Genomic DNA, 64,268 nt, shown 5'->3' with positions numbered 1-64,268 from the left:
AATCTGAAATAAATCACAGAAGCCCATATGAAAGAAATAAAAACCCGTGCATATCATAAATCCCGAACAATTAAACGGAAACGGTGCCCGCATACAAACGACTATGGGAACGACGCACGTGATTACCGAATGTGCACACAAACTTTTGCTAACTCAACGAATACCAGGAAATAGGACACAACCTTAGTACCATTGGAAAGGTGGGAATAAATGAAAATTTATGACACCAAGAACGTGAGAAAACATCCAGAAATGAATGAGATATAGGGACATGAAGTTAGAAACCTGAAAACGCGCGGGAAAACAGCTTCAAGAGGTCCAGAGTCCTAAATAAAATACATAAAAATATGATATCTTCAAGGACGACCTACTATAACAACGAACAATACATATGGAGGATTAGGATGTGATAATACAAAGGGGAATCAGGGAATATGAACGAAATTCACGAAAACCACTAAACTATGACGGACCATGGCGGGAATTTTAGGGAACAATATTCTAATGAGGTGGAGAGCTATAACACATTCGTTTGAGTAATTCTTGACTACTAGCAACTTTTTCTTTCAGTTTTAAACCTGAATAATTCACTCATTTACCATTTCAGTCTCATTTTAACTAAATGTCACTAAATAAAAATGGAATAAATCAGCTGAAGGTCTCAGCACAGCCGTACGCATAGTAATGCGAAGTTTGAATTCAGAATCATCGAGTCATAGCAAATTTAATGGTATATATAGGGAATTTGAAATAGGTAACTGCAGCAAATGCAGCGCAGCCAAGTTCTAATTAACCATTAAAATAGCTTAGGCGAGGGAGGACAATAAGGATTCTAGGTGCAGTCTGACCGCAGTAGAACCACAGTTCAGTGCAGCAAAAGCGCAGTAGAACTATAGCGTGAAAATTTCTTTTTTTATTCAGTTTGAGAAAAATACACTGTAAATAAATCCTGTAAATAGAAGGTAGAGCATGAAAAAGGAAGGCGACCCAAGGAGTATAAAAGGGAGACCCTTTCTGCGACTTTTTACCCCCCTTAGAGAAGTAAGAAAATAGAGTATTATTTTTCTCAAGCATTTCTGGTTTTCACTCCAGTGCGAAAAAGTGATATACAGTTAAGATTGCCACTGTAGTAAAAAGCAGCAATTAAGGAGAGAAATATTAAGTAGATATTTCAACAGGAGAGCTGGTTAACACTCCAGATTTCAAAGTGTAAACACAAAACAGTTATCTTGCTACTGTTAAAACAAGCAATAAAATAAGACAAAAATAAAACAAACCCAAGGGACACTCCAGACACAATCCAAATTCATTAACTGAATAGAATCTTTGAAACTTCACCAAGTAGAAGATTAAATTCAAGTTTAAATCCAAATTAAACAACGCTACACAGAATTACACCTAGACAAATTAAGAAATTTCAATAAAGAAACAGCTCCGCAGGGCTCGGTTTATCTGTAAGTCAATTCCCAGGAACTTTAAAACTAACCCATAAAAATAGAATTAGCCAAAACACTCGGATTGGTACTATATTTACAATAAATAACACTAGTACACTTCCCCATCCTAACTAAAGAACCAGGGAACAGCTTGGTGGTGGTCTCATTTGAACCTCCCAACTGACCTTCCTTCGTTCTCTCCTTCACTGTGCATGCAACTCTAAAGATGTCCTCGTTGAGTTCGTCATTGGCCTTTCGGAGGGATTCAACCCATCGATGAAGATGGTCATTTTCAGAATGCAGGTCGTCGGCCTTGTTCTGCAGCATCTCATACTTATTCCTGAGCTCATCGAGCTCATCATTCCTACGTTCATCTTCGAACGTAGTCTCTTTACGTTTCTCGAGTTTCTTCTCGATACGGGCCCACACGACTTCTGTAATCATTTCGAGTTGATCGAGCCCTGTCTGCGTGGAACATGGCAGGTGGGGGTATTTCTCACTCACGCTTACGCAAGTGGGCAGGACCAAATGGTCCTGTTTTGGGGTTAAAACACCTGTGCTGGGCACTTCAGGGGTGACAGTCTGAGCGACTGTGGAGTTGTCGTCCATTGACGACATGGCAGCATCCATGGTGGGACTTACAGGTGGGGAGTTTGGACTGGAGTCTACGAGGGCCTCCTTGATGGGGGAAAGGTCGAGGGAAGAATCAGCGAGGGGGGATTCAGTCGGGTTCATTTGAGCGATTTCAAATTTGATGGTAGGAAGCAGGATTTGATCCCGCTTTCATCGCATTTATCCGATATTATTCGGATATTCCCGGACTTGCCAGTTTAGGCAACTCATGGCTTCAACGCCATAGTTGGCCATGATAAGGCATTGATATCTGCTGGTATCGGACCGGTAGGCAAGGTTCACGCTGCGGTCGTGATGGTCCGCTGGATCTATTGTCCAGCATCTGATCCCATCGTTGACAGTTCAGTTCCTCAATGTTCTCTACCCCTTGTACTGTTAGGTAGTCATCCAACACAATTAGATCGTTTACGTTGGCCAAGGGTTCCCAAGTAAGGTCACCAAGTCCCCATCGGACACGGAACCATAAAGACTTATCGTCGTCCCATCGATGGTCGACGATTTCCTTAACCTGGTATTCCCGTTCTGGGTCGTCACCAAAGTCGTAAAATACTTCTACAGCATGCCCAGGGAACAGCACAGAATCATTCGGCTCATGAGGTGCGAGCCGTGAGATGTGGAACTTCGCAAAGATATTTCTTTGCATCAACACTGTCATATCCGTGCATACCCGATCCCGACCCGACTCCAGGACCTCCTCCTTCCCCACCTCCGGAGTCATACCCTACAGCTGCCCGTTCCGATACTCACCTTCGGTCCTGGCAACACGCCTCCTTCTACCCCCCATGCCACCTCTACTCCTCCTTCCCTCTCCTCCCCTATCTCCGTCTGCTCCAATACTCACCTCGGACCGAACACCGCCCCTCTCGCCACCCTCCTACTACTCCTCCTCCTCCTACTCCGCTCCTCCTTCACAACACCACCACCCTTCCGTCACCCCCCTACGCTTCCCCCGTCCACTCCAATACTCACCTTCGGACCTGACTACTCTCCTTCCCGCCACTCCTTCTCTCTTACCTTCCTCCTCTCTCCTCCCTCTGGTACTCTTCCACCGACCCCCCGCCAAGTTACAACCTTCCACTGCTGTCCCGTACTTTGTACTTGGGCACCGCTCGTATCTTTGCTCCGAGCCTCCGTCATAGTCCCTACCTCGGACTTTGACTCCACCTCGGTCTTAGTCCATTGCATTGGTGACCTCATACTACGTAAACACCATTGCCAATATTCCTCGGACTTTCAACCCCGCCTCCGTAACTGTCAGGGCACACACCCTGACTAGCCCGGACCCGGACCCGCATCCGGACCCGCTTCCACCCACTGCGCTTCCCGCATGCGCGCACGCTCCGCACACCGCATGCTCCGGACCCGGTTCCTCCTCCTTCATGTGACTTCCGGGTATCCCCGGAAGTTTTCCTGATATGGTGGCCACTGTGGGAAGATGAGAAGTTAGCTTCCTTCTCATCTTCTTACCCACAGTAGGCAAGTGTACCTACTACTTCTTTATCTTATACATCTTCTTACCCACAGTAGATTGTGCCCTGGATAGGGCTGGCCAGACCTGAGGCTGTGGGCCATAGGGGAGGGTCATGGGGACCCAGGAGTCGTCCCCTGACAGTAACCTCCATAACCTCCGCAACCTCCGAGCTTCGCGGATCGCCTTCGGCACTTTCGCTGCTTGTAATGTATCTTTCACGTTTTCCCCTCATCCCTATTTGGACTGCTGCTTCTTCCCATTCTAGCCAGTTAGTCATCATCCCCACTTCTCCTCGTCCTCCTGCCCCTCTGAGCCTCGTCCTCCCTACCTCCTTTTGGACGTATCACAGGTCCTGCCTTATGACCTTCGGTACTGCTCCGCTTCTGTCTACCCTTTGTTCCCGTTCGGACGTCTTCGTTCCGATTCAGATCCCCCTTTGTCTCCTTGTGCTTTTGCCCCCTCCATTATATATATCGGCGCTTGTACATACTCGTTTGGGGCTCAGTCCGAAATCAACCTGAAATGCCCCCTAGAGACTTCCTGCTCGCCTACTGTGAAATTAAGGACCAAATGGACAAACAGCAATGGCACAGCGCTCCACTTGAGTCGCTGAGGCCAAGGTCCCTCCACGCTAAGTCTCCGATTCCACTCCGGAGTCGTCTGTTTCCGCCCGTTTCTAACAAACACTGGGGGAAGCCTGAGGACGTAGTTTGATGAGTCCTCAAATACCTCCAGTATTTTGTAGGGGCCAATATAAGTTGGCAACAGCTTATGCGCCCTCCCCTTGGGGAGGTTCAGTTCTTTCGTTGAAAGATATGCGTAGTCCCCTTTCTTCAGTTTGGGGGAATCAGGGCACCGATGTCGGTTCGCCTGGATAGCCTGTTCTACACGACTCTTAATAATAGCGTCGTGAGCGGCCTGGATGTTGTCCAGGGCCCGCTGGGCAAAGGATTTTACCCCTGGCAATTCGGATGACAGCAGAGACATGATCATCTGTGGGAGGTATCCGTATACCAACTCAAACAGGGCGAATCCTGTTGATTTATTTGCACTTGAGTTCAATGCGAATTCTACCATGGGTATATGCACGGCCCAATCTCACTGATCGGGTCAGACGAATGACCGAAGGATCTGGACCACCATCTGGATCACTCGTTCTGCTTGGCCATCCCCTTGAGGATGGAACGCGGTAGTTAACTTGAGTTTAACACCCATTAGTCAGTGTAACTCAGTCCAAAATTGAGACGTAAACTTCGTGTCACAGTCTGACACGATGGATGTTGGCATGCTGTGCAAGCGCACAACATGTTGCGGGAACAGATGCACCAGCTCAATAGTCTTGACCTGGGTCGTCACAGGCACTAGGTGAACCTGGCACGTTAGTTGGCACAGAACTACCCAAAGGTAGTTATAACTCAGGCTCATCGGGAATGGTCCGACGAAATCCATGGCAATTGACTCCCAAGGTCTCTCAGGGACCGGGAGCTGGTGAAGCAGTCCCGGATATCTGAGTTTGCTTTTCTTGGTTGTCTGGCACGTCCCACAGGATGTGCAGAATTTCTCGATGTCTTTTGACATCAAAGACCACCAGTAGTGTTTGCGTATGTACTCGAGTGTCTTCTTGACACCAAGGTGACCAAGGATTCGGTGTGCATGCTCGATCGCAATGCCCATAATCCTCTCCCCTTTATGAATAGATTCAGGGAGGACAAGTCGTGGTTCGCCTGAATCATTCAGACGGAAAATTAGGCCATCGACAATCGAGAACTTAGGGAAATCCTCAGGTTTTGCGAGGATCCCTTTCCAAGCAGTGTGCTTGGAGTAGCTGTCTTTCACACTTGCGATGAAAGCCTTGTCCTCTACATGAGGATGTAGTTCTGCCAATGGCAGCAGTACATCTTCGAGGGAAAGCTCCCTCCTCCCTTGACAATCGTCAGGGGGATCGAGCTCGGATGCCTCGAGATCTTGTGGCTCCTGAGCATCTCCGATAGAGTGGGACGCACCCAGGCGTATGCACTGCAGTTTTAACCTGTGCAGGTGTAATAATTCTCGTGCTTCCTCAGCACGCGCCAAGGGCAGGTCGTCGCCCTCTTTATCAATCCGTATATCTGCAGATATGTAATCATCGTAGTGGACATCCTCATCTGACGAGGATTCATAGTATCATGACAGGGCATCAGCCACTTTGTTTGTGTGGCCCTGTACATACATGATGTCACAATTGAAACCGTGAAAGAAATTTTGCCAACAAATGTGACACAGCGCAGTGTGATTCTTCTCTTTGAAGTAATTAAGCGCCTTGTGGTCAGTGACCACAGTGAATTTTCGCCCACCAGTCAGCTCGTCGAGCCATTTGGTGAGCGCTTCCAGAACGCCTAGAGCTTCCAGCTCATAGGCAAAATATGCCCGTTGAGTCAGGGTGAATTTCTTCGACATAAACGCAGCAGGGTTAGAGGTTTGCCATTCCTCACCCTGTGCGAGCACGGCCCCGACACCAGCGGGGCAGGCGTCGGTGATCACCCAGACACGGTACTTATTGAATCTGGTATATCCCAGATTATGGGCTTTAGAATCGGTGTCTTGCATGCGATTACTTTGATTTGCGCGAAACATTTTTCGTGTAGCACACTCCAGCGGAACGGCATATGGTTGGTACATATGGATTGCAACGGCCCAGTGTATGCACTGATGTTGGGCAGGAATTTCGCTAGGTACTCAATGAGACCTAGGAATCGAAGAACCTCGGTGTGGTTCTCTGGCATCCACCAGTTTCTTATTTTGTCTAGTTTGTCGGAATCTGCGTGGATTCCATTTGAGTCCACTTTACACCCCAGTATGTCGAGTACGGGGGCGAATGGCTCAAATTTTCTTGGGCTCACATAGAGCTTCTCGTCCTTTAGATGAGTATATATCCACAAGAATTTTTCGTTGTGTTGCTTCACTGTCGTAGTTCCAGTGAAGATGTTGTCGAACCATACATGGACGGCTCGACTGATTTGGTCCCTTAGGATCCAAGTCAAAATGCACTGGAACGTGGAAGGGCCATTACAGTCCCCTTGTTGCAGCACGTTCGATATGAAAGTACTGTATGGGGTACTCATCCCTGTGTATTGTATGCAGTCTAGTTCAATACGAATCTGTTCGTACGTGTCCATCATATCGATTTTCGATCGATAAGTTACCCGAGCCATACTATCCATGATGAAACACATGTCAGGCATGGGCGTGACATCGAGAATAGAGTTCGCATTGCGATTTCTCGCATCGATTACAGTCCATAAAGAACTGTCCTTCTTTGCAAGACAAGTGGAGCAGCCGTTGCGACTGCCTTGCGTTCCCACCACTTGGCTCGCTCATAACGAGCGATCTTTTCTCGAAGCTGTGGTTCGAGGGCTTGAGGGCATGTAGCCCTTCTTTCCATATATTTTTTATTTGGATCAATCAAGTTGATCCGGTGGTTAACCTCCCTGAACGGGGGTAGGACCTCAGGGGCTGGTGCCATGATGTCCTTGAAACATTCACACCACCAATTCCTGAGTGGCACGAATTCAGGGTCTGTCATTGGCAGCCCTTCTAAATGGGAACAGTTGGGAAGCCTGAGGTCTTTCAACCTCGGGCTTGGCCAGTGATTGGGCCACTGGGATGTATCCGCATTTTTTTGAGCGGACATGGCAAGGACGCATGGCGAAGGGTTTTCAGCCTTTGCCGTATTGCGTCATGCCGTCTGTTTAGATGGCAGTTCGGATCTCGGTGCATGGGGAAGTTTGGGGCGACCACGTGCAGCAGCCCCCATGGAGGTTTTACCCCGTTCCATGAGGACATCAAATGTTTTGATGTCACCCATCTTTATGTGGACGGTGTGAGTTTTGAAATTGAGGGACGCTCCGTTGGCATTCAGCCAAGGAGCTCCGAGAATGGCATCATAGCGGTCAATGTTGATGACGTCAAAATAGTGAGTAGTCGTAACCCTGTGAATGGTTATGGGAGTATTCGTGCCGTACATTATGCACAAACAACTGTTTTTGGTCCCCATCTGGAGAACCAAGGGGTTTGGCAACTCGAGCAGCAGAATGTGTACTGCTCGGACAAAATCTGGAGATAGGGCGTCTGTTTCAGTGCCACTATCGAATAGGACAAAAGCATTTATCCCGGCGATGTTAACCTCGCCGGTGAGCGTCCACCTTAAGTCGGCACTGCGGTTTTCAGGGTATTTACCCGCCTCTCGTGAGATTCTAAACTTTGTGTCAAATATTGGCGGGATTTTCTTCAGAAGCTTGTTAGGCACTGAAGAACCCACCACACTTTGCGTTGATGGATTGTTGGGTGGGGATTTTGGGACTGGTACAACACCATCCCTTTTGTAGGTCTTTACTGCATCGTCGACAAGTTCAGCTACTATCTGCTCATCAGATGGCAGTTTGTCCACTTGCTGAGCAGACGCTAATTTAATGGAGAAGTTTTCGTCCGTGGGATCCACGAATGTCATAGCACCGATGAACATGTTGGCGTCCACCTCTACATACTCCTCCTCTGCCTCAGCGAGGAGGTTGGGGTCGTACAGGTCGTCCACGAGTTTATCGTCGAACGCCTCATCATCAGCCATATAGTCCTGCACCTCTGCAGGATCTTCAACACCTTCTGGTTCTTCTACAGGCTCCGAGTCCTGTAGGTCTCGTTCGTCAGACTTGACCGCTATGTTGTACATGCGCGGTTTGGGCTTGTCGTGATTTGGGCAATCACGTTGATACCCTACTTTCCCGCATTTATAACAACGTGGTTTCCCATCCTTATCCAAGGATGGCATCGATTTCGCCGCTGTAGACGACGTCGACTTCTCTGTTTTTGGAGCCGGCAAATAGCTTGCACGGAAGGTTGAGCATTGTCCACTCTTCAGAGTTGACGTGTTTCCCCCGAATGTGTTTTTGTACACTTTCTTGGCAGACGAGGAATCAGCAGCCTTTTTGGGTGCTGCTGCAGCATTGGTATTATGTTTTTGCGTCGTTTTCGACACGGTTGGCACCTGTGAGTCGTTACGATATGCAGAGATCGCCTTAATAGAATCATACGCGTGGTCCAGGCGGAGCACAGCGGTCCACAATTCGTCTTTCGTTGTGTAGTCCACGGAAATTTCGTGGCACATAACCATCTCCCGACGCATTTCGCCAGGGATGGCGTTCAGGAAACGTTCATTGAACATTGCCTGGTCAGGAGGCGTGATCATCTCCTCAGCTGCACGATACAGCTGGTTATACGTTGTCAGGGGCCGACAACGTGCGCGTTGCCAAATGGGGTTTCGGCACCGGTAATGCGGTGCCGAGAATGGAAAAGAGAATAGTAGCATAAAAAAGTGAAAGGTATCTTACTAGTTTGGGGACGGTAACGTTCCGTTCCCCCGTTCGCCTCAGGCCTCAGATGTCCGTCTAAGTATATGCTTGGATTTGCTGTATATTAACGGGGTAGAAGTAAAGGCTGATCCACCTTTTACAGCTACCCCGAGGGTTTATATACAATCTTATACATTCTCGGCACAAATAAATAGAGAAGCTTCCGCGACACTAAATTAGCGTCGTGACATAATTATTACACAACACAACATCAACTGATGTTGTGGGCGGAATATAGACATGGGCCGGGGCCTCACACTAAGTCTCCAGTTCCCCTCTGGAATCATCTGCCCTTGCCCAGTTCTAACAGTAAGATTGCTGGTTTGTGTTTCCTGCTCCACTTACCCAATCACTCCAGAGCTTTCAATTGTCTGCAGCGCAGTTTGAACTGTCCCTGAACTCTTCCAGTCAACTCTGGCAATTTTAATCAAAGTAAATGCTCCACCTCTTGTTTCGTCTCTCTCTTACTCATTTGAAATGCCATCAGGATGTTGTCGAATCCGATATGAAAGAAATTGTCCAAGAGTGAGTCAATTTAGTGTACTGCAGCCCAATCGCAAATAAATGGTCTTCTGTCAGGGCACACCTGCCTGACCCTGCTCTGCCTGGCCCGGACCCACCCGATCCCATCATCCTCCACCTGGTACCTCTACCCTCTGTCATATCCATACAATCCCGACCTCCACTCCGGGCTCCCGGAACTCCGAACTCCGACTTCTGGAGCCCTACTCCCCCTCCATCACCTTCTCCTTGCCGACTCCCAAGAGGTTATCCCACCCCCAGCTCAGACACCACCTTTGGTCCGACTCCGGAACATTCCGGGTCCGACCCCAACCTTGACACCTTCCAGACGAGCATGCAACACCTATGTTCCCGACTCCGGACCTCTGCTCCGGAATCCTGTTTGTGTCTCTGTCTCCGGAACCTCCGGTCTCAGCTCCGACCTCGGACTTTGACCCCACCTCTGCTTATACCCATTGTATTGGTTAGCTCATTCCATTTAATTACGTTTGCCAATATTCCGGAGTTTAACTTCCGAGTTCGGACTTTCCGGACTTACTCCGGACCTTGCAACTATTGCATTGTCCATTTCAATTCCGCTATTCTCCCTCATTCCTATTTGGGCTGCTGCTTCCTTCTATTCAGTCAGCTAGCCATTCCCAACTCCCATCCTCCTTCCTTCCTCCTTGGGCCTTGGCCCTCCATTCCTCCTTTGGGAAACACCATTGAGTCAAACACTTGACCCTCGGTGTTGTTCCTCTTTCCATCTCCCTTTGTCTCCTTTTGTCCTACCCTTGTTCCTTTTGATTCCGGACCCCTCCTTATATACAATGTACCTAGTAACTTGTAACCTCAGTCCGAAATCGACCTGAATTCCCCCCAAGAGACTTTCCCTCTGCTAGATCCGAAATTAGGGACCCCCAGGACAACCAGCAATGGCACAACGCTCCACCTGAGTCGCTGAGGCCAAGGTCCTTCCACGCTAAGTCTCCGATTCCACTCCGGAGTCGTCCGAATCCGCCCATTCTAACACCCTCCCCCTGCCCTGCTTCCTCCCTTCTCCCCTCTTTCTTCTTCTTCCTTTCTTCTTCCCTTCTTTCTTCTTTCATTACACGGATGACTTTCCTTATATCAATGTACCATTGACCCAACTGCGATGTAACACGCCCAGACCCGGGTGCACCAGGCAACTTCCCGTGCACTGGATGCTCCTAGGATCTCTTGTGGAGATACCTGGATGGGCATGGCTGTGTCTGTAGATGACGTGGCACCTCCCATGTGGCCTCAACTGCATGTATATAAACATAGCCTAAGTGGGAACTGAGAAGTAGCCTTCTTCTCACATTTCCCACTTCAGGCAAGTAGCTTATTTCCCTTTCTATTAATAACAATTCACATTTCCCACTTCAGCCTGAGTGGCCAGGGACATCTGTCTGTATTGGGCCTGCTGCCATGCACGCCTGCATCACACCCTACCGGGCCCTCAGCACCGGGCAATACATCTGGACGCTGTCAGGGCACAGACAGTTATCTGGCTGGCCTGGACCCCTATCTGGATAGGTTGAGTACCCGTAAGTCGATATCTGCATGTGATTTGCTGTAGTTAGAACACAGATTGTATTCAATGCGCTATTTCCACTATCTGTTGGAATACGAGTCACATGATGAAACTGAACCGGAATATCCGGGAATATTCTAGGGGTTACTAGGTGCCTGCGTAAGCGCTGGGCATAGAAGAGCCTAGAATATTGTTGAGAAGTATAAATATGGGTGCTGGAGCGCCATGTGTATTTTAGTTATATTTCTTTCTATATTACATCTGGGTTGCGAGTGAACCGCTGAAGCGGGTTACCATATTTGGAACGCCGCGTTTACAACACTATCGCGTCATCCCTCACCCATTATCGCCCCCTTATCTGCATGATCTATTCCCCTATCTCATGTCGCTTCTCTATCGGCTACCATGTGTTCCCAATGTAGCCGCGCTCTTATGAGTTGCAGAACTCATGTATATAAGGCCTTATCACCAGCTGGGTTGGCCCCCCAGCTTTTACAATGACTAGTTTCCTGGGGAGATCCTTACATGCAAACTGATGTTGTTGCAGGGATAAACCCTTGCACTACAAAACAGTGCTCTTTCATTCTTTCATGTACATACATTGGCGAGTGTAGTTGGGGTAGTCCCGTGACTGCACAGCCACAACTATACAGCACCGTACTACAAGGACCTTTGGTGAGATTGAGAGAGGCAGGCAGGAGATTACTGTCCCCCCTGTGAGCCTGTGTGACATTGGGATAAATTCCCTGTTACAACGTGCAGACTCTGACAGACGCTGTCGACCCCGGGTTGGTCCCTGACATCTTCTAACCATTATTGGCAGCTAAGTTGAAGTTCCAGAAAATAGTTCAAGAGGAGCAAGAAGCAAATTTCATTTCTAGGCTGCACTGTGGCAAATTGATATTCTTCCATGGCCTGTTATCCCCAAAGGTTGGTAGTTTTAATGCTCCTCCTGGCATTAGTCTCATTAAAGATTGAACTTTGAGGTGAGTGATTGGGGAGCTCTCGATCATACATCCCTCCTGGATGGATTGCAATTCTCTGCTTGACCAATGTCTAAATGCCCTCGCTTCACACTGCACACAACTTCTTCAAAATCTTTTGCCATCTGCCCTTGCATATGGTGTCACAGAGTATGGGAATGAGGGAAGCCATCTCAAGGTCAGAACGTAGTGGCTCATATTACTGAGTTAATCCTACAGGACTTGGCCCTTTGCTACATCTCGTAATTGTACATCCAGTCAGCATGTGAATGCCCATCCTTTGAGGGCTCCAGAGGATGCATATGTCCAGTGAGAATATCAAGATCGGTCACTCGAGGTGCAATGCTTGCTAGCAAAACTTCAAACGGCCTCATGATCCCTGGCTTGCTGAGTATGGCATAAGTGTCAGGACCTGTGCCTCGGGCAGAGATCACATAGCGGTTGTAAAGGTCCTTCTCTCGTTGCTTGGTTTCAACCTCCACCCTCAGCTTCTTCAGTTTTTCATCTGGTGGCTGCCATGCTAGCTTCTGTGCTTCGTATTTGAAAAGGTTCTCCAAGGCATCCTCGAGCTCTGTCTTCAGCTTTTGATAGTCGGTGAGCTTAGGGGGGAAGAAATTGATTTCGCCAGCAATACTTTTTCGCTGAGAGTCGGTGTCAAGCTCTATGAGAAGGAGGAGATAAGGGAAATGGTCGTTCTGATGACGGATAATCGCAGTGGGTCGCAGATTTCTTTGGGGATAAACATCCTTGAACGCGACCTGAACAACCAGTGCTGAAAACTGGTCAGGGTCAAAAACAGCTTCTGGCAAGACAGAACCAAAGTAAACAGGGCATAGGAAATCGACCATGCCTTCATTGAAGCAGCATTGCAATATAACCTTCCGGGCCCATAAGTCGGAAAGCAATTTCCTAAAGGGCTCCATCAGCAAACAGGTGAATTAGTATGCAAGAAACTATCCACTTGGTAGGCTCCTCCGGTAAGGGATCTTGTGTGATGGCCCAGTGTGTGAAATTGACATATGCATCCTTGAACGCGGCTTCCATACTGCCACCATCCCACATTAGATCACCAAAGAGTGTTCTAAGAACATCTAACAGCTGAACAGGCTTCAAGAGGTGGTAATACCTTGGTGCTGTATAGTCGCGTGCAACCAGGAGTAGAAAGCGGGCAGCAAGTTCACCCACATGGCCCTTCGCTACCAAACCCTTGGAGCATAGCTTTAGGGCCAATGTTTCCAGAGCCCCATTCCACTTGAGTCCGTGCAATAACGAAGCAGCACCTAACGATAGAATTGGTTCTGATGGCGAATTGGTGTGAAATGCCAGTCCACCAAACGAGAGGCCTGTAAGAAGCCTCATGTGATGGGTGACACTCTGTTCCGCTAGTTTGACTGCCATCATGCTTGACATGACAGGTTCAAGACAAAGCCGCTGGGAAAGAACAGCAAATACGTGGTTAACATCCTCAACATCAAAGGCTCTGCCACCAGTAAGCTTTGAGGCTGCAAATGTCATGTTATCGGAAATTCCTTCATGTACCTGCACATGCCACCTGGCAGATGCGAGTGAGTAGTCACACTGGTGATTAAAAGAAAAGAACACATACAAAGGGCGCCCATACTGGGCAAGATGCTGAATGGTTTCAAAATCGCCCATTTTGACGATTTTCGGGGTATGAGCATTCATGATGGCCAGGTGATCAAACCCAAGGGAAAAGTACATGGAGGGAAGTTTAAGATATGATTCCCTGAGTTCTTCGAGACTCGCTGTATGCAACAGTCAAGCATGGCCAGCTCACTAGTGTACTACAAACTCACCATGTTGATGGGGAGCGAAAAACAACATTGGTGATTCTGTCCCCATGAATACATACCACATTTTTAAAGAAATCTCTTGAACGTTCAGTAAACGTAACATGATCCTAAAAGCTGATTGCAGCTCGTGGGCCTCGTCGAAGTATATCACACATATATCAGAGGTAAGGGTCGCGATAAACACCATGAGAGCCTCTAATGCCTTTTTCATGTGGTTTTCATAATGGACCTGGATTACCTTGGTGATGTCTCCCAGCTTCATGATACGACCATCGCATTTTTCGGATCCACCGAGCGATCTTTGTAGCTGAGCCACTCGTCAGTTGAGCCAGAAAGGACAAGGACAGAAATCTTTACCTCCTTACCCCGTTCAGCCACGGCACTGAAAAACTTGTCACGATAATTTCTTGAGCGGCTCTTCTCCATCTTCTGATGCCAATTTCCGAGAATCTTTTTTGCATCGTGACCCACCTCCTCTTGTATTTCTTTCAGTGCGGATAGCATCATCTCGTAAGCAGCAGCAAGGAAACAGGCAATGCCTGAAAGCGTGTTGATGCACAGATAATTGTCGTCACACCAATGGTTGAAATGCTCAAAGTGCCGGAAACTCCTGAAGTACTCAAATGCAGGCTCGTCCGACAGCGGATAACCCTCATCACGTGGGTTACGAAGACAGATGGGGAGAGTGAAGATATGTGTGCCAACCTGGGACAAATATGATGAATGATTGAAACTGGGATGAGGGGATGTATACACACCTCCGTTAGCATTCGTGATTTACCGGTCCCAGAGCTTTGGATCACCGAGATGGATTTCCCATAAGTGGGCTGTCCACCCCCCATCCTCGCTCTTTTATCAATCTCTTGGAGGTACTGGATAAAGGTACTATGAGCATCTCCGATAAATGGAGAGCGGTATGCCCCAGCAAGCTCTGAATAACAGCCAATGAGAACGATCGAGAAGATTCTCGGACAAGTTGCTCACCGCTTCCGCGCCTGTAGGAATAAAATAAAAAGGTGTAAATATGGCATGAAGTTGACGTTGAAAAAAAAAGGATGATACCTTTGCCTTCTCCTTGTAAAGAAACTGCTCTTTTCCCTTACTATACCACAGATTAATGGCAGTCCAACCCGTTGAACGCTAATAGTTGATACTTACAGTCCGCAATCAAAGATGTCCAATCACTATCCTTGACTGCTCTTCTTATCGCATCCATCCATTTTCGGCGCTCAGCATCGTTGAAGTTATCCACGATCAACAGCGCATCTTCGAGGCTTTGAATCTTCAGGTCTATGCGTCGTGCAAGTGCCGAGAAAACGTTTGCCATGAGATCGGACCATTCATCCTCGTCTGTCTCTGCGAAGGCTAGGCCTATAGCCCAACCCCGGCGATTCATATCGGCCTGAACCACATCTAAAACAGCCTGAGATAGACCCAGTGGCGATCGGCCAGAAGTGGCGGAATGTATTTCAACGTCCATCTGACTGTCTAGGGAGGATCGTTGGTATTTAGAGTGGAACGAGATCGTGCAGGCAGGACTCCAGACTCTTGACATAGAGTTTTATAGATGTTGTGCGCAAGTTTCAGATAGTGTCAACTTCCGATGCAGGTGATTTTTTTATATTGAGGTTTCCTGCCGCTTACATAGATTAGATGACTCATTCAAACTGTTCCCCTCCTTCCTCCTGCATATCCAACAACATCTCCTGCACCTCATCCGGACTCGGAAACCATCCATACCTCGCCAAACTAACCCTAAACGTCCCTCCCACCACTTCATCCACTTCAACATCTTCCTCCACCAGTGCGTCTCGTTGATGAGCGGCTCCATTTGTACCAGGCCCTAGATTACAAACCAAAGTTTCATGTGTGTGTGTGTGTGTCCACAAGGTTGAGGATTGCAACCGACTCACCTCGAGAGGATATTTGTCCTGATGAAGCGATCACTCGATGCCATGGAACGTCCGTTCCCGGACCTAACCATTTCAATGCTAAAGACGGAGCAAGTTAATCAGTCGATCAAAATCGAATCAAATCCCAAAAGGTAATGGTTGTGAACGCTGTGCACGTGTCAGACAGGAGGAACAACAACAACGATACGGAGAGCGTACCCCCAGCAAAGAACACACGGTGCAATGCAAGTGTAACCACACACCCACGTTGATCAGCAGCCGTCAGCTGCCCTCCGATCGATCCCAGCCCGAAAAATGGCAAGTTCGGTGGGCCGGCCAGTCGGTTCCGTTCCGTTTGGCATTGGTCGTGAGTAAAATGTACGTAGGAAATGACCGTGAGAAGTCCAAAACCATGGCAGATCGAGGCAGCCTAATGGATGGTGCCACGAGTTGTGAAGGCCATTACATGCAAGAAACCGGAGTCACAACCACCATCAGTGATCACAGAACCGGGGTGATTTGAGGTGACGTGTGTGAGGGCACTTGCGCAGTAGGAACGCCACGAATAGTTCACAAGCCATTCTTCTCTCGCGTTAGCTCATCCCTTTGAGCGGCATCGGGATTGCGTGCCTCACGCAAGAATTGCAAAACAATGCAAAAGAAAAAATAAATAAATAACGGAGTGTACACTCACCATTTCCTACATGTCTAGCGTGCCTAGGCAACCCCACCAAAAGGGCAATATGACCTAAAACATATCACCACACAAATAAGTTTTCAAAATAGTGCGTGAGGGATATAATAAGAAAACGGAAGCGATCGGCGGTCCCACATGCTTGGGCGTTGGGAACTTGGAAGGGACGTAGTAGCGCCAACCAATCCAAAACAGCTCGCCAGAGCCCCCTAAGGGTCCACTTGGCTCAAACGCCGACGAGCACTTGAGAGATCTAAAATCATCGCTAAACCTATGCTCGCGGAACTGAAATACTAGTTGGGGACGGGACGCCAAGAAACAAAAACAAAAAAGACGACCGGGATTGATAGAAGAAAAAAGAGTGGCCGCAACGTGGTAACTGGAATTATGCTGGAATTCGGGTATATGGAACATGGATGGTTCGGCCATGAGATGGGTCATGAGTAAGAGAGGGGTGTGAGTAACAAGGGCTGTGTGGAAGAGAAGAGGCAACAACTGACAAGCAGGAAGGGACTTGGAACGAACAAAAAACCAAGCACGTTCAATCGAGTTGGAATGGATGGAAAGCTCTAATGTAGTGGGTTTAGGAGACAAGGGAATCGAAGTCCCAATCAAAATTCAGGGTCGATATGATTGAACACGAGAAGAGAGAGGGGATGCGGAAGTGGGGGGGGGGAAGCCAAGCAGCATTCACATAACCACATAGATGCACAGATTAGGCCTAGCTTAGCAGACTATTCCATCAGAAGGTTTGCATGAGCCTGGTGGAAGCGAACTGGGCAGTGAAAATGGAATGGAAGGAGCGGAAGCCGAAACCATGGACCTGACCGGGAAGGGCATGCCGGGTTAAGGGTGAACCGCCGAACCCGTCCTATATTATGTATTAACCGAGAGTGGGAGAACTCGTGTTGAATATTGAAAATGTTTTCGACCTCAAGGAACGGACGTGCTTTTTTGCTGTTGCCTATGCATTGTAATATTGCCATCATCACGGGTTAAAAAAAAAAAAGTTCCCACACAGCCGAACCAATGGGAAACGTAGAATTCCATTTTCCATTTAGATCCCGGATGTTGTTCAACTTTGGATGACTCTTCTCCCTCCCGAAAGCGAAAGCCACCGGCCAAACTAGGAAACCCTGAACCCAACTTGGGCCGAAAATAAATGATTGGGAATTGGGAAATCCCTAAACGGGGCTAAATGTATTTGGTGGATATTCCGCCCGGCGTTTGTTGATTTGTTAAAAACAAAATTTCGCTTTTTCTATCGGGAGAATATGATCCTTCCGGTGGCTCGTGCGTGGGCCGGCCGGCCGGCCATAGTAATCCCGAGAAGCGAATGGCGCGCAAGGAGTAGGATTTGGAATATGAGATGAATAAGCTGTGAATAAGCTCCATATCTTCAACATCTCAATTGAAGCTGACACAGAAACCTCCATGCAAAGCAGTGCATTTGCCCTCGGCGGCATCGCGGAACAGCAATGCGGTGCGCGATTGTGGATATGCGAAAGATCATGGGCCGCGACGTGACGAAGGTGTAAGGGGAGAGGGAAGGGGAAAGATCATCACATGGAAACAGGAGAATGAAGATACTGATAATAGACGGAATGGAAAGGGTAGATGATCTGATGGGACGCACCGTAGGAAGTGACCCTCCCGAAAGGGATCAATCGGACGATACGATACACTTGTGCGTGAAACTCCGCCGAGTCCATAGTAAGTACTAGTAACCGCTATTGTAACCAGACAACTTGAACCGCGGGGGGGGACGCGTTGATGGCACAGCGGCAGCGGCGAAGAGAAAAAGCAAAAAGGGATACAACGAACGCGCGCGAGCGCTTTTATGTAAATAGGTTTATGTAACAGGTGATCGATCGATTTCGGTATGAAGGGTCGGCAACAAAAAAGTATGCGTGGTTTCCAGCAATGTCGTCGTTAAACTAGCGTCTGTAACTACTGCATAAGCGCACATGGCTTTGGGCCTTGGGTTACTGCTGACTGATTGGGAGTGTCAGTACTGTGTAAGCCACCGTCGGTTGTAGCGACTCCCGGAATTTTTTGTTGTCAAGTTGTGTGTAAATCAAAAAAAAAAACAAAACAAAACGGATAGATCTGGATATGGTAGGTGGAACCCCAGGGATCCAAGATTCGATAAGGCTAGTGGTAGTACGTGATACTGGTTTGCAAGTGGCGTTTCCCGATAACGGTACTCGTTGTTATAGCCGCCCCGGGGGCGCCTGGGGATTGATTCCGGTTGGTACATACATTCTATGCAAGTGCCGCAACTAACTCACGATCGAGTTTGTTAAAGGTCGAACGCCCCGCGTCGTCAGGGGTGTTCAGGAAGGGCCCCTCGATTGCATAAGTACTAGTGGTTCTCGTCGCGTCTCGATGCTGTGTATATATTGCACTAGTTTGCGTTAGTGCGTTTCGCTTCCAATTGACGCGCTGGATCCGATAGTTGACTGTAACGTTATTGGCATAGCATTCACATACAAGTTGCATAACGTAAACGGAGTCCGAATTTAAGTTTGATGCTGTTATCCTCATCATGGGAGGGGGGATTGATGCATGATCATCAAGATCATAATCGATCATAGTTTGATACTTTGCACAATCGATCCGTGGCTAAACCGGCGCAACGAGCTGTAAGCATTTAGGAAATAAAAGGAACAGGGACATAGCACAGGGAATTTGGACGTTTACATTATCGTTTGGCGCGTGAAGTACTTTACAGTACATAAGCATGCCTATCGATCAAAATAGCTGTGCAAACACCGGTATAGGGTACATCAAATTCCCCCCTTCCCACAAGGACTACATAGCGAACCTTGCTGATCTCTCCTTAAATGTGGTTCTAGCTGCTCGCGGAGCGAGTAGGTCGTGGCAAGCCACCGGAAGACCAAGACCAGTACTTGCTTCGACAAAATACGTACATATGTTCCAAACACTTGTTCGCGTGCCTAGCTAGTACTGTAGGTCTATTGTTCATTGATCGGTGAACCTGTTCCTTCAGTTACACTAAGCCTTAGTGCAGCGCCATTGAATGATATAACTGACATTTTTAGTTCACAGGAGAGGTGTTGAATGGAGGGGGGGGGTTGTGGCTTCAAACTCGGCTTTCCCAACTCATTCAAATATCGGCACGGGTGGTCAACCCGAGCTTCCGCAAACCTCCCTTAAGCACAGCATACGTAATAAATACGAAATGTCCGAGAACAGTTTGCTGGTTGGTTGGGTTGATGGTGGTGGTTGTGGAGCTGCGATTTTTTGGTGTTGTTGTCCGTGATGTTCCGGAACTCCTAAATAGAAATCTCGCTTGCGCGGAATTATAGTTAATCCCCGTTGGTTAAAATTGTATTACAGGTTCCGCAGCCATGTGACGACAATGGTTCGGAAGTTGTCTATATATGGATTGGGGATCGCTTTAGGTAAAGTGTTGGATTTGTATTAGTCTAAATTTGGGGGGCCGATGTTTTTTTTGCTTTCCGGAGCCGATGCGTGGGAAATGTACACACATGTTGAATTGTTGTGTATATGTAATCAGTAAGTATTCAACGGGGAATGCCTTCCTTGTCCAAGTACGGGTACGTATTTCCCCTTTGACCCACTTTCCTTGGTTGCGTTGTCGTTTGTTGCCGTCGTCAAGTTAATATGGTGACAACGGCTCGGAAGTACAAAAGTAGGTTGCGCAAATGGATGACCCGAAGAATCGGATTTCCATAAGAGGAAAGTGTGATTTATAGTGGCGCTAGCTTGGACATGTGTGTGTTAGGATATGTGCGAGCGGATGTGACGGGTGTGTAACAAGGCATGGGGGATTGACATAATGCATTAGGATTGGGGGGGGGAATGATGTTTTGTTCTCGGAGTTTTGAAAGAACATCGCATTGGGTTGTAGTTCCTGTTTTAGGAAATTGAGCGACCACGATGGAGCCCAAGGGAAAGCAGCCACGGAGTTGGAAGAAACACGGTCTTTGCGCTATTAAAAATCTGTTTTCGCTCTTGGGAGTTCTCAGAGTGCCTAGCTATTTATCGAACGTACTGGGGAAGACCGACTTGCGAGGGTGAAACCTCGCAAGTTGACAAGACCCAATGAATTCGGGCTTAGGAGGACGAACGTTAGAGCTGGACCCGGGGTACCCGGGTGGAAGACAAACATTCGGAGAAAGGAGTGGTGGGGGGGGACGGGAAGGAGGGGATCATTCTTTAACCTTGCTCCCATCGGCCTTTGATTCTTTTAGTTGCGATCATCACCATAGTTGGCTTGATCTCCTCTCGCCGCTGGCCTGATTCCGTCTTCAGGATCACCTGTTCGATCACGGATCTCCTGAGAGAAAAAGCGATTATATGACCAAGGCTCTTAAGCGCTCATGTTTGTGTGAGATGGAGGTTGTGTGTGTGTGTGTGTGTGTATATGGGGGCCAGGAGCGTGGGCAACTCGGAAGGAGGAGTAATAAATGGAAGGAGGTTGTCAGGAAATTTTATTCAAAAAGGACAATACATATATCATTCCGTATCATCTAATGGAATGATAATTCAGTGTTTCCTCCATACCGCCCGAATCACTCACACACACATACATACACACGCTCAACCAATAGCAAACGGCCTTGGAGCCGAATATTCCTTTTTTGCCTTTAGGCCTTCTTTTTCCTATTAGTATTACCACCCTTGGTCCTTTTTTTTTTTCTTTCTCCAAACCCTTCCTCCTCTCTCCGCTCTCTTGCCATCCCTCCCCATCCCAGCTTGTGTGGTTTCTCCAACTACCACCGGCGGCCAAATTTTCCCAGTATGCACAAAACTACTTCTCTTACTTCCGTTCCTTCGGAAAAGTTTAACCACCCACCTACTTAGAGTGCTTGCTCAGCCTTGTTTCCTCTGTAATTTTTCGACGGCGGCGAGGGAACGACATAAGGGAACCTTTGGGTTAGTGTTAGTGACTTTCTGGACTACGGGGAACTTTGGCCTCTCATTCGCTCGCTCGCTCGCAAGTCAAGAACACGTCCGAAGCGTGGAATCTGACCTTCCGGCGAGGTCAGTAATCAAACCATCGGCATTGACGCCGGCATTTCGATTTCTGATGTTCTTCCTTAACATTTCATAGAACTTACATCTACACAAGACGACGAGGAGCCAGCATTTTTTTTGGTGTTTAATTCAAACAACAAAGATCTACCCGGCTGGTAGGTGCTGCTGCACAGTAACTAGCTTTTGAGCGACGACTGAGGTTCGCAGGTGAATAATCAAGTGAGTCAAGAGTGTTGCAAATAAATCCCCCTCCCTTTCCCCTCTCGCAATCAATCTCTCCGCTTTCCCTTGCTTTCGCCTTTCTTCACGTCGTCAGCGAGGGCGGCTGCGGCGGCTGCAGTGGTGGTGGTGGTGGTGGTGGTGGCGGCAGCCGTCCAACTTGTTATTCTTCACTCCCCCCCCCTTCACTTCGTCTTCATCATCCCTCCTCCTCACGCTCGTGAACCGATGTGCGATGCACTACTTCAATCGTAATCATTTATAATCCAACAGCGCCGCATCATCTCCTTCCCAACCAACGTCATAATACATTCAGAGCGGCGTTCAGTATCGCCCCTTCCCCCTCCTCGCTCCCTCGCTCGCTTCCCCCCCCTCCCCTCCCCATCATCCTCCATCACACCGCCACGTTCACGTTTGATATATTTGTCGACCAAGGAACCCGTATACTCAATAATAATCTTCTCCCCTCCCCTCCCCCTCTCCCCATTATAGCACCGAGCGCCGCCAGTACTGCCGCCCGCTCGCGAATTTAATATTAGCCGATTGACGGTTCCCCTTTTGTTTCCACCTAACTGAGCGAGGGGGTTGGTTGGTTGTGGTTGTTGGAATTCCTTTTCGGATATCGATTTCGGTTGCGCGGACGGCCGGACGGACGTAAAGCGGTTTCAGCGGAAATCGGAATCGGGGAATCGGGTGGAAGGGTAAGTAACGTATAAATTGTCTTTTCCTTGACCTTCCCCGCCCCTTTCTCTCTCATTCTCACTCCCTTTCGCCTACGTTTGGTAATATTTTGGAATAGAATACGAACGGACGGACGGACGACGGTGGTTATAAAACCCCTTTTTTGTGAACGACCATAAGCATACGGGGAGGGAGGGGAAAAGATCTCGTTAAACTGTTAACCGGGTTGTTGGTTTTACATCCCATTAGTTACTATTCCAGCAGAAGAAGGGGAGAAAGTTTCGAAGGAAATACGATGGATTCACCGAGAAGTTCAGCGAGCGCCTCACCTACGTCTTCTTCCATACCTGGACCTCAGCTTCATTCACATTCCCATTCTCATTCCCAGCACTCACGCTCTAGCACTTCCCAACATACTTCTCATAATTCTCATAATCATTCATCATCATCACACTTGAAGCAGCATCATCATCCTCAACAACAGGACCAAGACCAACAGCAGCAGCAGCAGCAGCAACACAGCGGTGGTCATCCATCGCATTCATCATACCCGGTCACTCATCAATACACCGCCGCCAGTGCTAGTAGTACTGCTGCCCATTTAGCACCTCCTCCAGCGAACACTACCCATTCATCACAGCAGCAAGTACAATTACCGTCCCTGGTGCCACCTCCCCACTCCTCTACCTCATCTTCTTCCAACTATCAAGAACAGATACTGCAACAACAACAACAACAACAACAATTGCAGCATCGTCGTCAGCGCCAACATCAACATCCTCCTGCGCCACCTATATCATGTATAGATGGACAGCGTACACCTACACCCTCTTCTTCCACTATTCCACCCCCGCGTCCTGGAAGTGGTGGTGGTAGGACTGGTTTGGACAGTTTGGATAGTGAGATCGTTACGCTTCATTCGGGGAGTGGTGGGAAAGGTGGAAGGGAAGGAGCGAATGGGAAGGTTGGTGGGAAGAGAGGGGCAGGAGGTGGTGGTGGTGGTGGTGGTGGTGGTGGTGGTGGTGGATCGGGGTCTCGGTCGGGGTCAGGGTCGGAAGGACAGTCTGGGGAAGGTGAGCACCCTTTAATTTGATTCTCCCGGATATCTTTCTTTTCTTTCTGGTTCACCGATGGGATTGATTGATCGGGGTGTTTGAGAGAGTCATAACCTCCGCTTCCCGATTTCTTTTATTCTGTTTTTCTTTTTTCCCACTCCCTCCGTCTTCATCTTCCGCTGGGTGGGGGCAGCCAGCTGTTGCCCCAGGTACCTCCCCGCTCGACCTGACAATGTTCTTTCTTTCTGTTTTGCTTTGGTGGGTGGCGGCCGGGGGAATGCCAATTTTGGATCTCGGGTCTAGAATTCGTTGATTCCGGCACTTAGCACCCTCAATTTTCTGACCGATGACCGCCTTCATCACTCTTCCTTTCTCCTCTTTATAACAACAATGTGTTGAGGGATCGTAACTGATTACTTTTCTCCCCCCCCTCTTGTTCCCTTTTTTTTTTTTTTTTTTTGTTTACCCACCCGCGCGTTCGATATACCATTTCCTAAACGCGGAACGGGTATGGTGGATGGATTCATCAGAGAAAGGATTCGCGTCGTCGAATGCAGGTCCCTCCGCTAACTCCAACAACCACAACCATAATAATAACAACGCTAACTCGAATAATACGAACGCGAACGCGAACATCTCAGGGACGGGGATGACGAAGGAACGAAGAATAAGGCTAGCGGGGATCCGGAGTCGAGTGGGGGCATGGGTGGCGTTCCGCCTCCTAAGAGACATAAGACTTCGAAGGCTTGTTTGGCTTGCAGGCAGGTTAGTCATTCATTTTTCCGCGTTTTTCTTCTGTGGTGTGGAAGTGCAAACATGAAACCGTGTGGCTGACGAAACCTTTCCTTTCTCTGCTTTCCCGATTTTCATTTTCATGTTCCTTCATTATCCTACGGGTTCTTTCTTGATATGGTCCCGGACTGAATGTCGACTTGGACTCGACCTTGACTTTGACCTTGGGCTTTGGTCTTGACTTCGATTCCGGGCCGTGGGATGGAACGTAACGCTCGTGCATGAATCTTTTGGGCCATCGTTCATTCTCCGATCTCGGTTGTTGATTCTCGAACTTCAATCTGCTCATGGGTTCTTCGGTCGGTCGGCGGGCGTTGACTGTTACTCCCCTTGCTGATCATTTCATCATTCCTTCTTTCCCCTGGGCACACACACGGTCATGACGACTAATCATCCTTGGGACTCATCCCTCGGTGCGTGTATTCCATGGACTGGGAAATGAAATGTCCTCCCCCTCGGTCTTGATGGTCCGTGTTCATTTAACGTTGAACGACAAACGGCCCCTTTCTCTCCATCATTTCTTCATGTGATTCCGGAACGGCTTTTACCTTGTCTCACCCATGTTTCATTTGGTGTGTCTTCCCCGTTTCCGCCGCCATTTATTATTCCGTTCCATTTTTAGCAAAAATCCCGCTGCGATCCCGATACGACGGAGAATGGATTACCGGCCTGTAGAAGATGCCTCCATTTCCACATGGTTTGTTCTTTGACGGACCCTTCAGCTCCGCCTGTCACGAGTGTGAATTCTTCAGGGAGTGGGGCTCAGCCAAAGACGAGGCCGTATCCTGCTAGGCAGAGGGTCTCCAAGCCAAAGAAAGGGGCCACTGCTGCTACGACTGCTGGTGGTGGTTCCTCTGCAGGAGCAAGTGATGAAACAGGAAGGAATGGGGCATTGGAGTGGAAGGCCGTCTCCCGAGCCGGGTGTGATGGCGAGTACGAATGGAAATGGAAGCTTTGGGGATGAAAGAATGATGACTGATGGGGGGAATTCACATCATGAGATGGAAGATGGACCTGATCTTCAGGAGTTGTATGTTTCTGGGCGCCATGGACAGGGATTGCATTTTCAACATCCTCATCACGGAGCCGGAGGAGGATTACCATATCCTCCTTTAACGCCTCCGACTACTTCCGCTCCAAGCTCGAGATTTAAACTTCCGAGCGTGCTGTCTCCGTTCTCCAATAATCTGTCCTTGCCTCCTCCTGCTGGCTCTCCGCCTTCACATCGCCGTCATCATGCGGGAATTAGGGGAGAAAGGGGAGATAGAGGCATTCCGCCTTCACCGCCCCCTACGTCGCTTCCACCGATTCAATCGCCTCCTATTTCGTCCGCTTTGAAGACTGAATCTCCGCCTTCATCGTATCGCGGAACGCCTCAGGGGATTGAGGCTCATCAGACTCGCCCTTCGCTGATCCAAGGACACCAGCGACGGCATCCTCAGCAGTACCCTTCACATGGTGGAAATCCGAGTGGGGGTTGGGTACTACATCATCGTCGAATTCACTCTCTTCCGGAGGGGCATTATTGGTGTTGGTGACGCTGAAGTAGGGAGAGGCGAAAGAGGTGGTGCCAATGATTCGTTGTATAGTGAGGATCCAGGTTCTCCGCACGGGGCTCGTATAGTGCCTCTTCCCCCACCGTTATCTCTGGGAAGCGGTGTGCGTGAGAGAGCGATGGGCCTAGTGGCGCTGCCCATGAAGGTGTTGATTGGAGAGGGAATGGAGGGTTGAGGGGTGGGGGAGAGGAAGATGGGTATGGGAGAACTGTACCTCTGCCGACGAGTTCTGTTAGGACTGGAAGTGGTGAGAGTGACGAAAGGGACAGTAGAGATGGTATCATCACCATTATCGGAGAACTGAGAGGTATTTTGGTCCAGGCCGTGGTCCAGGGAGCGGTGGCCCTTCACCCCGTCCTAGTGACGGCGTTCGACTTACGCCCAGCAGTGCAGTTGGGAGTCGGAGAGCCAGTGCGACTGGAGCTAGTGGCATGCACCTCGATCATGTTCCCGCTTCTGTGAGGAAGATGCCTTCATCGGCTTCGATTTCGGCATATGATCGCGATGTCGAATTTCCCGACCCTGCCTCTGTTCCTAGAGAGCGAGGGGGAGATCTGCTTTTGGACCTGGCCACACCCGTCTGCCCTCCATCACGGCAGGGGCAGGAGTATTCTACCTGAACAACATCATCATCACCCACATCACTCACCTCGTTCTAGTGCTCATCATCAGTATCAACGGCATCGATCTCACGATCCTGTGAGTGCGTATTGGGAAAGGAGTTTTTTCGTTTGTGAAGAATTTGGTTAAGCCTGACACCAATAAGGCATCGCGAGACGGCAAAGAGGATGGTAATGATGATGTTCGGGATGTGGACGATGATAGAGATGAGCTTGTCAAGAGGGCGTGGTGAGCGTCGAGGAAGGGAGAGAATTGGAGAATATGTGAGTTGATCTATCCCGCTCCATTTCGCCTCAGAGTGACTCAGGATTATGTCTCATTCTAATTAGTTGGAACAATCACCTCTCCCCTTGGGTATCTCAAGATCCGCCTACGGCTTTCTTCACTCAACCTTCGGCGTCCGACACCGCATTCTCGCAAGTCATTCGGCTATACCTTGCTGCGGAGCACCTTCGGATTCTGTCCCCAAGCTCTACTGCTGCCCCTTTCCCGGGTGATCGAGGTCGTAAAGAAATCCTGCAATCGCTTGAAGCCGAGGTGCAAAGACACCTTTTCCACGTTGTCCTTGGTGGTTCAATGGACCCTTCGGCCATAAAGGCACTTCATGCCTTGTCTCTCTTTGCTGATGCGCTTTCTGTGCCCTCTTCGATGGCGGTGTGACAGGCAGAAGCAAAGTGTATGACGGGGAGATACTTATGTCGAGTGCGATGAGAATGGCGAGTTCGTTGCGTTTAGAAGCGGACTTTGAAGCTGCGGTTATGTATGCTGAGGGGAGGACACGTTTAGAGGAGCGAGAGACCTTCCAGGGAAGTCAAGGGAGGAGACACTTGAACGGAGCAGACTGGTGAGGCTTTCGTGTTCCTTTCTTACTCACGAGGCATGGAACTCATGTGGTTGGACATCTGCTTTCCGCTTTATTAGCTTTGCAATCTGCTCATTTCGGATGTCATGTGAGTTTCCTGACCCCCTCATCCACCCCAGGTCCCATCGCTGACTCCCCACATTTTCTTCTCTAGCCTGCAGATTGGAAAGGGACGTGTACCGGTGACCAGAGTGCCTCTTCGGCAAGCAGAGACGATCTTCGGGAACCCTGCCCAACTTGTCACTCGCCGTGGTGGTGGTTCAGATGCTCGCCTCGTACTTCAATGCAAGCTTCTCGATGCTACACTTCAAGCATTGAAGGTGTGCGTCTCCGAGCATGATCTTCATGAAATGGGTGTGGAACGGTGGGCGGACACAGTAGACGATGGGCTCCGCAAACTCGACTGGTGGCATGGCGCCTTCGCTCCCATTGCTGGTATGTATTCGCTGGGAACTTGTTCGCCCTTACCCTAGCATATTCTCATCCTCTTTTATCTCTCATAGCTTTGAGTGAGCCTGAAGAGGCGCTACAAATGACGATCATCAGACTCCAGTATCACTTCTGCCGGATTACAATTTTGATCAGGAGTTTCCTTCTCTTGAGAAAGTGCTGGTTGGATTGGAGCGAGCAGCCTGTGCGTGAACCATATGACGAGTCGCGCTTTAGCAGGTTCGCAGCGGCCGCAAGCATGATATCTGGTAAATGGGTTGCACAGCTCGCCGGGGCAGGCGAGGCTCTGCTTATCGAGGCTCTATCCCTTCGTCGTCCCACGTATGGGAAAAAGCAGCCCTGGTCTGGCATGTCATCCGTCAATCCTCCGCCGCCCTTGGCTTTCGCTCCGGATTGCATGTGTTGGATGGTGATGTTTGCACCCGTGTTGCAGATCAAGACGAACATCATATATATGAGTGTTCTTGATCGGCCCGTCCAAAACGCTCAAGCGAGGCGCGGTTTACTGAGCAAGATTTTGGATACTTTGCGCGAGGCCGTTCCGGTTTGGGTCGCGGGTGAGGAAGATGGGAACCCCACTGTGGAGCCCCCCAGCACGCTTCCCGCTCGTTGCATGGATGCATTGACAGCTCTTATCAAACTTTGGGACATCCGAACTGAGGAATGCAAGGGCCGCGAGATGCGGAAGGCTGCGAATAAGTCTAACGCTCAAGCCAAGAGCCTATCTTCGAAGGACGCCGCTCAACGATATCCGGGTTCTAGTTCTCGGGGTCACGTACTCAACTTGGATCAGGTGGATGATGAACGAGATGAACTGGAATCGGACACGGAAGACCCGCCTGCCCATAGCGCGACGGGACGCCTCAGTCTCACAACTCACGGTGGATCACCCTCACTCCGTATTAATGACAGCGGGAACCCCTCACAACCGCCAACGTCCTCTGCAAGCTCAACAGCCGTTGCCAATGATACTTCAGAACCACTGGATCTTAATGCCTTTACTGGCTTTGATTTGAGCGTGTTCGAAAATGCGCCATCTTTCCTTGACTCGCAAATGCTATCTGATCCCAACTTTGCCGTTGTGTTGGACCCACAATATATGGGACAAACGACCCCATCTTTTGGATATTGAACATTTTGATTGTGTTGCGATCGATTCAGTCTCGGCCTCTTCCATCAACCTGTTGTTTCATGAAAGACTCCTACGTGTAGTAACCGCTAGTTATGTTGGCCTCCGGTGTATCCTCACCTCTGTTGAGTCTTTTTGTTTCTTCTTTCTTGGAAACCTTAGAGGAACGTGTGATGTCACAACTTCTGTTGCTACAGCCCTGTATATAGCGTAATAATGATATCTTTATATTGCAGAAATTTATTGTGAAAAGTCTGGCTAGGACTAGAATGGCTTGTCTGAAGCAGGAGTGTCATCGATAAAGTACGACCGGACCTGTGAGAGAATGAATGAGAATGGATGATCCGGATAGCAATGGAGAGGCGGGGAGAGATTGTGTGTTGAAAAAAATGGTAAGACGTACGATTGGGATGTTATCGAGTACGTCCATCCTGAATTTGGGAACGTCGGACATGAAGTAGGAGACAGCAAACGCAGCTCCGAAGCCCCAGATCCCTGGAAGTGGCATGAAACCATGGAACGGAATCGTCGTACACCGTTTGAATATCAACCACCACAAGTGCCAGCGAGAGGAGAGTGTCAGTTGGAAGCAAAAAGAGTGGTAATGGATAAAAAAGCCCGGGGGAAATACCATACCGAGCGAGGGAACCCAATGCCTGATAGCCTATGTTGTATGTAGTACAGTATTTCAGCATATTGCAGGACAACATGGAGAGGGTTTGTTATACTGCTTACTCCTGGTAAGGGGCCAGCGCGAGGGATCAAAGAGAATCTAGCCATTGTTTCGAACAGTACGTGGGTTGGGTCGGTGGGAAAAAAAATAGTGACAATTTGCACGTGACGAGTTTTGTTGGGTGCCGCTGTTCGTTGGCAGGTGGCGACATGGCCGCTAACACATCATCCTCGAAAGGGCATATTTACTAATCAGTTGGGGGACTATGGACTGCTAGCTGCACGTACCACATGGAAGCACAATGAGGCAATAAGCACCCACTTACATGTTCTGAACTTCAACGCTTTAGCTCTTCCTCAGACATACTTGCCTCAATCGCATTCCAGCCTATCTTAGGGCCCGGGATGATATCCTTCCAGATTGTCACGATCATCACGATATGCATCATTATCGCTTCTAGAGGAATGCTATCTGACCGCATCTCTTTTTACGTGGTGTTTCTTGAGTCAAGGAACCTGGCAGACTTTTTTACGGTCACTTTCTTCTTATCATCAACGTCCGACCAAATTGTGCGGCAGCAGAAGTGGCAATGCCAAACATGTTTCCCGTGTTGTGCTATGATGCACTCTTTAATATGTGAAACATTCGCACTGCGATGCTGGCGTAAAATCGACCCTTAAATCCCAGGAGCCCCATATTCCAATCACGGACTGGGCTGGCCTGGACCACATTGTAAGGTTTGCACTGTTACGACTTTCCAAAACCAGATACGTCGGGAAGAATGACTCAGTGAAATGCTTGACGAGGGTAAGTGATGAATTCCAAAAAAAAAAATTCGGTTACGAGACGGAGTTTATTGAGCATGACCAAAACTCAGAATTAGCGCGCTCCTTAGTCCAGTCATTTAGTCCAGGGATGCTCCTCTCGTATTTTTGGGACCTTGGTGGTTAGATTAAGTCATCAGCAATGTGGCGTCGATTCTGCGTCGATTTCTGTGTTGGAAAGCCGTCTACAGAGAAATGTCGGCGATAGGAAGGAAGCATGCTGTAATTCTTCTCTTGTTCAGTTTGATACGAGCGACGTCCTTCGAGCTCTACCAAACAAAATAAATAGAGTAGCTGGCACGAGCCTGAAAATTGTAGCATCATGCTCCCAACATGATGAATTCACCATACTACGCATAATCGAACAACCAGTCCGTATCCCTCAAGTGCTCCAGAGGTCGCATATGTCCGGCCGCAATATCTAGAGGTGCTAATTGAGGCTTGACAATTTGAAGCAAGTTTCTGAAATCCCACGCAATTTCTGCTTCGTCAAGTATGGGGTAGGTGTTAGCTCGAGCAGTGATCACGTAGCGGTTGTAATGCTCCTTCTCTAATTGCTTGCTTTCAACCTCTGCCTTCAGTTCTTGCGCCCCTTTTTTGTCTTGCGGATGCTGCACTTGGTGTTGGGAAAGTTTCTGGAAGGCTTTCTCATGCTCTCCCGTCAACCTTTCATAGTCGGCACGCGTGCAATAGTCGGGAGGAATGATCTTGATCCTGTCGTTGATCGCGTCCAACGAGTCTCTGTGCTGGGAAGTGGTGCTGAGCTCCATCAGAAGGACAAGATAAGGGAGAGGGTCATCTGAATCTCGGATGATCCTGGCAGGTTCCATCTCTCTTTGGGCATTGACCTCTCCTTCATCATTGAACCTGACCTGAACAACAAGTCCCGAAAGCCGGTCAGAGTCAAAAATATCTTCTGGCAAGACGGAACCCAAGTAAATGGGGCATAGGAAATCGATCGAGATTTGGTTGAAGTAGCACTGCAGTATAGCTCCCCGGGCCCACAAGTTGGAGAGTAATTTCCTAGGGGGCTAGTAAGCAAAACACGTGGACCGGTATGCAAGGAATTATCTACCGAGAAGGCTTTTCCGGTAAGGGATCTTTTGTAATAATCCAGTGTGTGAAATTGACATATGTACCACCGAAAGCAGCTGCCACACTATTATCATCCCATGGGAGATCACCAAAGAGTTTCCTAAGGACTTCTAACAGCCGAACGGGTTTCAAGAGATTGGGACCTATCTCATCGGCTGGAGCTGCATAGTCGCGTGCAACGAGGAGTAGAAAGCGGGCAGCAAGTTCGCCCATAAAGCCGTTTTCTATCAAGCCTGCCTTGCACAACTTGAGGTTTAATGTTTCCAGGATAGCAGCCAATGTGTTGGGTTCTTTGTTGGGTTTATACATTAAGAAAGCAGCACCCAACGCCAGAAGCGGTTCCGATGGCGAATCGGTGCGAAATATCGCACCGCCAAACAAGAAGCCTGTAAGAAGTCTCATATGATGGGCGACGCTGTGATCGGCTAGCTCAACCGCCCTGGCATTCGATAGAACAGGATCGAGGCAAAGTCGCTGTGAAAGCACGGCGAATACATGATTGGGATCGGTTGCCTTAAAATGATGGAATTCGGTGAGCTTTGAGGCCGCGTGCTTTATGGCAGCGGTAATACTCTCATGGCTCTGTGCGTGCCACCTGCAAAGGCGAGTAGGGAGTCGACCCCATGTTTTGGAAGAAAGGACATACAAGGGGCGCCCATATTGGGCGAGATGCTCGATTGTTTCAAAATCACTCATTTTGACGGGTCCCGGAGCATTTGTGTTCTTAATAGCTTGCTGATCAAAGTCAAGGGCGAAGTAGGGAAGCAATGTTTCCTCCCTGAGTCTTGCAGAAATCACTATACACAATAGTCAGGCATGGCCAGCTAGCTGCGTGAATACTCACTATTTCTGGGGGAAGGACTGGAATACGATATAGGTGACTTCGTTGCTATAAAAACATGCCACATTTTCTTCGATTGGTCTTGAGCATGCAATAAATGCATCATAATCCAGAAACACATCTGCAGCTCATGAGCTTCATCGAAGTATGTCACGCATATGTCAGAGGTAAGGGTTTCAATGAACGCCATGAGGTCCTCGAATGCCTCTTTGACATGCTTGTTGTGATGGTCATTAGTTGGAACAGAAAGGACCAAAATAGAGATTTGCCTTCTTTGCCCTGTCACGTTGTGGGCTTCCTCCTGGCCCTATCTTTTCTAGCTGAACCACTCATGAGTTGGAGTAGAAAAAAGAAAAACGGAGATCTACCTCCCCTGCCCGTTCCACCACATCTTGAAAAAAATTCATGCGATAACTTCTTGAAATGTCCTTCTCCATCATCCAGTACCACATTTGACGAATCTTTTCACAATCATTACCCACTTCCTGCTTTATGTCCTGGAGCCTGGATAACATAGTTTGATAAGCAGCAGTAAGGAAATGGGCGATGCCTGAAAGTGTGCTGAGGCTTAGATCATTCTCGCTAAATTGGAACCTGAGCCTGCGGAAGTAGACAAAGGGGGCCTCGTCTGATAAGGGATATCCTGGGTCATTTGGGTCACGAAGACAGATCGGAAGGGTGAAGACTTTCGCACCGACCTAAACCAAAATATGATGACATACCATGCCTTACCACGGAATAACATACCTCGGTGAGCATTCGTGACTTCCCAGTCCCGGAGCTTTGGACTACCGAGATGGATTTGCAATAAATGGGCAATAAACCATCCACCACTCTTTTGTCGATCTGGGTGAGGTGCTCAATGAAATCGCGAGGAGCGGCTCCCATAAATGGTGAACGGTATGCTCTAGCAAGCCCTGATACTGATACAATGAATGAGAACCATGGAAAAAATAGCGTTTTCTGGACCCACTCTCCGCACTAATGCCTCTGGGAAAGATACATAAGTACTGCATAAAGTCAACGTTGAACAAGCGTACTGATGATGGTCCTGAGTGGCAGCCTGGTCCTTAAATGCTGGTTGGTACACACAGTTCACAATCAGGGAGGCCCAATCGCCGCATTTGACTCCTTTCCCAATCCAATCCTTCCATCTGCTGCGGTCATCTGCTCTGAGCTTGTTCACAATCGGCTTGACGTCGTTGGGGCTCCGGATGTGCTCTCCCACATCCGTCTGTTTCAATAAGGCTAAAAGTCTCTCAAGAATGAAGCACATGATTGGGGCCACCGGCGCTCATCTGCCTCCGCAGAAGATATGTCAACAGCCCACCGAAGGGCAGTACTCAAGACATTCATGCTCGATTGGACTGTTTCCAGTTGATTGCTGGAGAGATGGGCTGGGGACGCGTCAATGTCCATCTTGTCGTCGGGCATTGTTGGCATTTTGTGAGAATACGAGGAAGGCGTAAGCCCTCGGTTACCAAGTGAATGGAGGGGTGGAAAGAAAAGGTATGCCTTTGAGGCCCTCAGCGTTGCGGCTGACAATGGCAAAACCTCCAATGCAAAATGTGTGCAAGTTTTCGACAAGCGCGGATGAGGCAATGAAACAATTCAATCGGACAATTCCGCCACAATGTGATTACCCGTTGTCACGTCACATTCTGGATTCCCGTTTTTTATGACGCCCGCTGTAAGATACCATTTGAAGCTCCAAACGTTTCGCTTTCCAAATTAGGCATGCTTTGACACTGCTACTTTACAATGTATCTCAATTCGTTATAATCTCCCGGGATCGCTTCCGTGGAAAATTAAGCCCAAGTCGCGGTAGATCGAGCTCAAACCATCCTTGTCATCCGCGCCCCTTCCGGCCTTTGTCTGACAATTCATACTGTTTGATCTGGCCAGTGGGTGACAAACCGGCTTTTGCTAGTCGCATTTCACTCGATATGCGTGCTTCACCTTCTCACCGAATGTTAGGCTGCATTCTTTGGTCTCTGTGCTTTATGTGCCGTCGGAAGCGGCTAACGGTACCCCGGTACAGGTACAACGGCACGCCTGAACTTGTCGCCATCGTTTCACAGGTCCGGAATAGTCGCTTTCTCGCTTCAAAATGAAGATAGTGTTTCATCTCCCTGGATACTTCTTCTACTCAAGGACCAAGTTGGGATTTTCCACACACTTGGTACCTTTGCTGTCCAAACAATTGTGGCGAAGCTCTCCCTAGAACGGTGTCCCGGGGACCCGCGTGTTGCTCGCGTTTGATCTGTCGTTTGTTCCCCTTTAAATAGACTGTCAACTGTATGTCCTTCCCCCCAGAGATGTTCAAGTCTTTCGCAAACGTTCTTCTCATTGGCCACCTCATTTTTCTGTCCCATGTCAGTGATCATCCGATATTAGCTCTAGGTCCGGAAATATTCGCAAAAACCGTCACGGAAACGTACGCTTATCCCAGCTCACGGATCCGGTTCTCGTTGATCTTGTGCGGCAGAAATCGTCTTTTTCTTACAACAAATCTAACTGGCTTGATATTTGCTCGGTACCAGGATTGTTCCTGGTGCACGCAACCGTATTGTGGGATTGAAATTACCATTGGTTGTAAGGTATGTGCTCTGCTATGGAGATCACGCATTTCTTGGACTCCTATGCTGTAGAATCATGTTTCAGGAATGCCTAATCCGCTTCTGATGCACCAACCTCTCCGAATACCTTTTCCACTGTCCTCCTGACATATCATCTATCGTGTTAACTGGAGTTGATCAGGATACCTTTCGAGGAACGACGGTTAACGACCTCCCACCCACCTAGAAGCTGTGGAGTGCAGGAAATGCCTATCTTACCATAGATCTTTCGATCCTTTGCGCCGTGTCAAATACCCTTTGCTATTCTTATTGGATCGTCATCCTTGGCTCCGATACATCACATCACCCATGAGTCTGAAAATATTGGAATCTAACGGCACTATCCTTCCGCTCCCCACCGCCATCACAGACGTTTTCTCATCATTGTTCAATTATGTTTGCCGTCACGACGTTTCGCGGCGTCTCACCGCCACACTTCCCGACCCTGATGGCACGCTTTGATACAATCGATCTTCTTTCTGCCACATCTGTGCGGCCCAAATTGTAACAATGCGTCGTTTGGCTTGGTTCCGCTCCCGCTGGTCGTTCCTATCGTGCACCGGAACTGCAAGTACCACTCTTTCGAGATGCTGTGCAATGAACGAACACAAAATTGCATTAGTAGTTCGATGAAATGGCGGAGAAATTAATGCCTTAATAGGGTACCTCAGTCTACGAGCCGCCTTTCTTTTCTGCCGTAGCTCGGATAACTCAAACCATTCCCCTGTTAGCTAGTTTTTGTCACAGCGGCGGGCAGTACTGCTTTCCGAGAATACTGTTCATTAAACCTACAAGGCATTCTTACTTGTTTCCTTCACACAGCCTTTTATATCCCAAGTACGGGCTGGGTAGTTATCTCACCCTCATCCATCTGCCCTCTCTTGACTGACACACACGAATGGATCACAAAAACCGACATCCACCTCCGAGTCTGAACCTCGCAGAACAGAGCGGCCTTCCCTTTTTGCGACCTGACGATAATCAGTAACAATTCTCCGCCTCATTTTCACTTCACCACTCTCATTCCATCCCACCATCCTGCAGATCCCCAAAACCAGCGGTAGTATCCCTTATGATTGGCGCAGTGGACCTTATCCCCTTGCTCCCGGTGGCGCCTGCGTTTGAATTTTTTGGTGATTCTTACCAGATGCCTTACCCAAACAGTGCGATTACGCTGCCAGGGCCATCCCACGCTCACCCGCACCTGTACGCCTCCGCTTCATCCGCTCACTGGCCCGCAGGTTCTCCGAACCCGCGATATTCGTCATGATTGGCGCGGGAGATCCGCGGGGTCTTATCTCGGGGTTCACCCCAGGCCTTCCAGTGAGTCTCAGAGTCTGAAGCTTTGGATGCCTCCCCAAGACATGAGGCTACACTCCCTGGGCCGTCTGACGGTGACCCGCAATCGCACCCCCCATCGCTTCGAATCCATCCCGCGAGTTCGGAGACACTCAGCGAAACCATTCATCGTGATCGGCAGCCTGGACCGGGGGATCTTGTCCCAAACTGCCCCTGCCCCAGATTGCATCCCGACGTTCCAATCCTAATCGTATCAGCCAATCACGTACACCTATCTCTGGACTGTCTGTCTCCACTGCGCGAGCACACTCATCGAGCTTCGAACCCCCTCATGTGACACCCGCCCCTTGAACTCTCCTTGGCGGTGGACGCGTCCGCACACAACTAGAAAATGCAAGCATCGGCCCCTCTAGACCAGAGTCGACGCCAGAATCGACAGCCGGCCCAGCTGATGACAGAAAGAAAAGCATCATCAGTGTTACTAGGCTTATTCTCCAAACCGCATCCTCAGCTCTCAAATTTTCTCCCATCCCGTTCCTCCATAATATTCCAGACTTGCTGCTCACGGACTTGCTCTCACGCTGCTTCAAGTTTACGAGGTTCGGATTTTGGTCTTAAAAATCAGTGACGATATATCCTCACATCTGCTTTCGTTCACATAGAACGTTAGTGGTAATAACGAAGCTCTAAAGGGCTGGATGATGAAGTGCAAAATGCATATACCATCATGTTGCGGCCGCTCCAACTGTGGACGGGACCGATGCCCGCCGAAGTAACTTTTCTCGTGAGGGAATTTCACTTGTATGTCGATGATATTCCGCAGTGTCGTTCATGGGGCGTTAAGTGCAATTGATAGGGCTTTGGAAGGTCAGGTTGAGAGGATCAGCTTGCTTGAGAGTCAGAGTCGGAAGCACTGGAAGAGGATACTTGTAGCGACCTCGCTAACACAAAGCATAAATGATGTGAGGACATGTATCAGTGAAGCTCTTTCTCGTTTTGCGGTTCGTTAGGTCTGTGTCCATATTTTCAAACCTCAGCTGATATAATGCCCACTGTAGACAGTGGCAACGACTTTGAATACGATCCAAGTGTCGGTGGACCGTTCGTCTTTTTCTCCCGATGCCAGGGCTTTTGGCTCATTCCCATTTTCAGACGAGCTGTCGAAACTCCGCAAAGTCGATGCTGAGTATCACCACGTGAAGAGCAAGTCCGAATGCCTCGAAACCACGCGGGATGAGATTCGCAGCTCAATCCTCAAACACCTGAGGGAACCCAAGAACCGATTTGTGTGGCTGCGTAGTTCACCCGGAACCGGGAAGACTGCGATATCCATGGGTGTAGCCTCGACTCTTGGTAGCCAGGGTACCCTTGCTGCGTCCTTCTTCTGGGACAAGGAACGGGTCTTGATTCTTTTTTTTTAGAGCGATTTCCCTCCACCCTTGCTCTGCAGATTGCGGCGTTCAATGCCGAGTACAAGAGCTTCGGCAGCCAGCTTCATTGAGCAGTACTCGGGGTTCTGCTACAGAGAAAGAGATGACAGCCTGGATCATCCACCCTTTGCGCCAACTCGGGGATATCCTGTCCTCAAGGGGGGACCGCGCAGTGATTGCTTTGGACGGATTGGATGAGTGTGGTGACCCGGAAACACTCAGATCGTTGATGAAGCTCATCCTTCTGCTTGATGAGCTACCTTCGACCTTTGCTGTGCTGGTCAGCTGTCATCCCGAACCGCAAGTCATTTCGGCTTGGGACCGGGCTGGAGCGCGGTATCCGCCGATTGTGATTGCTCATGAAGATGCCGATAGGATTTCGAGGCATGACACTTTCTACACCATCCATTGTATGGTTGAGGATGGGCTCCAAGATTGTATCGCAGACTCGCAGTGGAAACCATCCAATGAGGATCTTGATTCCTTCATCACAGCTTGCCGAGGATTGCCCATTATAGCCTCCATCCGCATCCTCAAGAGAAAACCGCTTTCAGTCCGAATCTGGACTTCGCGTATTGAGCTCGAATACTTTCTGAATCTCATGGATGCACCTGCGGATCTCAACTCGGAGTATTTTCGGATACTGCGACGAGCATATATGCCCCATTCCTCAAACATTTGTCCACAAGTAGTGTAAGGAATGGTGGTTTATTCCTTGTTGTTCCTTGTTGTACCTGTGTATTTACATATGGTAAAGGGTTCTTTACTCTTCTCCACACCAAGTTGAATACTAAGCCCTGTATAACCTAGATATCGGCTGACCTGAGGACTGAAGAGGCACCAAGGTCGACACCTACACCGACCTTACAAGTAGCAACGAATTATTGTAAGGTAGTGGCAATGATGGTTGCAGCATGGCAGGAACTCAGCATGTATGACATGTCGCAGCTCCTTGAGGATGAGGTTTACTCGACGCTAAAGCCCATCAGCACCATAGTTGATCTTCCCTCTGACAACAGAAAGGTGGTCAAATTTTACCACGCCACAGCAAGGGAATTCCTTGTAGGAAATCCCATCAGTGGGGAACAAGACAAAGTTTTTATTAGTGATGCAAAAGGATATTTCCTTGGCCCACAACTTAACATTACCTTGCTTGCAAGGTCTCTTTCGCATACACAATTCATGGGAACTTTTACTTTCCCACATGTTGATATTGGTTTCTTTGGACCATTTGTGCTCTCTGTGCCCCTCCAAAATAAACATATGTAATAACTGATGGATGCCACCTGCTGCGGCAATACCCACTACTCTTATCGGTGAAGGAGAAATAACGGCCACACTATGGAAACCCATTATGAAAATATGCCAGATAAATCACAAAACCTCATACGACAAGTAGATATGAGAACATAGAAGGACCTGAATTTTAACGAATTTTACGAATTTTTACGAATTATTACGACTATACACGATAAATCGAAAGAAAGAAAAATAACAAAAATACTTCAAGCTTACCATCAACGAGACGGAATTCTCGGGGGAATTTATAGCAAATATTAAACCAAGAATTAGGACAATCGACCAAGATTTGACTATAAAAATAATCAGAGAACCTCCACGGAAACTACTTTCCCACGTCCGCACACATAGCAAGGATGGAAGTACCACGGAACAAAGATTCCTCAGGAACTAATGCAAAAGTCAAAGTCGTGTTTATAATAGGAAATGTAGATGTCACCCAAACGGAACCAATGAGAGTAATTATAGGGGAAACTACCCATAAACGACGGAGATATGACTAAAACTCCTGCAAAACGAGGACAATGTCTAAAAAGCAAGCGCGAAGATTAACTAGTAACGACCGAGACAAGCTTGATAGCCCATTAGAAAGGAAAGGATCTACTCTTAATCCTCCCAAATTTCCATAATAAAAGGATCATGCGTTAATGAGAAATCCAATAACGGGAATAGCGACATCAAAAGTCCGAGCTCAGGGACAAGACGATGATTGCGTAGGATCCATAATTAAAACATACAACGAAATTTACACGGAAATTATGAAAAATAGGAAACTATAGTTATGCAAATTCTCAGCCCAAACGGTCCAGCCGTTGTGAAGTTATACCCATGACAGGAATATAGGAATCCGCATCATGTGTAATGACACGTGAGGGTGGCGATGCGCAGGGAACCGGCCGTCGGAACCGAGATCCGCACTTCGGCAGATCGCGAAGACCAATTCCGTCCAAATAAGGAAGAGCCCGGTCAAAACAAAGCACGAAAGGTGCAAAACAACCTTAGATCATGAGGGAAAAATCTGAAATAAATCACAGAAGCCCATATGAAAGAAATAAACACCCGCGCATATCATAAATCCCGAACAACTAAACGAAAACGGCTCCCGCATACGAACAACTATGGGAACGACGCACGTGATTACCGAATGTGCGCGCGAAACTTTGCTAATTCAACGAATACAGGGAAATAGGACACAACCTTAGTACCATTGGAAAGGTGGGAATAAATGGAAATTTATGATACCAAGAACGTGAGAAAACATCCAGAAATGAATGAGATACAAGGACATGAAGTTAGAAACCTGAAAACACGCGGGAAGACAGCTTCAAGAGGTCTAGAGCCCTAAATAAAATACATAAAAATATGATATCTTCGAGGACGACCTACTATAACAACGAACAATACATATGGAGGATTAGGATGTGATAATACAAAGGGGAATCAGGGAATATGAACGAAATTCACGAAAACTACTAAACTATGACGGACCATGGCGGGAATTTTAGGGAACGATGTTCTAATGAAGTAGAGAGCTATAACACATTCGTTTGAGTAATTCTTGATTACTAGCAACTTTTTCTTTCAGTTTTAAACCTGAATAATTCACTCATTTATCATTTCAGTCTCATTTTAACTAAAATGTCACTAAATAAAATTGGAATAAATCAGCTGAAGGTCTCAGCACAGTCGCACGCATAGTAATGCGAGGTTTGAATTCAGTATGACTGAGTCATAGCGAACTTAATGGGAAATATGGGGAATTTGAAATAGGGAACTGCGGCAAATGCGGCGCAGACAAATTCTAATTAACCATTAAAATAGCTTAGGCGAGGAAGGACAATAAGGATTCCAGGCGCAGTCTGACCGCAGTAGACCGCAGTTCAGCGCAGCAAAGCGCAGCGGAACTATAGCGTGAAAATTTCACTTTTTATTCAGTTTGAGAAAAATACACTGTAAATAAATCCTGTAAATAGAAGGTAGAGCGTGAAAAAGGAAGGCGACCCAAGGAGTATAAAAGGGAGACCCTTTCTGCGACCTTTCGCCCCCCTCAGAGAAGTAAGAAAATAGAGTATTATTTTTCTCAAGCATTTCTGGTTGTCACTCCAGTGCGAAAAAGTGATATACAGTTAAGATTGCCACTGTAGTAAAAGGCAGCAATTAAGGAGAGAAATATTAAGTAGATATTTCAACAGGAGAGCTGGTTAACACTCCAGATTTCAAAGTGTAAACACAAAACAGTTATTTTGCTACTGTTAAAACAAGCAATAAAATAAAGACAAAAATAAAACGAACTCAAGGGACACTCCAGACACCATCCAAATTCATTAACTGAATAGAATCTTTGAAACTTCACCAAGTAGAAGATTAAATTCAAGTTTAAATCCAAATTAAACAACGCTACACAAAATTACACCTAGACAAATTAATAAATTTCAATAAAGAAACAGCTCCGCAGGGCTCGGTTTATCTGTAAGTCAATTCCCAGGAACTTTAAAACTAACCCATAAAAATAGAATTAGCCAAAACACTCGGATTGGTACTATATTTACAATAAACAACACTAGTACACTTCCCCATCCTAACTAAAGAACCAGGGAACAGCTTGGTGGTGGTCTCGTTTGAACCTCCCAACTGACCTTCCTTCGTTCTCTCCTTCATCGGTGACATTGTATTGAAGTCAGTGTACACCACAATGATGGCCTTGTTCTTCAAAACTATGGCACTTAGATGTGAATGTCCATGGAAGTGAGAAGGATCCAATACCTGAAGCCCAGGATAGGTCAGCAACAGTCTGGCAGCAGGACATAGATGAAATTCACCCCGGTGGTGGACTGTCTACCCAAATCCCGAAGCAAACCCTAGTACTGTGCCCGTTGGTGTAGGACCCAAACAGGGAGGGCAGTAGTTGCTGCCGTGGGAAGATGAGAGACACCAACGATTGTGAAAGTCGTGCACATTCTCACCAATAAACCATGATGATGAGGCATTCCCCGCCATTGAGGCTCTTTGAACACAGGCCACCTTTTGGGCACCACGCATACTGCTTACTCGTTTAAATAGTCCTCATGAACAGGAGATTCAAATCTGCATCGAAGGTTACCAAACCTGCCTTGAGTTATGAATCAATTTAGAGTCCAGGTAATCACTTTGTGTCATTGACAAGCCTTTTTTACGTGAGCCTACCACCGTTCTGGCTGCTGTCGGTGAGTGTTGTAGGAGAAATAATGGTCACACTATGGAAACCCATTATGGAAATATGCCAGATAAATCACAAAACCCCATACGACAGATATGAGAAAATAGAAGGACCTGAATTTTAACGAATTTTAACGACTACACATGATAAATTGGAAGAAAGAAAATTAGCAAAAATACTTCAAGCTTAGCATCAACAAGAAGGAATTCTCGGGGGAATTTATAGCAAATATTAAACAAAGAATTAGGACAATCGACCAAGATTTGACTATAAAAACAACCAGAGAACCTCCACGGAAACTACTTTCCCATGTCTGCACACGTAGCCGAGGATGGAAGTACCATGAAACAAGGATTCCTTAGGAACTAATGCAAAATTCAAAGTCGTATTTATAATAGGAAATGTAGATGTCTCTCAAACGGACCCAATGAAAGTAATTACAGGGAAAACTACCCATAAACGACGGAGATATGACTAAAACTCTCGGAAAATGAGGACAATGTTTAAAAGGCAAGCGCAAAGAACAAGCAGTAACGACCAAAACGAGCTTGATAGCTCATTAGAAAGGAAGGGATCTAATCTTAATTCACCCAAATTTTCATAATAAAAGGATCACGCATCAATGAGATATCCAATAACGGGAAGAGCGACATCAAAAGTCTGGGCTCAGGGAAAAGACAACGTTTACGTAGGATCCATATTTAAAACACACTACGAAATTTACACGAAAATTATGATAAATAGGAAACTATAGTTATGCAATGTTTCAGCCCAAACGGTCCAGCCATTGTGAAGTTATACCAATGACAGGAATATAGAAATCCACATCATGTTTAAAGACACGTGATGCGAAGGGAACTGGCTGTTGGAACTGAGATCTGCACTTTGGCAGATCACGAAGACCAATTTCCGTCCAAATAAGGAAGACCCCGGTCAAAACAAAGCACGGAAAGTACAAAACAACCTTAGATCATGAGGGAAAAATCTGAAATAAATCACGGAAGCCCATATGAAGGATACAAACACCCGCGCATACCATAAATCCCGAACAATTAAACAGAAACAGCACCCACATATGAACAACTATGGGAACAATGCATGTGATTACTGAATGTGCACGTGAACTTTTGCTAACTTGACAAATACCAAGAAATAGAATACAACTTTAGTACCATTGGAAATGTGGGAATAAATGAAAATTTATGATACCGAGAACGTGAAAAACCATCCAGAAATGAATGAGATACAAGGACATGAAGTTAGAAACCTGAAAACGCGTGGGAAGACAGCTTCAAGAGGTCCAGAGCCCCAAATAAAATACATAAAAATATGATATCTTTGAGGACGACCTACTATAACAACGAACAATACATATGGAGGACTAGGATATGATAATACAAAGGGGAATCAGGGGAGATGGACAAAATCCATGAAAACCACTAAACTACAACGGACCATGGTGGGAATTTTAGGGAACGATATTCTAATGAAGTGGAGAGCTATAATACATTCGTTTGAGCAATTCTTGACTACTAGCAACTTTTTCTTTCGGTTCTAAACCTGAATAATTCACTCATTTACCATTTCAAGTCTCATTTCAACTAAATGTTACTGAATAAAAATAGAATAAATCATCTGAAGGTCTCAGTGCAGCTGTACGCAAAGTAACGCGAAGTTTGAATTCAGAATCACCGAGTCATAGCGAACTTAATGGTAAATATGAGGAATTTGAAATAGAAAACTGTGACAAATGCAGTGCAGTCAAGTTCTAATTAACCATTAAAATAGCTTAGGTGAGGAAGGACAATAAGGATTCTAGGTGCAGTAGAGCTGCAGTTCAGCGCAGCAGAGCGCAGTAGAACTATAGCGTGAAAATTTCATTTTTTATTCAGTTTGAGAAAAATACACTGTAAATAAATCCTGTAAATACGAGGTAGAGCATGAAAAAGGAAGGTGACCCAAGGAGTATAAGAGGGCGATGTCACGGCCCTGCAAAGTCCCCGCCCCTCTACCACTTTCTGCACCCCCATTCTTGTGCCCGTTACTCGCACCCATTAATCACACCATTGCCCATCACTTAGCGGCGCCAATAGTGGTTCCCATCCTACGGCCCCATAGCAGCGCCTCCTTTGTTCTCCCACCACCACTTGAGTTCCTCAGCCATTTGGCCGATACCGTTTTATTCTATTCATTCGCTTAACTAACTAGTGGTTGATATGGTCGCCATTGATCTGCTCCTTATTGACAATTGGTTATTCCTTTATTGACATTTGATTTATTTGTATATTGACATTCTGATCCGTGCGCCTAGATTGTCGGCCTATTCATTCTGCCTCCCAACTTTGCCATCCTCTGTTCCATTTCCCTGGTCCTCATCGCTCTTTTAGTTCTGTCGTACTTATCATCCCACTCCCATCCTGTGCCGGACCGACCGGTCCCTTCTCTGTTCTCCTTTCGTATGTATACTTGTAGTTTACTGTTGATGTACCTTAGTTCAAATATCGACTAGAATTCCCCCCCAAGTACTCTCATCTTAAGTTCGCCTCTCAACTTCATCCCTGCTTAAGTCAACGTCGCTGCAAGGTCTTTCCCACTAACGTGAAATACGGGACAGCCTAGAACACGTGGTGCAACGCTCTGGCCAAGTTGTTGAAGCCGAAGTCCCAACCCCCACGATGCCTTGCAACGGAGTAGCTCATTAGCTAAGTGACCACTCACACTGCCATACTCCGCTCCGCTTCCCGCGATCACCTCGAATACAGTTTCTGACAGGCGACCCTTTCTGCGACTTTTCGCCCCCCTCAGAGAAGTAAGAAAATAGAGTATTATTTTTCTCAAGCATTTCTGGTTGTCACTCCAGCGTGCCAAGGTCATCTTCACACAGTCCTGTAGAAAGAACCAGGTCAACGGCGGTTGGACAACATGGCGGTTAACTCTTAGATTGTATAGAGTAATATAAACATGTGTAAATACATGCGCTGAGGGCAATTCCTCCAACAAGTCCTACCTCAAGGGGATGGCCCTTGATTGGTTCGAGCTGGATCTGTTATTTGACCAAAATTCTACACTTTGTCCTTGATGGATGAATAACTACCAGGAGTTCGTCAACAAACTTCAAACCAACTTCAGTCCTCACGATCCTGTGGGCAACACTGAAGTCCAACTAATGACCCTGGATATGAAGGACGGGCACCACATCAACAAGTACATCGTCGAGTTCAATCGACACACTTCTCAACTTCATGGTTACGGAGAAGCTGCACTCTGTTGTTTTTTCTATAACAGATTGCCGGAACATATCAAGGATGACATTGCCAGGGTAGGTAAACCTTCTACTCTTTCGGAACTTCGCACCTTGTCACAGACTTTCGATGCATGCTATTGGGAGCATAAATCTGAAGTGACATGCCACGTGAAACCCTCCTCCTCCAACGTCTTCGACAAGACCACTACCGCTTCTCACTCCGACCCCATTCCTTCCTCCTCATTCAACTCCGCTTCCGGTAGCAAGCCTCCAAAGGACAACAAGAAGTCCAAGGCCAGCTCCGCTAAGCCGGATCTTTCATCAAAACTCGGAGACAACAGCAAGCTCATGCCACAAGAGCGTAAGCATTGTCTCGACGAGAAACTTTGCATGTTCTGCGGTCAGTCTGGCCACATGGTCAAGGACTGTCCCAAGTCTTCTTCTCGCATGTCTAAGGCCTGCATGGCCCAGACCAAGGAGCAAGGATCTGCTTCTGCAGAGGTAAAAAATTAGTCTGCACCCCCATGGACTCTGCACAGACTGGGGGTTGCAATTCTCCCCTCCATGCGCTCAAAGAAGTATGCTTAAACGTGTTTTCCATTTCCGACTTGTCCTCCCTCCACATTCCCGTTTCCTTTTCTCTTTCTGATGGTCTATTTTCTCTTAATGTTGACCCTTCGGTTGATGTTCTACCCATTGTAGATAGTGTTGCTGATGTATCACTTTCTCCTCCTCCACCTCCGACTACTTCTGTAGATCGTTCCACCTCTCTTCATTTCTCTTCTCTCTCTTCTCCTGTTTCTTCTTCTCTGTCCGATGTTAGGACAAAAAATAAACTCTTCCGCACCTATGAGAACGTTCCCGCACTCATAGACTCTGGGTCTTCGGACTGCTTCATCAACAACACATTTGTGAAGAAGTTGGCCCTGAAGACATATCAGATTAAACCTCTACCACTAACTCAATCATAACCCATGCCATTGATATTCCGCTCCACTTCGCTTCCAGAAACATCACCCCCATGACTTTCTTTGTCACATTGCTGGATGGATCTTGTTCTCTAGTCCTAGGACACAACTGGCTTACCTGCTACAATCCGTTGATTGACTGGGTCTCAAGCAGTATTACGTTCCGAACGAACCTACCAAGACAGTTACTCCGAGCTCTCCCCCATCATCTCCAGCACCACTGCTGTCATCCGACATCCAACCATCTGATGTTCCGCTAGTACCTCAGTCCCAGGCTCCCATTCCTCTGTTACCATCTATTGAGTTCGTAAGTTGTTCCGCATTTGCGAAGGCTTGTCGACTCAAAGGATTGGTATCCTACAGCCTAACCATCCCTTCCGAGGACAACCGCTTGAGGGCTGCCTCTTCCCACACCAATTCCATTGACCTTTCAGCTGTTCCGAAGGAGTACCATGAGTTTGCAGATGTGTTCAGTAAGAGCAAAGCCTCGATGTGTCAGGGACGCGTCCGGGGTCGAGGCGGTCCGGGCATAGCGTCCGGTGCTAAGGACCTCACAGGGGGTAGATCGGGCGTGCGTTGTAGGAGAAATAATATTCAAAGAATAAAACAATGATCTATCAGAATAGTCAACGAACAGGTGACAAGTTCAGATGTTTAACAGATCTCATGATCTTTATGAGACTGGACAGACATTAGAAGATCATTATAAAATATCTACACCCATGTAGTATGAGATTTAATCTACTACAATCATGCCTAGAACTTGACATAGGTGTAATATTCAAAGAATATATCCCTACAACAGGAAAATAGCACATAGACGGCAGAATAAGAAGGAACATTGGGAAAGAAATGTAAATATCTCGGGAACCAGTAAACTTTTGACTGTAATCTTTTTACCATCTGGAAGGACTGTTTCTTAACTTTATCCACGGTTTTGTTTCATTCTAAAAGCTTCAAAACTGACGGAGATATCGCTCAAACGGCGAAACACCTTATAATTCATATATATTTATTTGCTAATTCTTACAAAAGGTAATGTGACTCAAGGGAAATATATTGGCGCCCGGAAGTCTGGCGGACCGAATACCATATGATAGAGTATTCCCCGGCGCGGGCGGACAGTTTTTGATCGCATCAGAAGAGGAGAAAATGCTAAAAAACCGGATCTTGTATATTTTCCCATGATTCATCAAAACTTTTTGATTTTAAGCCCAAATAAATCGGAACAAAGGAATGATTGATGATCTGGATCTCGGATCATAAGCATGAAGTGATTCAGAAGTCCGCGGATCAGTTAATTAATTGGGAAGGCTCTAGAACATTAGTAATGATGTGGCTTCACAAAAAGGGGTCAATTAGAGAACAGTCTAGAAAGTTCCTTTATAGCCGAGTCATTTCTAAAGATAACCGTTCGTAATTAAGGCGGTGTAGAGCATAGCTTCAGCGCTACAAGATCCCGCTGAGATCGGCCCAAAAGACAAAGAAATGAATTACTTATTGCTGAGTCATGTCCTAAGTCCATTATTAAGCTTACACAGCCCAACCCCCTATATCATTCTAGAACTATCTATAATACAAATGTAGCACATGTAACTAGTGCGAGGCGTGGGAGTAGAGAGGCCTCTGAAAAGCATAAAAGGCCACCGCTTCTGCCCCCTCTCAAACCTCAGGTAGAAATAAAAGTTTAATTCTCCTCACCAGTGGTTGGTTCGTTTGCTCCAAAAGATAAAAGCAAATATTAGTTGTTAGCTAATATAAAACTAACACGTCACTCTAAGCGTGAGTTAGGGTCAGTTAGACACAGCTGAACAAAAGTGTCATAGTGAGAATTAGTGAGAATTTGGTGGAGGGACTTCTTAATTGAATAATCTCTCAGCAATTTTTGGTTATCACACCACAGGAGAAAAGTGAGCGATCCTGAACCTGCTAGATAACTAGCACGCACTCTAAGCGATAGAAAGAGCAGTTTGGTCACTCCTGTATTGAGTAACATTTATTGCGGAATTATTTTATTAGCAGTTTTCCTTCAGTAAATTATCAGGAAAATCACGTCCTACTGAAAAGTGGTAAATATAGGTGTAATATTGACTAGAAATCATAGTAAAGTCAATATAGAATTTTATCCATAGACGATCTATACGTCAGGTGAGATCGTTGGGGGGTGTTTATTGTTGTTTAGACAGTGAACAATCATATATTTGGCAACCAAAACACGGTCAGTACGCAAATCAGCACAAACTCTAATATCGTTATTGGACGTAGGAAACTGGTTACATAAGGTGATCCAGCTCCGCTCCTTCAGCGTACTGGCAGGCCTGATGTGGGACAGCGATCCCTGGCCACTTAGACTGAAGTGGGAATGTTGAGAAGAAGGTTACTTCTTTGGTTCCCACCCCAGGTGTGTTTATATACATGTGGCTTGGGTCACATGAGGTTCGCCACGTCACCCCACATACAGCCGCAGTCACCCGGGTGTCCCCATGGGGGATCTTGAGGGCATATGCTGCACGTGCGCACACTAGGTTGTGCCCTAGAGCCGTCTGGGGTCGTCCAGGGATAGGCATGTTGTGTGTGCGTCACGGGTGGGTCAATAATACATAGATATAAGGGAAAGGTTGTCCGTGTGAAATAGAAATAGAAATAGGAATAGAAATAGAAGTGGAAGAGGGATAGAGGGGGAAGGGATATGAAGGAAGGGTGCAGGGTGAGGTGGGCCTGGGTGGAGGCGGGTTGGGCAGGTGTGCCCTGACATGATGCTAGCACCGCACTGTGAGCATGACCTGAAGATTGACCTTGAGGAAGGCACTTCACCACCCTTGGGTACTATGTACTCCCTCTCTACATCAGAACTCGAGGCTCTCCAGGCATTCTTAGATGAACACCTAGCCTCTGGGTTCATTTGTCCCACTACTTCCGCTCACACAGCACCAGTCCTCTTTGTCCGCAAAAAGGATGGATCCCTCCGTCTTTGTGTTGACTTCCGAGGGCTGAATAAAATCACCAAGAAAGATCGCTACCCACTTCCCCACATCTCAGACCTCCTTGATGCACCTAGCTGTGCCACTGTCTATACCAGACTTGACCTCCAGCATGCTTACCACCTGGTTCGCATTGCGGCAGGCGACGAGTGGAAGACTTCCTTCCGCACATGCTATGGTTCCTACAAGTGGCTTGTCATGCCATTTGGTCTCACAAATGCACCTGTGGCCTTCCAGTGATTCGTCAACACGATCTTTGCCGACCTCTTGGATGTCTCTGTGGTAGTCTACCTAGACGACATCCTTACCTACTCAGAAGACATGGCTTCACATCAGGAGCATGTCTGAGAAGTTCTTAGGAGACTCCACAAACACGGCCTATACACCAATCTGAAGAAATGCGAATTTCATATGGACACTATGGAATATCTCGGATACTGCCTTTCTCCCTCTGGACTCACCATGTCCATTGAGAAGGTTAAAGCCATCCAAGATTGGCCCGAGCCCCATAAAGTCAAGGATGTCCAGTCCTTCCTTGGCTTTGCTAACTTCTATCGGCGTTTCATCCACCAATACTCCAACATTGTGGTCCCCTTGATGTGCCTCATGCATTGTAAGGGGTTGGTGTAGGTTCCAACCCCAGTTAGCCTCAGTCCTCAGTTCATCGAATATTAAGCTGTATAGAGCTATGATTATTCAATGATGGGGAGGAAAAAAGCTTAGTTGCCTTTTCCCAAATTCCCACACTATTGTAATTACATTGTTTGTACATGTTTAATGCGAGACAAATGAACAATAAGATAAGAAAGTAAAGGGTGGGGTTACCACTCCTTACATGCATAAAGGAGCCCCCTGGTTATTCTCTGATGACTGTCGTTCTGCTTTCAACACCCTGAAAGAAGCCTTCACATCTGCTCCCATCCTGATGCATTAGGTACCTGATGCCCCTCTCATTGCAGAAACTGACGCCTCCGATTACACAATCTCCGGAATCCTGTCCATCCGCTGCGATGACAGAGAGATTCGCCCCATCACTTTCCACTCTGGAACACTCTCAGTGCCGGAGCTCAATTATGACACCCATGATAAGGAACTGCTCACCATTCACAATGCGTTCCGATCATGGCATCACTACCTTGAAGGTTCAGGAACCTGTAAGGGATGGGTGGTGGAGTGGTGGTGCACGCTTTGCACACTTTCTTTATTTGTTCTTTATTCTTTGTATACAATGTAAACAACTGTATTTACATATGTATGGCTCAGGCTCAGCTTCACTCTTTACCCTCAACCCGATGTTGAATCATAAGCTCCATACAGCCTAGATCTCGACATTCTGAGGATTGAGTCAACCCAGGCCAGCACCCCAACTGGCCTTACAGAACCCCAATCAATGTTGTCACTGACCACAAGAACCTTGAGTATTTCTCTACCACCAAACTCTTGACCTGGCGGCAAGCCCACTGGTCAGAGTTCCTCTCCCAGTTCCATATGACTGTCCGATTCCGTCCCAGAAGACTCGGAGTAAAACCAGATGCGTTGACTAGATGCTGGGATGTCTATCCCAAAGAAGGGGATATGGACTACGCTCACGTCAATCTGCAGAACTTCTGACTGGTCTTCACTTCGGAGCAGCTCACTGTGTCCTTACAAGCTATGTTCCTAGCTGCCACAGTAATCCAGGCAGCCGTACTCATCAACACAGAGGCTCTCCATCAAGACATTCTAGCCTCCCTCTCCTCCGATACCACAATCTCTTCTCATCTCGCTTCCCCCAACCTCCCCAATTCCCACTGGTCTGTTGATGCCGAAGGCCTGTTAAGGCTGGACAACTGCATTTACATTCTGGATTCCAATGACCTTCATCTCCGTGTTTTGCGAGACAAACATGACCACCAGCTCTCCAGACACTTCGGTCAAAACCAGACTCTGGAGCTAGTCCATCATGACTATACCTGGCCAGGCATCCATACCTTTGTCAAGAACTATGTGTCCTCCTGTTCTTCTTGTGCCTGTCATATCCATACAATCCCGACCTCTGCTCCAGGCTCCTGGAACTCCAAAACTGACTCCGGAGCCCTACTTCCCTTCTGTCACCTTCTCCTTGCCGACTCCCAAGAGGTTATCCCACCTCTGGCTCCGACACCACCTTCGGTCCGACTCTGGAACATTCCAGGTCTGACCTCAACCTCGACACCTCCCAGACGAGCATGCAACACCTATGCTCCTGACTCCGGACCTCCGCTCCGGAATCCCAGTTGCGTCTCTGTCTCTGGAACCTCTGGTCTTAGCTCCGACCTCGGACTTTGACCCCACCTCTGCTTATACCCATTGTATTGGTTACCTCATTCCATTCAATTATGTTTGCCAATATTCCGGAGTTTAACTTCCGAGTTCGGACTTTCCAGACTTACATCGGACCTTGCAACTATTGCATTGTCCTATTCAATTCCGCTATACTCCCTCATTCCTATTTGGGCTGCTGCTTCCTTTCTATTCAGTCAGCTGGCCATTCCCCACTCCCATCCTCCCATCCTCCTTGGGCCTTGGCCCTTCATTCCTCCTTTGAGAAACACCATTGAGTCAAACCCTTGACCCTCAGTGTTGTTCCTCTTTCCATCTCCCTTTGTCTCCTTTCATCCTACCCTTGTTCCTTTTGATTCCAGACCCCTCCTTATATACAATGTACCTAGTAACTTGTAACCTCAGTCCGAAATCAACTTGATTTCCCCCAAGAGACTTCCCCTCTGCTAGATCCGAAATTAGGGACCCCTAGGACAACCAGCAATGGCACAGCACTCCACCTGAGTCGCTGAGGCCAAGGTCCTTCCACATTAAGTCTCCGATTCCACTCCGGAGTCGTCCGAATCCGCCCGATCTAACAGTGCCTGTGCTAAAGTCCCTTGTCACAAGCCTTACAGCTTACTCAAACAACTCCCCATCCCCGAACATCCTTGGAACTCCATCTCAATGGACTTCATCAAACAGCTACCCTCCTCTTCTGGATTCACTTCCATCCTGGTTGTCATGGATTGCCTGTCCAAACAGTGCATTTTCATTCCTACCCACGATACCATCACCTCTCCAGAACTGGCCAAGCTATTGCTCCTTCATGTGTTCTCCAAGCATGGAGTTCCCTCCCACGTCACCTCCGACAGGGGTCTGGAGTTTGTTTCCCACTTTTTCCATTCACTTGGCAAAGCCCTCGACATCCGCCTCCACTTCACCTCCAGTTATCATCTGGAAGGAGACAGACAGACTGAACGGATGAACCAGACACTCGAGCAGTACCTGTGCATCTATAGTAACTACCAGCAGGATAATTGGTCCAAACTCCTACCTCTTGTGGAGTTCACATACAACAACGCTCTGAATGCCACCACAGGCGTCTCTCCATTCCCCACCAACAAAGGCTACCATCTGAACATCACCGTTCACCCGGAGCGAGACCTAACATCAGTACACACCCAAGAGTACTTGGTAGATCTTGACACTCTCCACCACTTCCTTTGCAAGGAAATGCACCATGCTCAGATCTGTTACCAGGGCCCAGCAGACTCCTGCCAGAGTCCTGCCCCAGCTTTTGAGGTAGGAACTTCAGTCTATGTAAAGGCCAAGTATTTCCATTCCACCCGACCTTCCAAGAAGCTCTCCAAGAAAAACCTCGGCCCATTCGAGATCATTGCCTGCATTGGAACCCACTCCCTCACCCTCTGCCTGCCAGAAAACATGCAAGCCATTCACCTGGTATTCCATGTCTCACAGATCGAACCCTCCATCCCGAACGTCATTCCAAACCGCCACCAGCCACCTCTGCCTCCAATAGAAATTGAAGGCGAAATGGACTTCGAGATCAAGGAGATACTCAACTCCAAGATCGACCAACGTAGATGCAACAAGTTGCTCTACCTGGTCAAGTGGCTAGGCTATGAAGGGACCGATGAGGAGACACAATGGCTCCTTGCTGGCAAACTCAATCATGCCTCCAACCTCGTCAAAGCTTTCCACTCTTGGTACCCAGATAAGCCTGGTCCCAAAGCTCCTTAGGAACCTTGACCCCTCTCCCATCTCTCCTTTCTCTCCACTCCTCATTTCCATTTTTGCTTTTTTTCTGTAAGTACAGCTCCCCTCACCTTACTAATTCTGGGCCTTCAAGGGTTCAGGCCTAAGAAGGGGATACTGTCATATCCATCCATGGCCATCATCTTCCACTACCTCCGGTCCTTCTGGATTACCTCCACTCCTTCTTCACTAACCTCGGAGCCCCCATATTCCACAATCACCTCCACCTCCCTCAATGGTCACCACTCCCTCTTTTCAATATATTACCTACACCTCCCTAAGTAGGGAGCCCCAAAGGCTTCCAGACAGCTCCAACGTCCACTGGCGCATTCCCACCCCTGCTGGGCAATTCACTTGCTTGCCCTGCAAGTCTACCTTCAGACCTATCCCTCCTTTCCATTTCTGGGTTATCGCCTGCCATTCCACTAACCCCATAACCTGACTTGTTGGTAATATTCAGTCAGCTGATGTTTAACTCCATTAGCTCTGCTCTGCTTGGTCCCACCATTCATGGGCCCACCTCGATGTAACTATATATACTTAACTTGTAGATAGGTTACACTCCAGTGATAAAATCAACTAGAGTTGATCCCCCTTTTAGTTCTCATTGCCAGTAAGTAAATTAGGGCACGGACGTGTAACTTGGCACAGCGCTCCTGGTCTGAGTCACTGAGGCCAAAGCCCTCTGCCACAGAGACAACTCCTTTGTCTCGCTTCTGGTCTCTAACACTGACCTGGTACCCCAGTACCCACTCTCCCCCTGCTTCATCAGCAAAAGTCTGTTATGCTCTGGAGCATCAAGAGTGGCTGGAGCATGTGGGAGACAAAACAGCACATTGGGCACTCCTGGAGCCAATAGTGTTCTCCTGGGAGGGGGTTCAGGAGCAGCTGGGAGTGGTGAGGAGTATGCAATGTGCCAGGAGCAGTGGGAGGAAAATTTTGGTCTCTAAAAAGTTGAAAAAAAAAATTAGGGAAAAATCAAAAAAATTCAGGAACTATAGTGCCTTTAAAGTGCTTTCAGGACATATAATTATTTGCGAAATTGAGGAAGAAATGATGGAGAAAAATGGAAAATACTTTTGGAGACCCAAGAAATAATGAGAACTGAATTGATGGGAAAGTCTGAAAATTGAATAGGAAAGTGAGGGGAACCCTTGTAGCATTGTTATTTTCTTTTTTCCTGATTGTTCTTGGTCTCACTCCCAGCTACTCCTGGACCCTCCCAGGAGCTTTCAGGAGTATCCCAGGAGTATCCAGGAGCAGCTGGGAATGAGACCAAGAAGAATCAGGAAAAATCAGAACAGCAGAAAATAACAATGCTACAAGGGTTCCCCTCACTTTCCTATTCAATTTTCAGACTTTCCCATCAATTCAGTTCTCATTATTTCTTGGGTCTCCAAAAGTATTTTCCATTAGCTGCTCCTGGACCCTCCTGTCATATCCCAGATCTTCTGCCTCCCTCTGCCCTATCACTACATGACTCCTATGACCTCCACCAGCCCTCCCAATCTCTCTCTGCTGCCTCCAGTCGATGCCAACAGCCCTAGGACTACCTCCTCCTTTGACTCTCTCCTGCTCTGCCACCCACCTACGTCTGCATCACCTCCGGACCTCCACCACCATACCTCCACCTCCTTGGACACCTTGTTCAAAGGAGTTGGGCTTGCTCATTGTTGATAAATCTCAACTTGCCTATCCACCCTCCTTCCTGCTTCTGGTCTCCACACCTCCAGTACCTCCTCATTCCTATCTTACCTCCAGTCTTGATAATCTTATTGTTTTATCATTTGATATTTTCTATAACCCCAATCTTCCAGACTACAACTTCCGGGCTCCGGACCTTTCTGGACATCTTTCTCTGTAGTTCCCTGCTTGTTCATAGACGCTTCCAGACCTTGCCATTCAGTTGGCTTTTAATTCTCCCACTCCACAAAACCTCAGATGTAATTCAGGCTTTTTGTCAGGGCACAGCCCCTGACCCCACACACCCTCAGATACCCTTCCCCCATTTTCCCCTTCACTGTTCCACAATCCCGCATGCATGCAGACCGTGGGAATGTTCTGGGCGAGTTACTCGCCCAGAAACCATCACAGCCACAACCGTGGGAACTTTCTGGGCAAGCTGCTCACCCAGAATCTTCCCACGGGGGGGTGTCAATTATGGAAAGTCAGCAAAGAGCCGAAAACTGTATAGTTCCCAGCTCCCATTTGTAGTGGCTTCACAGGAGGTTGAGAAGGTTACCCTTCTTCTCAACTCATTTCCTGTGAAGGCTGGACCCAACCCACCCAACCCACCCAACCCACCCAATCAACCATACCCAACTCAACAGACCAGTCTGTAAATCAGATGATACTATCCATTTTACACTGAAACAAAAAGATAGGCTGTCCTAAGGATAGTTAATCTTGAGTTTTAACAAGATTGGGTCCATTATTTCGTAAATAATGGAAAAACCACTTGCCTTTTATGGAAATAAATACTTCCATTAAATTCTACAGCATTGTAGCTTTCTGTTTCATATTTTATCATAATTTCAGGATAACTATAACTATGGTAAAATCTGATTTCCACCCAAGATCCACAAAGATTAATAGGATTTCAGATGTGGGATGCTTTCCAGGTGCACAGACCTGTACTGTGCAAGTATAAATACTAGGCAAAAAGGGCTGATGAGTCCCCCCAGATGAAAGTCCCCTGTGTTCCAGTAGGAGCAAGGGTCTCCTCTTTCTGCCTGCAATTTCAGCCCAGGACATCTACTATCTTTTACAACCCAATCCTTCCCTGTCCTTCCACCCCAGATAGTCAAGAAAGGAGAGTAATTTTTGACTTTTTACCTTCTTTTTTCTCACCTTTTTTATGCCCCTTTCTTGTGCCTTAGCCCTATGGGCTCTGCTGCTTGGTTGAAACCCACTTTTGTGGGTGGAAACCAAGTGCACTTGTCCTCCTGGGCTCTCCATTATGCATTTTATGCATATGGGGCATAGTTCTGCTTACCCAAGCACTATGTCTTTATAGCCCAGGCCCCCCATTCTCAGTCCTAGGACTTGGGGGGTGTCTTTCTGGCCCCTTTTGGGACTAGGAAGAGGACTTTTGGACCTGGTTTCTGTGCTTTTCTTGCACAGAGCCCATTACTTTCCTTATTTGGAAAGTTTGGTCCTTTGGCTTTCTTATTGATGGCCACTTCTACTATTGCCTTTTATAAGGTCTTTTATGATCTTTGGGCCCTCTTTATGAGGTTACAAATCATTCCTAGTTGAATATTTTGTAAATAATATGTAGAAAATCATTATGTACATATTGACTGTATGTTACATGATGATTAATATAACTTGTTTTCTTTGCATTCCTATGCACTGTGACAGGACAAAATGAAGTGTCCCATGCCTTTTTGGGTGGGCCTTCCCTGCACTATGAATATCAAGTTGAGGGGAAATGGACATTAAAATACACATTGTAGAATGTTATAACATCTGACCTTGTCTGGGTGGATGAACATAACTCTTTGGGAGCAGACAGAACTTGCAAGGATCGAATAACCTTCATGCTGGAGACAAACAGTCAATGGTATGGCCTTATTGCTCCCTTTGTTCCCTCCACACCCAGTGCCACATACACGTTCCCCTTGAGTGGAGTGGTGATCAAAGACAAGTCACCATCAGGGAAACTGATCCAGCTGGTGCAGCCAGAGTTCCAAGGGTATAATCATGTAAGTAGGATTTTTTTTTTTGAATGTTGTGTGTTGCTCATCTGTGCCCAAGCCTCATCACCCCATGCCTGGCACTTCCACTCAGTTTTGTTATCCACCTACATTCCCTCCCACAGGTCCCTCAACTCCTCCATTGCAAACTCCTGTACACCCCACTCCCCAACCCACAGCAGGCCCTAGGCCAAGTGGTGGAAGGGCCTGCTGTGGGTTGGGCCTGCTGTGGGTTGGGGAGTGGGGTGTACAGGAGTTTGCAATGGAGGAGTTGAGGGACCTGTGGGAGGGAATGTAGGTGGATAACAAAACTGAGTGGAAGTGCCAGGCATGGGGTGATGAGGCTTGGGCACAGATGAGCAACACACAACATTCAAAAAAAAAAATCCTACTTACATGATTATACCCTTGGAACTCTGGCTGCACCAGCTGGATCAGTTTCCCTGATGGTGACTTGTCTTTGATCACCACTCCACTCAAGGGGAACGTGTATGTGGCACTGGGTGTGGAGGGAACAAAGGGAGCAATAAGGCCATACCATTGACTGTTTGTCTCCAGCATGAAGGTTATTCGATCCTTGCAAGTTCTGTCTGCTCCCAAAGAGTTATGTTCATCCACCCGGACAAGGTCAGATGCATTGTGAAGCAGATACTGAACAACCTAATGCAGCATATGTCAGTGGGGCTGCAAAATGACACACAACTCACTTACCCAGTCCCCATTGATCCCCATTCTCTCAGGGAGCTCAGGAACTTTGTCATCCCAAGTTACGTTGCTCACCAGGTGGGGGATCAGAGTGTCAAAGAAGGCAGCAATGTTGGGAAGGAAGAACACATCAAAGTGAGCTTCATCATGCTTGCCCCCCTTCATGGTGATATTGAACAACTCGTTGGGCCCCCACACACATGCAATAAACTGAGCCAGGTCAGTTTTCCATTATTAGATAAATATGACAAGACAAGTTGCTTACAGTCTCCATGCAATACTTGGCATTTCCAAACTGGGTCACCAGTGAACCAGACTTTGTGAGCAGATGTTCAGGGTGGTAGAACTGAGGTGGAATGCATTTGTTGGGATTTTATGCAAGTTGTCATATCCATACAATCCCGACCTCCGCTCCGGGCTCCTGGAACTCCGAACTCCGACTTCCGGAGCCCTATTTCCCTTCCATCACTTTCTCCTTGCCGACTCCCAAGAGGTTATCCCACCTCCGGCTCGGACACCACCTTCGGTCCGACTCCGGAACATTCCGGGTCCGACCCCAACCTCGACACCTTCCAGACGAGTACGCAAAACCTATGCTCCTGACTCCGGACCTCCGCTCCGGTATCCCGTTCACGTCTCGTCTCTGGAACCTCCGGTCTTAGCTCCGACCTCGGACTTTGACCCCACCTCCGCTTATACCCATTGTATTGGTTAGCTCATTCCATTTAATTACCTTTGCCAATATTCCGGAGTTTAACCTCCGAGTTCGGACTTTCCGGACTTACTCCGGACCTTGCAACTATTGCATTGTCCATTTCAATTCCGCTATTCTCCCTCATTCCTATTTGGGCTGCTGCTTCCTTTCTATTCAGTCAGCTAGCCATTCCCCACTCCCAACCTCCTTCCTTCCTCCTTGGGCCTTGGCCCTTCATTCCTCCTTTGGGAAACACCATTGAGTCAAACACTTGACCCTCGGTGTTGTTCCTCTTTCCATCTCCCTTTGTCTCCTTTCGTCCTACCCTTGTTCCTTTTGATTCCGGACCCCTCCTTATATACAATGTACCTAGTAACTTGTAACCTCAGTCCGAAATCAACTTGAATTCCCCCCAAGAGACTTTCCCTCTGCTAGATCCGAAATTAGGGACCCCCAGGACAACCAGCAATGGCACAGCGCTCCACCTGAGTCGCTGAGGCCGAGGTCCTTCCATGATAAGTCTCCGATTCCATTCCGGAGTCGTCCGAATCCGCAAGTTCTAACACAAGTGAAAAATGTTGCTTACTATCCCAGGCTCAAATGTCCACTCCTCTTCTCCCTTGGGTTGAAGTAAGTTCCCAGGGAATTCACCAGGAACCTTCTGGACCCTCTCAAACTGGCTCCAACTCCACTTCATCAGCTTTTGGGATGTTGAAGGTCCTCTTCGATGTTTGAGAATGTGAGCTGGGAGAGACGTGAGGATGGGGGAAGGTGGTCATGGTCAATGTTGTTGAATGTTTGGTTGTCATCCTCAGGTCCGAGGATGTGACGATCAGAGCAAAGTATGGCTAGGTGCCAGAGACAAATCTCAAAGAGAACTAAGTGACTGAGTGAGCAAGAAGAGTAGGAGAAAAGGGGGAAATGTTCAACTTACATTTTGCATCCCCCCCCATATGCCTTACAAATGACGACTTTGTGTATTGGATGAACCATTTGACCTTTCTCATGAGAGTCATAACCCTCAGCATCTCCATTGAACGAAGGACAGGCCTCAAAGGCTCCAGTGAATTGTTGCTCCCAAGCATCCCTGCCCACCACACTCTCCTCTGTAGGCCAGTGGGGACTCGGTTGCTGTTGACAAAGGTTCCATAGGCATTGACATAATCAAGCAACAGATTTGGAGCCTTTTCCACAGGGGCATTATCTTGAAGTACCCAGGTGAAAAACATGGAATCAGTCATTAAGGCTTCGGTGGTGGGGAAAATAATTATTGTGTGGAGGCCAGGATGAAAGATGCACAACTTACAATTTCGGTAGACATCCATTGTCCAAAATGCATCTTTATGCTGATGCACTTCTTCGAGTTGGAACTCGTGGGCTTCAGGATGCTCATCTCCACTCTCTGCCATTGTTTCCTTGGTCAAAGCCAACTGGATGGCATTCTCAAGGACCCGCTTCCTATGCTGACCATGGCACAGGTAGACCTTGAGGTGTGATGGCAAGAATTCCGAAGCCCCCAGCATCACACTGCCTGGCTCTGATGTGAGAATGCCAGCCATAGGGTGTCTGTCACGGGTGATGGTCATTCCCCATGCTTCGAAATACTTTTTAACAAACTCCGGTTGGACCTCCCGGTTGCCAGGGAGCTGCTCCATCTGAGACAACCTGACCTGCATTGCCATGGGCATCAGCAAAAATAAAATGAAAAAAAATAAAATAATATACCTTGACCTTACCCAACCAAGAGTCATCCTTCTTCGTGTTGAAACTTTGTTCTTGGGCCAGGGCTACCTCAGGGAGGGCTGCACTGCTGATGTATTTTTGGGAGTCAATTTGGTATTCAGGGGACATTTCAATTTCCTACAGATTATGTAAGTAAGGACTTGGGGGAAAATATATATAAAAAGTTGCCTCAACAAATCTGGGTTTGACTCAGTCCCAACACCTCTCCCAACATGATAGATTGCATTTGTATGTCCTACAGACATGAAACAATCAAGCTGGACCCAGATCCACTATGATCTGGGTCAGGTTTTGGCAAAACATGTGTTTTCACACAAATTGCACAAAATCCGAGCTCAGAACCCATGTTGTGGAGAGATTTGGAAGATCTAGAGAGGAAGCAACATGAACAATGCATCTTACCATTTTCAAGGGATTTTGCGCAAAATTGCAGGTGTGGTGGACAGATCAGTTGTGTTGTGGTGATAGCAAGCAAGTGCAAAAGTGAGATCATGTGACCTATCCGCAGTGGGATAGCCCTTTCGGAATTTTCCATTTAAATTCTCACGCTACGGAATTTCCCACCTACCAATCCCCCAGGGGATTGCTCTGTGGCTGTGTGTCCAGTGTGTCTGTGCACCATCACCCTCACTGTCTTGAATGCCGTCACCACTGATTCCCACGGTCTCAACACACTTTACATATATGGATAGTCCTTGAAAATAGTTTCCCAAATATATAATTATTTCCACAATTGACCAATAAATCATTGAGAAAAATGCAAAATACTTTCCCAGATGCAACGAATATGCATCAAGTAGCAAAAATCAAAGGCTCCAAAAAAATCATATTAATATTCCTTGATGACTGTAGACCTATTTTGGTGCAAACAGCTTCTTTATGGGTCTGCTAGATCCAAAGATATTCTCCATTCTTTAACTTTTGTACCCTTGTAGCCCAAGAAATTAAAGGGCTCATAAAATCCCAAAAAATGATATTAGGATTCTTTGATAATAGTAGACCTATTTTGGCCTAAAGGAATTATTGTAGTTATTTTAGATCTCAAGATAATTGACATTTGCTTAAGATGCATCCTCCAAAGGTTGTTTCTTGAATAGTCCTCTAACCTGAGCAGCTATGCACTTGGTTTCCTTTGCATTTGGCAGGTCTCAGCAATGTTAATGATATTTGTGTATTTGTTTCAGCATTGTGAAGTAAATTGTTGAGTAAGATGATGGGGTACAAGGGGGTACAACAGGGTACATTGCAAAGATTCCCCTATAACTTGGCAATGGGTGCACTAAATTTTATATGGTTTGTACGATTGGAAAACTATGATTTTACTCCATTTCTGTAGGCTAAAATGTTTGTAGAATTCATTAGTTGGGTAATTGGCTATTGCCTCACTGTACCCCCAAAAGCCCAAGTGTCCACAAAAATCTGGATAATTCATATTAGTGTTTATTGATTAAGATAGACCTACTTTGGTCTAATATACATGTCAATAGAGTCCCTGGCTCCTGAGATATTTTACATTCTTTCAAGTTGTACCCCCTAACAATTGTTTTGTGAATAACTCAGCAATGACAACAGCTATTCATTTGGTTTCTTTTGCATTTGGTAGGCCCTAGTAGCCCCTAAAACATATCTTATTTACCGGTGGTGTTTTAAAGTAAACTGCTGAGAAAAAAGTGCAGGGCACATTGGGGTACAAGGGGGTACATGCAAACATTGATGAATAACTCGGCAACCACTGAGCAGAATTCTAAATTATTAGTACCCTTGGAAAGCCACGATTATAGGCTATATTTGGGTGCCCAAACATCCATGGGGTACATCAGTAATAGGCTATGCCTGGTATTGAAAATAGATTGGAGTACATCAGTGTAACCAAAAGAGAAGTCCGCGATGCCATATTCACAGCCACCCAACTCAACGCACCAGGTATATCAGGCCTGACGGGCCAAGCATGGCGATGGGCATGGCAAACAATGGAAAATGAGATCTACCACCTCCTGAGACTTGCCGACTCAGGATACCACCCCAAAATATGGAGAACTGCCATCGTGGTAGCCCTGCAGAAACCCAACAGGGACTATGCACTCCCCCGATCCTATAGACTCATCCAGCTTCTAGAGGTCTCAGGCAAAGCCTTGGAAAGAGTTCAAGCATGCAGACTAGCCTTCCTAGCTGCAAAACACCAGCTATTCCCCAACACCCAGTATGGCGGCCTACCTGGAAGATCAGCACAGGATGCTCTACTCACGATCACACACGACATAGAGGCTGCATGGAACCATGACAAAGTGGTATCGATGCTTACCTTTGACATAACCGGATTCTTTAACTTCATCCCCCATACAGTTGAGCCCAAGCAAACACTTGAAAAAAACTTGCCAATGCAAGGAAACTCCCTGAACATGTATAAACCGCTTTCTTTTGTGTGTCGGTGTCATTTCCGTATGTCACAATTGCCCAAATCGAAGATTTATTTTCATTGAACCATGAAATTTTTGCCAGTGGCTAAAAAATAAGCGCTGGGGCCCAACTCTGGTACCATTTGAAAGGTCTTTTGAAAGTAAACATGATTTCAAACAAGTGCCAATGATACATGCAACAATGTGGCAGCTGGAGGGGTGTCTTGGTTTGTCGGTCGAGTCCGAATTGCTTCCAACTGATGTTGACTCGACTACATATGTCAATTTTCAACCAAGCTTAACTCCTGTATTCGAATGTCATTTAATCCTCTCATAACCTACTGGGTACCAATTACACTTATTTATCAATTTTATTTTGGAAATTGGGCCAAAAAAATTTTCCACAGCTAAAAAAAACAGGGAAAAATCTGAACATTGTATTTTTACATTGCTAGAGCAAAAAGGAGTTGTTTGGTGCAGAAATGAAGCTTATATATTCACTAGATCTTGCTGTGGGAAATTTTCAGACTTTGCCTGGTCTCAACTGTACACACCTCATTGACACCATGAGGAAACACCACATCCCCATTCCCATAGTCAAATGGACCCACAGTTTCCTAACGGACAGAAAGGCAGCCACCTGTCTCAATGGAAAACATGACAAACTCAAACCGATCACAACAGGTGTCCCACAAGGATCATGCATCTCCCCAATCCTTGCCGCATTCTTCACCTCCCCATTGTGCAGAGCAGTAGCAGAGGAGACCATGGAAAAGCTGGCTGCAGACCCAGAGCTAAGCCCACAACTCAACAAGGGACTAATAAAACTATCGCTGCTAACGCTATATGTAGACGACAGCTCACTGGCAGCATCAGCTCCATCAAGAGCTGAAGCGTCAAAAGTAGTTCAGCTGGCATTCACAGCAGCCCACGGCTGGCTGAGGAGAAGAGGACTCAAAACCGACCAAGTAAAGAACAATTTGATGGACTTCATCAAATCCAGGACCGGCAGAAATGCAGGCCCTGGCCCATCGATCACCATACCCACGAACGAGGAAGGCACAACCAGAACAATAAACCCCTCCAGCCTAATGAGATACTTAGGCATCTGGTTTGACCCACAACTCAAGTTCACCAAGCATGTAAAGAAAACAGCTGCGAAGGCCACAAGCATGGCACAGGCACTGAGAATGCTAGGAAACTCAGAGAGAGGAATACACCAAACACATCTGTGCCAGATGTATATAGGGGCCATCCTCCCAATCGCCCTCTACGGGCTCCCTGTTTTCTGGCACTCCAGACCCGGACTCATACTAAAGACTTTGCCCACCTTACAGAACAAGTGCCTTAGAATGCTAACTGGAGCATTCCGCACAACCAGCATCAATGCCATGGAAATAGAAGCATCCATCCCTCCCATTGACCTATACCTAGATTACAGGATGGAAATGGAGGCTACCAGACTCACCCACCTCCCCGATGAGCACCCGGTGTAGGAGAAATAATATTCAAAGAATAAAACAATGATCTATCAGAATAGTCAACAAACAGGTGACTATCAGGGATGCGTCCGGGGTAGAGGGGGTCCGGATGTATTGCCCAGCAGAAGGGCCCTTGCGGGGTGCAAACCGGGCGTGCGTGCTGGCGGGTCCGGGAAGGGACAGCAGTCCCTGGCCACTTAGACTGAAGTGGAGAATGTGAGAAGAAGGTTACTTCTTCGGTTCCCACTTCAGGTACATTTATGTA

At 47.3% G+C, this 64,268-nt stretch overlaps 12 protein-coding genes across 12 annotated transcripts; 4 read left to right on the top strand and 8 right to left on the bottom strand.

The window, feature by feature from the left end:
* Window positions 1-12,199: 12,199 nt before the first annotated feature.
* On the bottom strand, window positions 12,200-14,739 carry EI90DRAFT_2923766 (uncharacterized protein; the record flags this gene model as incomplete). Its single annotated transcript, XM_039054823.1, is given in 6 exon segments — window positions 12,200-12,875; window positions 12,928-13,518; window positions 13,573-13,732; window positions 13,784-14,036; window positions 14,048-14,485; window positions 14,539-14,739. Coding segments are annotated over 6 exon segments (2,319 nt in total), but the record flags the coding sequence as incomplete, so codon positions are not given.
* A 762-nt stretch (window positions 14,740-15,501) lies between these two features.
* On the bottom strand, window positions 15,502-18,078 carry EI90DRAFT_2886493 (MGMT family protein; the record flags this gene model as incomplete). Its single annotated transcript, XM_039053964.1, has 4 exons — window positions 15,502-15,623; window positions 15,694-15,771; window positions 16,367-16,420; window positions 18,003-18,078. Coding segments are annotated over 4 exons (330 nt in total), but the record flags the coding sequence as incomplete, so codon positions are not given.
* A 140-nt stretch (window positions 18,079-18,218) lies between these two features.
* Window positions 18,219-19,328, bottom strand: EI90DRAFT_3061753 (uncharacterized protein). The gene is made up of 4 exons (XM_039060585.1): window positions 19,194-19,328; window positions 19,070-19,129; window positions 18,658-18,991; window positions 18,219-18,600 (listed from the first exon to the last, which is right to left on the bottom strand). The coding sequence occupies exons 2-4, from the start codon at window positions 19,109-19,111 to the stop codon at window positions 18,521-18,523; spliced, it is 456 nt and encodes a 151-aa protein (XP_038915073.1). The 5' UTR covers window positions 19,112-19,129; window positions 19,194-19,328; the 3' UTR covers window positions 18,219-18,520.
* Window positions 19,329-22,177: 2,849 nt separating this feature from the next.
* EI90DRAFT_3061744 (uncharacterized protein) lies at window positions 22,178-23,780 on the top strand (the record flags this gene model as incomplete). The annotated part of the gene is made up of 2 exons (XM_039060584.1): window positions 22,178-22,314; window positions 22,413-23,780. A coding segment is annotated over exon 2 (793 nt), but the record flags the coding sequence as incomplete, so codon positions are not given.
* A 3,389-nt stretch (window positions 23,781-27,169) lies between these two features.
* EI90DRAFT_1339774 (uncharacterized protein) lies at window positions 27,170-28,967 on the top strand. The gene is made up of 3 exons (XM_039051698.1): window positions 27,170-27,268; window positions 27,335-27,615; window positions 27,684-28,967. The coding sequence occupies exons 2-3, from the start codon at window positions 27,531-27,533 to the stop codon at window positions 28,760-28,762; spliced, it is 1,164 nt and encodes a 387-aa protein (XP_038915071.1). The 5' UTR covers window positions 27,170-27,268; window positions 27,335-27,530; the 3' UTR covers window positions 28,763-28,967.
* On the bottom strand, window positions 28,893-29,596 carry EI90DRAFT_1339487 (ubiquinol-cytochrome-c reductase complex subunit-domain-containing protein). Its single transcript, XM_039051697.1, has 4 exons — window positions 29,495-29,596; window positions 29,396-29,423; window positions 29,163-29,254; window positions 28,893-29,074 (listed from the first exon to the last, which is right to left on the bottom strand). Exons 1-4 carry the CDS (start codon window positions 29,537-29,539, stop codon window positions 29,024-29,026), a joined length of 216 nt encoding a protein of 71 aa, XP_038915070.1. The 5' UTR covers window positions 29,540-29,596; the 3' UTR covers window positions 28,893-29,023.
* Window positions 29,597-30,359: 763 nt separating this feature from the next.
* On the bottom strand, window positions 30,360-33,585 carry EI90DRAFT_1339440 (uncharacterized protein). The gene is made up of 8 exons (XM_039051696.1): window positions 33,233-33,585; window positions 33,166-33,182; window positions 32,940-33,115; window positions 32,561-32,890; window positions 32,462-32,512; window positions 32,196-32,409; window positions 31,332-32,148; window positions 30,360-31,279 (listed from the first exon to the last, which is right to left on the bottom strand). Exons 1-8 carry the CDS (start codon window positions 33,466-33,468, stop codon window positions 30,607-30,609), a joined length of 2,514 nt encoding a protein of 837 aa, XP_038915069.1. The 5' UTR covers window positions 33,469-33,585; the 3' UTR covers window positions 30,360-30,606.
* Window positions 33,586-35,214: 1,629 nt separating this feature from the next.
* Window positions 35,215-36,274, bottom strand: EI90DRAFT_3017060 (uncharacterized protein; the record flags this gene model as incomplete). The annotated part of the gene is made up of 3 exons (XM_039057068.1): window positions 35,215-35,400; window positions 35,707-35,848; window positions 36,042-36,274. The coding sequence occupies 3 exons, from the start codon at window positions 36,272-36,274 to the stop codon at window positions 35,215-35,217; spliced, it is 561 nt and encodes a 186-aa protein (XP_038915068.1).
* Window positions 36,275-36,912: 638 nt separating this feature from the next.
* Window positions 36,913-37,610, top strand: EI90DRAFT_3124991 (uncharacterized protein; the record flags this gene model as incomplete). The annotated part of the gene is made up of 3 exons (XM_039063773.1): window positions 36,913-37,110; window positions 37,168-37,471; window positions 37,531-37,610. The coding sequence occupies 3 exons, from the start codon at window positions 36,913-36,915 to the stop codon at window positions 37,608-37,610; spliced, it is 582 nt and encodes a 193-aa protein (XP_038915067.1).
* Window positions 37,214-38,472, top strand: EI90DRAFT_1339277 (uncharacterized protein). Its single transcript, XM_039051695.1, has 2 exons — window positions 37,214-38,232; window positions 38,414-38,472. The coding sequence occupies exons 1-2, from the start codon at window positions 37,643-37,645 to the stop codon at window positions 38,427-38,429; spliced, it is 606 nt and encodes a 201-aa protein (XP_038915066.1). The 5' UTR covers window positions 37,214-37,642; the 3' UTR covers window positions 38,430-38,472.
* Window positions 38,473-57,169: 18,697 nt separating this feature from the next.
* Window positions 57,170-57,854, bottom strand: EI90DRAFT_3124985 (uncharacterized protein; the record flags this gene model as incomplete). The annotated part of the gene is made up of 3 exons (XM_039063772.1): window positions 57,170-57,328; window positions 57,381-57,644; window positions 57,696-57,854. 3 exons carry the CDS (start codon window positions 57,852-57,854, stop codon window positions 57,170-57,172), a joined length of 582 nt encoding a protein of 193 aa, XP_038915065.1.
* Window positions 57,855-59,006: 1,152 nt separating this feature from the next.
* Window positions 59,007-60,604, bottom strand: EI90DRAFT_1339246 (uncharacterized protein). Its single transcript, XM_039051694.1, has 5 exons — window positions 60,529-60,604; window positions 60,109-60,243; window positions 59,690-60,053; window positions 59,318-59,629; window positions 59,007-59,261 (listed from the first exon to the last, which is right to left on the bottom strand). The coding sequence occupies exons 1-5, from the start codon at window positions 60,529-60,531 to the stop codon at window positions 59,080-59,082; spliced, it is 996 nt and encodes a 331-aa protein (XP_038915064.1). The 5' UTR covers window positions 60,532-60,604; the 3' UTR covers window positions 59,007-59,079.
* Between the last annotated feature and the right edge of the window lie 3,664 nt (window positions 60,605-64,268).

This window comes from Cantharellus anzutake (assembly GCF_015039405.1).
Source record: "Cantharellus anzutake strain C23 chromosome Unknown EI90scaffold_30, whole genome shotgun sequence".
NCBI classification, from domain to species: domain Eukaryota; kingdom Fungi; phylum Basidiomycota; class Agaricomycetes; order Cantharellales; family Hydnaceae; genus Cantharellus; species Cantharellus anzutake.
Note: the sequence above shows the minus strand (reverse complement) of the source record. Positions and strands in the feature narration are given on the sequence as shown.

Coding starts and splice junctions, on each gene's coding strand:
- EI90DRAFT_3061753 (XM_039060585.1), bottom strand. CDS start 19,111: ATGCTTATGTACTGTAAAGTACTTCACGCGCCAAACGATAAT. Junction 18,992..19,069: donor TTCACGCGCCAAACGATAAT/GTAAACGTCCAA, acceptor GCGCCGGTTTAG/CCACGGATCGATTGTGCAAA. Junction 18,601..18,657: donor GACCTTTAACAAACTCGATC/GTGAGTTAGTTG, acceptor ATCAATCCCCAG/GCGCCCCCGGGGCGGCTATA.
- EI90DRAFT_1339774 (XM_039051698.1), top strand. CDS start 27,531: ATGGGTGTGGAACGGTGGGCGGACACAGTAGACGATGGGCTCCGCAAA. Junction 27,616..27,683: donor CGCCTTCGCTCCCATTGCTG/GTATGTATTCGC, acceptor TATCTCTCATAG/CTTTGAGTGAGCCTGAAGAG.
- EI90DRAFT_1339487 (XM_039051697.1), bottom strand. CDS start 29,539: ATGGCTAGATTCTCTTTGATCCCTCGCGCTGGCCCCTTACCAGGA. Junction 29,255..29,395: donor GCATTGGGTTCCCTCGCTCG/GTATGGTATTTC, acceptor TGCCACTTCCAG/GGATCTGGGGCTTCGGAGCT. Junction 29,075..29,162: donor TACTCGATAACATCCCAATC/GTACGTCTTACC, acceptor ATTCTCTCACAG/GTCCGGTCGTACTTTATCGA.
- EI90DRAFT_1339440 (XM_039051696.1), bottom strand. CDS start 33,468: ATGTGCTTCATTCTTGAGAGACTTTTAGCCTTATTGAAACAGACGGAT. Junction 32,513..32,560: donor TGGTGGAACGGGCAGGGGAG/GTAGATCTCCGT, acceptor TGAGTGGTTCAG/CTAGAAAAGATAGGGCCAGG. Junction 32,149..32,195: donor CAGTCCTTCCCCCAGAAATA/GTGAGTATTCAC, acceptor TATTGTGTATAG/TGATTTCTGCAAGACTCAGG.
- EI90DRAFT_1339277 (XM_039051695.1), top strand. CDS start 37,643: ATGACAGCCTGGATCATCCACCCTTTGCGCCAACTCGGGGATATCCTG.
- EI90DRAFT_1339246 (XM_039051694.1), bottom strand. Junction 59,630..59,689: donor AATGGATGTCTACCGAAATT/GTAAGTTGTGCA, acceptor CCACCACCGAAG/CCTTAATGACTGATTCCATG. Junction 59,262..59,317: donor TATGGGGGGGGATGCAAAAT/GTAAGTTGAACA, acceptor TCAGTCACTTAG/TTCTCTTTGAGATTTGTCTC.